At 49.6% G+C, this 71,015-nt stretch overlaps 1 protein-coding gene, 1 long non-coding RNA gene and 1 pseudogene across 3 annotated transcripts; 1 reads left to right on the forward strand and 2 right to left on the reverse strand.

The window, feature by feature from the left end:
• Positions 1–5,330: 5,330 nt before the first annotated feature.
• On the reverse strand, positions 5,331–24,868 carry IFNLR1 (interferon lambda receptor 1). Its single transcript, XM_026516545.4, has 7 exons — positions 24,744–24,868; positions 21,202–21,325; positions 15,430–15,614; positions 12,567–12,709; positions 10,963–11,122; positions 10,300–10,433; positions 5,331–9,211 (listed from the first exon to the last, which is right to left on the reverse strand). The coding sequence occupies exons 3-7, from the start codon at positions 15,542–15,544 to the stop codon at positions 8,429–8,431; spliced, it is 1,335 nt and encodes a 444-aa protein (XP_026372330.3). The 5' UTR covers positions 15,545–15,614; positions 21,202–21,325; positions 24,744–24,868; the 3' UTR covers positions 5,331–8,428.
• An 82-nt stretch (positions 24,869–24,950) lies between these two features.
• LOC113268610 (uncharacterized) lies at positions 24,951–28,012 on the forward strand. Of its 2 annotated transcripts, XR_007190606.2 has the most exons (4): positions 24,951–25,037; positions 25,352–25,452; positions 27,039–27,157; positions 27,458–28,012. It is a non-coding gene; the product is annotated as an uncharacterized LOC113268610 (long non-coding RNA). The 2 variants fall into 2 exon arrangements; XR_006411441.3 differs by having other exon boundaries at positions 27,039–28,012.
• Positions 28,013–63,668: 35,656 nt separating this feature from the next.
• On the reverse strand, positions 63,669–64,445 carry LOC125283084 (cytochrome c-like; annotated as a pseudogene).
• Positions 64,446–71,015: the final 6,570 nt, after the last annotated feature.

A 71,015-nucleotide genomic window follows, 5' to 3' on the forward strand; every position in this document is an offset into this window, starting at 1 on the left:
AGGGGCGCCTGGGTGGCTCAGTCGTTAAGCGTCTGCCTTCGGCTCAGGTCCTGGGATCAAGCCCCGCATCGGGCTCCCTTCTCAGTGGGAAGCCTGCTTCTCCCTCTCCCACTCCCCCTGCTTGTGTTCCCTCTCTCGCTCTCTCTCTGTCAAATAAATAAAGAAAATCTTTAAAAAAATAAAAAATTAAAAAATTAAACACACATACATATTGGGGCACCTGGGTGGCTCAGTGGTTTAAGCATCTGCCTTCTGCTCAGGTCATGATTCCGGGGTCCTGGAATCAAGCCTTGTGTTGGGCTCCCTGCTCAGCGGGAGTCTGCTTCTCCCTCTGCCTCTGCTCCTACCCCAACCCCACTTGTTCTTGCTCGTAAATAAATAAATAAATAAAATCTTTAAAAAATATCCACATACACACATAGAGAAAAAAGTCTTAAATGATGCGATTACAGTATGAAAATATCAGTGGAATTACCTCTGGGGGGGGTAGTAGAATTACAGGTGGTTTTTATTTTCTTTCTTTTGCTCAGTTCTTATAAGCAATGGATTATTTTATATTAAGGAAAGGCAAGGTTACTGAACAAAACAAAAAGGCATAAGGAAGTGCTGTTGTCCTGCGACTGCACTTCCTCTCCCTTTGACCGACTTCCTCCTCTTCAAACACGCTGGGGAAGGTAGCCTGTCCTGCAAGACGTTTGTGACAACTGCAGCTCACCACAGGTTCACCTTAAAGATCCTTCTAGGGCTCTGGTTCTGCACATTGGCATTATCCAGTATTATTCTTCAGGTGTGCTCCTGTTTGGGACTGAAAAGGACAGACTCAAGTCAGGGCGAGGTGAGCCATTGGCACCATCTTTGAAAACCCCTAACCCCTAAACCTAACCCCAAGCCTAACTCTAACCCTAACCTGTTGCATGGAGAAGAGTCTAGCCCCCTTTTATAGAACTACCTCCAAACAGGAAAACCAGGGCGGCACTGGGGGCACATATTAAGGAGGAAAATTCTTTTGGTTTAAGGAAAGAGCTCTCAGGATGATAGCGCGGTTGACTTCAGGATGGGCTGCTCTCGGTTGCTGGGGTGTTCGGTGAATGGCTGACACCACTACTAGATGTTCTATGATAACTCCATTCTCTGGTCTTTAAAATACAACGGTTCTTGTCTTCTCAGGGAGGGAGAAAACATTCTGAGAGCAAAGAGCACCCCTTGTATTTTTCCGTACCCTGCACGTGGCTGAATTGAGCACTATCCAGCCCTGAATTGACTTCTGTAGCTGCAGTGTCACCCTGCTGACTCTCTCTGGCTCTGATTTAGCCAGAAAACGGCATATGTTTGCTATCTGGTAAATTTCTCCAACGCACCGAGCGTCATCTTGCCTGTGAGCCTTTGCCCGAGCTGTATCGATGCCTGGAATACCCTCTCCACCCCCTTTTCCTATCTAATTCCTGTTCATTCTTCAGACCTCTTCTCAAACTCACTTCCTCCAGGAAGCCTTCCCAGTGTGAGCCTCTCACCGGGTTGGGTTAGGAGCCCCAGCTCTGTGCTCCCCTGGCCTCCTGAATCTCATCCATCCTCGTGTGTCGTACATCGGGTTTGTTTCCCCCTTTGCTGACTATGGGGGCAAAAGGTGTAACTTGCTCTCCTTGATATCTCAGCATCTACCATGAGCTGGCAGAAAGCAGGTGCCCGGTCATACTTGCTGAATGGGTGACTATGCTGGGGGGAGCTGGCCAGTCCTAAGCGGTAGAGAAAGCACATCCTAAAATGACAAATACTCAGGAATGTGACCTGCTTCTGTCCCTTCTTTCAACACCCAGGGGTGTCAGAACCTGTTTTGCAGAAGCAAGAACACCAGAGGGCGGTGGGGCGTGTGCTGGGGGAGGGGAGAGGGCCCTTGGTTGATAACTCAGCAGTGAGAGAGCCTGAAAGGGGTCCCAGATTGTTCATGGGTGGTGAGAGCAAGGAACTAAGCCCTGGCAGCCCATCCCCAAATCTCTTCTTACAGAAGAGCCTGAGAATCAGACTCACTCTGGAGTCTCTGGCTCCAAGCCCGGGCTGTGTCAATCAGGGGCATTGACTTAGTGTTCCAGGTGGAGAGCCTGGGTCTGCTCCCAAACCCGCACCTGACTGCAGGTGACCTTGGTGGGTCTTGCCTCCTCTCTGGGCCTCAGTTTCTTTGTTTGTAAAGGAGGCTCGATCTAGAAGTCCTCTAAGGGCCCTTGGAGTTTGAGCGGTCACTTTGGGGTTGGAATCCTCCCCCGACATCCCAGAATTCCCTTCATGGTGACTGACAGTGACACAAACACAAATTCAGCTCCACGTTCATTGACGCTGCTTATAATTTCAGCTCTCCCTCAGGGTGAGGAATTCCCGAAGCTTATTACATGCTTAGAAGACCATGCTTCTTCAATCAAAACATTAGGAGATCTATATCTCATGCTAGAATTGGGGGTCCACTTTCATATGTGCCCCAGGAGCCAGGAAATGAATAGAATGTGGGCTTTGGGGAGATAGACCCAGGTTCGAATTCCCGCTCTGCCACTGAAACTGAGGGGTGCAGGTGGCTTAATCTCTGACCCCCAGCTTCCTCATCTGCAAAAGGGAAGCGAGAATCTCTACTCCTCAGTGTTATTGGGAGGATTAAACATGCCTATGTCTCTAGACGGTTTCTGAGGAGGAGCTCTCATGGGAGTCTCCTGTTACAAAATGAGGAATCAAAGACCAAGGGAAGTCCTTTAAAAACCTTTGCAGACACCTGGACACCTGCATGTCTGGGTGTGGGGATAGCAGGAGTGATACAAGTTCTCTTAGAAGTTTGAGATGCCCATAGTTTCTGAGGCCAAATTCCAAGGGATAGGAGAAGTGCGGGCATTGCAACCTACAGATTCCGCATTGCGGCTGGATTCACGTTATTTGGATGCGGTTGGGGGAAGCATTCCGTGACGGCCTGGAGATCCGAGATAGAAATTGGGGTGCGGGGAGTCTGAGCCCCTACTGGAATCTGGCCACTGATATGTCTACATAGTGCCCCGAGAAGCCGAGGCTTGCCGTGGGGTGAAATATGCTTTGCCAGAACGGAGGGGACTCACCCTGGAGGCATTGACACCTGGACAGGGGCCTTCCCCCACCTGCTGATGGTTTGTCCCACCAAGGCAGGGCCCCGAGATATTCTTACCTTGAGATCCCTGCCTCCTCCTCCTCGCCCACTTAGAGAGGCAGTGAAGGGGGGAAAAGAACCCCAAACTTTTGATAATGTATAAAAAGCTGTTAGGGTGCCTGGGTGGCTCAGTTGTTAAGCGTCTGCCTTCGGCTCAGGGTGTGATCCCAGCGTTCTGGGATCGAGCCCCACATCAGGCTCCTCCGCTGGGAGCCTGCTTCTTCCTCTCCCACTCCCCCTGCTTGTGTTCCTTCTCTCGCTGGCTGTCTCTCTCTGTCAAATAAATAAATAAAATCTTTAAAAAAAAAAAAGCTGTCAACCCTCTGCATTTTGTATCATCGTGTGCCAAGGGGTGGGGCTGTCTGGGCTGGAGTAGGTCCTGGGGCCAACCAGTGTCTCTTGAGTAATGGACTCATGGAACTGACTCACTCATTTAGATATAATTTCTGGTCTTTTTTTTTTAAACCCCAAAACTCTCATCACATTAACCCCACTTGGTGCACACAGTGAAGGAGTTCAAGGAAGCTGCGAGCAAATAGCCATGGATCAAGTCCTAAAGGATGGGAAATAAGAAGTTACAGTTAGGGGGTAAAGGTACTGTTTTGTCTCCCACTTCTGCTCCCTTCCTCACCATTTTACTCACTGAGTGGCACTGATCCCCCTGTGCCCCCGGCCCCAGCAGATGCTGGGCTGAGGGAGGACAGTTATTCACAGGCGACAGGAATTTGGGATCTGGGATGGTGTCATCTAATATGCAAAATTTCTGGCCGCCTTATATGTAACTCAGCCATAGCCAGCCCCTTACTGACTCCAGTTCATAGATCAATTCACTTGTTCATTCCTTCATTAATTTATCCAATACCAAGCTCCCACCCTATGCCAGGTGCTGGTGTGAGAAGGAAAACAGTCCCTTCCCTCAAGGAGTTCTCAGGATGTAACACCCCGTACCCTAACCCTCCTCTCTCCCAGCTCCAGGAATCTGTGCAATCCAGCAGCCCTGCTAAGCCACCACTGGCCAGAAGTGGGCAGCAAACAGTCCAAGAGACCCTCCAAAGGTGACCCAGCATCAGGGGGCAGGGTAGGTGATTGGGATCACTTGGAGAGGAACTTCTGCCCAGTTTTCTGGGCAGGACCTACTGCACATCCATTCAAGGGTCAGATGCTCCAACCTGACCACGAGCTGTAATAGTCACGGTCTCTGTGAACTGGTGAGGATCTTCGGTTACAAGAAACAGGCAGCCCGGGAGCTGATTTAAAACTACGTTGCTGGGAAGCCGGGGACAGGGCTGCAGCTGGGCCTCAGGAATGGAAGGGAGCCAGGGTTTATCACTTCTCATCTCAGCAGCTCGCGTGGCTGCCTCATTCTTGTTTCTTCTGTGCACTGTGCTTTCCTGCTCCTCGGAGAGGGAAATGGGGCCACAGCAGGTTGGAACTTACCTGTTCTAGATCGAGGCAGCCGAGACTTCTGAATTCCCCAGAGAGGGACTTCTGCATTGGCTAAGCTTGGGTCTAGCTCCTGGCCCTGGTAAATGACGATCTGCAGGCCGTGCTGGTCAGTTACCAGGTGGTCCTGGGAGAGTCACTGGAATCTGGGAGCTTCTTCTCAGCAGAGATCTACTGGAATGAGTTCGGGTTTGCAAGGCCAGCCGCGGAGGATGCTCTGTTATCCTTCCCGGGACCATTGTTGCAATAGGGTGAGATGTCAGGGTAGTGGGCACAGCTTGGGCCTCAGTGTAGCTGGTGGCCCGGCTGTTCTTCCCCCGCCCCCACGGCACTCATCTTTCTCACACACTCAACCTGATGGATTCCAACAGCACAGATCGCGGACTTGCACGGCGTGGCGGCCCTCTGCACAGGACTGACAGGCTGGGTGGATACATTCCCCAACTCCTGCTCCTGGCCAAATAAACCTGGAGAGTCCCACACTGAACCCCTTTTGCCCAGAGTTGCTCAGCAACATGTTTGATCATGTACCTGGACAGGCTGCCTTCCCTCCCTGGCTGGCTTCCCACTCCCCTATTGGTGCTTTCTGGAATCACAGCACTGCTTTATATCCCTGAATTCTGGTCTCTGGGTCTGCTGCTGGGGACCCAACGCAAGACCCTTGTGGTCTAAGAGCTAGATGAATGGGAAGGAGATTTTGAGAAACAAGAGCACACACATCTCCATGCAATCCTGCCGTTTTCTCTAAAAATAGAGCTTTTTATTTAGAACAACTTAGGGTAAATACCCGAGACCATTAGGAAATTATGTTAAATATGATATCAACATAGGACAAAATTAGACATGGATACAAATACCTAAGAACAATGCATGATCTCAGGGCGCTAAAGAATCATAATATTGCTTTAGCATTGGGCATCCCCCGCACATCCTTCCCGCTGGCCCCACGGCTCATGCTGGGCGCCTCCCGGCCGCTACTATGTGCAGGGGGAGGCTCTGCAAGCAGCTAAGTGCTGAGCATACCTGACAAGTTATGATCCTGAGTATCATGCTCTTTCTTAATGCTTCCCATGGCTTTTTGTTAGTGACTTAATGAGGATGAAGGAGCTGGCATTGAGAATTATTAAAAAGCTCAGCCACTCTCAGAAATGAAGCTCTGAAAACAATGCTTAAAAAATAACAAGTTAAAAAAAATAGCATGGTTTAGGAAAAGAGAGAAAGTGGTTCCTTCATAGAGGCCTAAGACAATAGTGATGGCAGCTTTTAGTTTTTCACAACTACTTCCATGAAGCCGCTCAGCTGGGTCCCAGAGGGAACGGTGGCATGCTGAGTTTCTTCTTTGTGCTTAGGGATGTGGGCAAGCCTCAGCCCCTGTGGACATGCGCACGTGTGAGCGTGTGTGCGTGCGTGCATGCGTGCGCATGGGTGCTGAGTCCCAGCAGTGGTGAAGGCCTCTTGCCAGCTTTGTGCTTCTGGAAATCCTTGCTGAGACCGGCACTTTGTTGACATGGCCAAGGGCACAGGGGTTGGCCCAGCTGGCCAGAGACCAAAGATCTCACCCTTAGGGACATACATAGCGAGCTGACATTTCTTCGTTTGAAATGAAAGACAGGTACTCAATTAACCAAGTGGCTTGCTGATTTCTTGAGCAGAGGAGTCCCCGAGCACAGCCTCACACGGAAGGGAGGCCATGGGGGTACACCAGGGCTCAGGGAGGCCGCTCTGGTTGAAGTGGGGGATACTTTGGCCCACTGTGGCCCCTGAAATTGAGACTACTCCCATGAAACCCAAGACCTTTTGGGAATGTGGCTTGAGAACCCCTGGAGCAGATGCCCTTTTCCAGATCTTTCATTTCATGGTAAACCTTCATGTTGCCTTCAAAACACCACAGCTCTGTGGGTAAAATGGCTATGAAGATGCTTTCTTCACAAATGGAGAAATGTTAAGTGCTGGCAGTTAAATGGCAGGGCCGAGGTCACAGAACCATGATGGTTCAGATCCCAGCCACAAAATGACAAAAATCTTGGTCCCTGTGGTTGAAAACTCAGCTCTGCTCGCCCATGCACTGGTGGGTATAGGTTAACAAGGCAGTTTTTTGAGAACACCCTTCACCACCCCCAGGTAAGGACAGTAGGAGCTCTGACCATACCGACTCCATCTTTGGCCCTCCATCTTGTTCATGTTCGCTGCATGACCTCTCTTGAGGCTATGTGTTCTGAGCCCTTGGAGATTAATATACATACCTTAGTAATGCCCACCAGGGCCAGGATGGGGGGGAGGTATGTTTTGGCCTCCCATGAACCTGTTAGAGATAACAGTCTTTCCCCTTCCTGACACACCTGTGGGGCCACAGGGTCTAAGGAAAGGTTAGCTGTCAATGAGGTGCGCTCCAGCCCTCTGAGGTGTGTGCGAACCCTCTGACCTCACTACAACGCCCTTCTGAGCGTCCCCTGGCTCTAGGACACTTGTGGACTTTTGCCGAATAACTATGCCTCTGCACGGATTACCCTCCGTCCAATCCCCCCGTCAGTGCGTCACCCTGAATAAAACTCTGTGTAAACTGTATGCAGTGGCCGGGTTCATTTCCAGTCTCAAAGTGCCTTCTCAATTTGGGGGATACTTTACTGCTTCTCCCCCACCTTTTCACATACCCGCTGCCAGAAGACACTGGATTCTCACAGCTGGAAGGGAAAATGGGACTTCTTCATAATTGAAGAGTCTAAAGTGCTGTCTAAAACAGGGATCACAGGCCCAGGAGGCCAATTCTCTGCTGGGCTGCAACCCCGACCCCAACAAATCGGACCCCTGGAAGGTGGATTATTTGGTTCCTTCTTTTCTGGGAAAGGGGAGAGGGGTCAGGGTCCCTCTTGGCTGGGCTCTGGCTTCTGAGAGTGCAGTTTCCCGAGCAGGAGGAGAGAGGAAGTGAAGGTAGGAGGCAGGAGGTAGATTAGAGGTGAGGCCAGATGAAAGGTGAACGCTAGTTGCTCACAGTTTAGGGGTCACAGTTTAAGATGCCCAGCAGTCCTCTCAGAGCCTGGGAGGCTGGAGAATCCTACCAGCCACCATGCAGAGAGCATGAGGGATGTGACAGGCACCATTCTACACATCTCACTCTTGGGACCCTCAGCTGCAGGTGAGAAAACCCAGGGACAGTGAAGGAAGGTGGCTTACCCAAAGTCACATGACTGGTAAATGGCTGAGCTGGGATTTGAACCCAGGTCGTCTGACCATAAAAGCTGTGTAATTCCATGAGTCAGAGGCTGGGATTTGAATAATGACTACCATTTCCTTCCTCTCCAACATCCCCTGCTTCCTAGATTTTTCTTTACTGGGGCCCACCCTAGAGGACTCATAAACCAGGAGGCTGAGACCTGGGGGAGGGGGAGCTCAGCAGGTGCCGGAGAAAGGCGTGACATTGATAAAGATGGGCTCCAAATTTCCTTCCTCCAGATCCAGATGGCCCCCTGCGGATGCGAGCCCTTGGTGTCCACTGTGACCTGACTTCACCTGTTTCATGTTGTCCAGGGATGATTTTTCTAACTGGCCTGTCACCCCAAAGGCAGGGGAGTGATGCGACACCCAGACAACCTCTGATCTCAGCCCATTCTTGTCTCCACCCCTCCTGGAGCTCAGCCCAAAGCCAGTGAGTCAAAAAGGATGGGGTAGCTTCTTACTGCTCAAGCCAATTGACAATGACTCTGGGGTTCCCAAAATGCTGCAAGAACCCTCTGCAGCCTCAGCGGTGATGCTCCCAGGCTCTCAAGTCTTGGTGGCATCTCGGGTCCTAGGAAAGCTCAGTGGACCAGTCTTGGAGGGAGGCTGGGGAACAACTCACCTGGCCATGTAATGTCCCAGTGTCCCACCTCCAACCTCAGTCTTCCGCAGGCTCCCAGCCCCCCAATTGCCAGGACTGTCATCCTCAGTTTCTGCTTCCCTCCCTCTTCCCCATCCTTCTCCTCCTTCCTCCTCCTCTTCCTCTTCAGGGCTGCTGTCCCAGCAAAAGGTCAGTGTGTGAAGAGAAACTGGGGGCTCTCCAGGGACCAGTTTCAGCCCTGGTGATGTAGAGCCCCAGCTGGCCCAGGAGGAGAGGTCATCTTTCAGGGCATCTTCCGGGAAACTTACATCCTTGGAGAATTCAAGCAGTGGGAGAGGCTCCTGACACCCATCCCCACCCGGCCGTTGGCCTAGCGTCTTCTTGGCCAGATAGCAAGAGGACCCAGGCTCATCCCAGGGGGAGGAGCCCCCCGTGCTGGCCCAGCTTCTGTCTGAAGCATCCGTAGCAGAGGAGCCTTCGACCTGGACAGGAGGACTACAGGTGCCGCCTGCCTCAGAGTGCCCCGGGATCTTGTGCTCCTGCCCTAGGAAGGGGGGTGGTTCAAGGTAGGGCTGAAAGCTGATGTTGTCATCTGTGTCCTCGTCCTCGTCCTCGTCCTCCTCCTCCTTCTCAGCATTGTTCTTCTCTGATCCTGCCTGGACAGTGGCTGGGGTCCTGACTCCAGGGCTTGGCCTGACCCTTCTGGTCAGTTCCTTTTGTGGACAGAGGATCAACGTATCTGGGCACTCGGGGTCACTGGGCTGAAAGGTTGCCACGGGGTATCTGCATCCAGAAAAGTCCTGATTTGGGAAGGGGAGAAAAGAACAGAAAATTCAGGCTTTCCTGAAGCATGGCTTTCCCTAGCAACAGACCCTGAGACAAGGATTCAAATGTAAGTCGTTCTTTTGGGAAGTGATCCCAGGAAACACCAGTAAGGGAGAACTCAGTGGGGCTGGGGAGAGCCACCAAGAGAGGCTATCATCAGGCAAGTTATCCCCAGGGCAGCTGGGAGCCAGTGCAGCCCACGCACCTCAGGGTGCCACTGGGTGAGGGGTGGAAAGGGTGGCAGCAATGCTGGTTTCCGGGCCAGCCACATGCATGGGTGCAGTGGACACCAGAGGCCAGAAGAAGCCCCCTGGGGCAGGTGCTGGCTGCTGGAAGTTCAGCGGTGACTTTCCACGTACTGAGCAGGTGGCGGGGTGCGGCCGAGCACAGAAATGTCTAACATAGAGGTTGTAGTTCAGTTGAAATTTCCCTGCTGGTCCCAGAGCTAGGGACTTCGAAAACACTCCGGTGTGGCAGATACTCAGAACTGGTCCTCAAAGCCATCCTGACCCGAGGGCCCACTGAGCCGCATCTTATGGCCTAGCCGCCCTTGGCAGGCCTTCATTTGAACAAATCGGACCCATCTGATCTTTCCAGGCTTCCCTGTGCTCCAGCTTCTAAGGGAGTGAGCCAGCAGACAAGTGAGGAGATTCTGGGGTCAGCCTGGGCAAGACTCACTCTTGGTTAAACTGTGAACTAAGTGTTGGGATCCTTCTAAGATTTCCCCTTTTGGCACCACCCTCTCCCCTTCCCCCATCTGAGCATATCTTCCGAGTCCCAAAGCTGGGGGCTCTGCTCTTGGCACCTGACAAATCCATAGCAGAGATGAAGTTATTTCATTATGGGGACTTAAGGCACTTCTCCCTCCCAGGTATATTTGCCATTTGAATTAGGTGCCAAAGGAATGAATTACTAATGGTGGAAAATTAGACATGAAGATAGGAGATGTTTGCAGTCTGGACTATCTTGATAGTCTATCTGACTCATGTCTTTAAGTCCAGCCCCACTTCCTTATTCTTCAATAACCCTCCCTCTCTGTTGCACACGCCCACACTTGCCATACCAGGGCCCTCGGCGTCTTCGCCCGCTGAAACCAGGGGTTCTCTCTGAAGCTCTTCCAGATCACATAGCCTATGGCAATGACCAACAGCAGGGGAAGCAGAAGTGGTAGCAGCACCAGGAATACCCAGGGGGCTCCTAAGTAAGGAAAAATAAGAACGACAGAACCACGGGGCACCTGGTGGCTCAGTCTGTTGAGTGTCTGACTCTTGGTTTTGGCTCAGGTAGTGATCCTTTCAGGGTCCTGGGATCGTGCTCAGTGGGGAGTCTGCTTGAAAGATTCCTCCCTCTGTCCTCCCTCCCCCCACCCCAGCTTGTGCCTGCTCTCTCACTCTCAAATAAATAAATATTTGGCAAAAAAAAAAAAAAAAAAAAAGAACTACAGAAACAATGACCAGGGCTCCCATCTATAACGGTATATGTGCTGTGGGCTTCGCACGCACTATCCCGTGTAATCCTCATAAGAGTAAACCCATCCTACAGACTATGGAAACCAAGATTCAGAGAGGTGATATAAGCTCCCCAAAGACACACAGTAAGTGCGGTGGAGCTGGGATTTTAATTGAGGTGAGTCTGTCTGTAGACTCATGCCCTGAACCACCATAGGATGGAGAGAACATGTCCCGGTGGGGGGGACGTCCCCACCTCTGTATCACTTGGCACTCACCTGGGGCCTCCAGGAAGAAGCAGGTAGGCTTGGAGAACTCGCTGTATTTAGGATCCCCGAAGGTGTAGATGGTTCTGGCACTGAGGCAATAGTGTCCACTGGCGGCTGGCTGCAGGGGGATGTGGACTGGCTGGCCGCGGGGAGTGACGGGAAATCGCGTCTGTTTGGAGAGACAGCAGAGGTGGGCAGAGCAGCTGTGGGGGCAGGATAGGGTGGGGGCGGGAGGATACGCCAGTGACTCCCGCATCTTCTCCCCCCGCCCCCGCATTCCAGTTTAAGCATTAGGGAGCAACATTGTTGCTTTCTTCTCCACTGAGTCTTGAAGCAGAGATGGTGTGCGCTCAAAAGCAGTCCTGCCGCTCCGGGTCCCCCTTGTGTGCACCCCCCCCAGGGCCTGCGGGTCCCCATTTTGAAGGGCAGATTCCTCAGGCTTCCTGCCCTCAGGGGGGTAGGGGGCGTCATCCAGTCATTACCGACCCAGAAAACTCCAGGGCTGCCCTGCCCAGTCCAGTAGCCCTTGGTCTGAACTGAGATGGGCTCTGAGCATTAAATACACACTGGCTTTCAAAGACTGTGTGAAAAAAGAACGCAAAACATGCCCGGGACTTTTATATTATTTACATGTTGAAATGATGACATTTTACTGGATGAAATAAAATATATTATTAAAATCAAATGAACTTGTTTCTTTTACATAGTTTAGTGAGGAACGTTTAGAATGACACACGTGGCTCCCCCTGTATTTCTACCGGGCAGCGCTGGTCTAGCCTGTTCGTGGTGCTCTTGGAGGCAGGGACCATGTCGGAAGAAGATGTAGGGTCCAGAGTACATATGCAGGCGGTCAGGAGTGTGAATGTTGGCCGGTTCAGTGAAAGAAAGAAGGAATAAGAGCAGGGGTCAGTAAACCACAGCCCATGGGTCAGATCTGGCCTGCCGTCTTTTTCTGCACACAGCATTTCCCTGGAACATGGCTATGCCCGTTTATTGACCCATTGTCTGTGATTTCTTTCGTGAGTTAGAGGCAGAGTCCACAAGCTGCGACAGACCACGTGACCCTCAAAATAAGAAAACATTTGCTATCTGGCGCTTTACAGAAAACGTTTGCCAACCCCTGCCATCAGTCGATATGCACAGACACACACACGTGCCTACATGAGAAACAAGTCCGAAACGGGGTATTTGTGGTAGTCTCTGGGCGCTTTTACTTTCCTTCCTAGAATGTACCAGCGCTTTCTGATTTTTTTTGGTAATGAGTCCAGCGGTTCGGCAAGCGGGCCTCCTAGAGCCTATCATACTTCAATCAGATTTCACTGAACAAAAGGGTTTCATAATTTAAGAATATATATTTTGGGTAGAAAACAGGTGTGCTGTTACTACCTATAATGTGTAGGGGCAGGATGTCCTATGCTTGGCCTCTTAGGTGGAGAAGGGCAGGCGTGGGCTGTAGGCCAATCATACTGCACAGAGTCAAGGGATGACTGCCAGGAGTGAGAGGGCTTCCTGGAGGAGGTGTGCAGAAAGTAGGGAGGGTGAGACATACTGGGGTTTGGTGGGGCAGTGGGGGAGGGAGGTCCAGCCTGGGGGTTAGGAAAGGGGCTTCTTACCTTGTTCCGGATTCCCTCCTTCCAAAAATCCACCTCATACTTCAGATCCGGTGGGGGCATGCAGTGGGGCAGCTGGTAGGTGGCATTGATGCTCAGAATCTCCTCTGTCCGAGTGACCACCAGGACAGGTGGGGCTGGCTCCACTGGCAGAAAGAGATTGGGACCGGTCAGCATCCATCCCCCTGCCTCCACCCCCCCCAGCAGGCCTGCCCCCCACCCTGCTCCCGTGCCCCCACCCCCCAGCCCAGAGAACACTCCTGGAAAGGGAAAGTGGCTCTAGTGTTTGTCAAGGACCTACTATGCGTCAAGAGCCTTAAAGCCATTTTATTTCAGCTCCGCAGTGACCCCGAAAGGGAGACACCACTATTCTCATCGTCCAGAAGGGCAAACTGAGATTAGAGAGGTGGAATGAACAGGCCAGGCTCACAGCTCACCTGTCTTTCCTCCTCCTGCCCCTTGCACCTGGGTGCCCTCACGTACCACTGGTCTGTCTGAATCCCGCCCCCTTGTATCAGCTTCTGACAGCCGCTGACACATCACCACACACGGGTGGCTTAAAACAACACGCACACGTTCTTTCCCAGTTCTGTAGGTCAGAGTCCAGTGGACACTGATAACATATTAAGCCCTGAGCAGGCAGCTGGAGGGAATGAGGATCTTGACCTCCAGGAGTTGAGGGAAATGAGGGGGCAATGAGATATGCAAACTACCAAGACTCAAGAGAGCAAATGAGCAGGGTCACAGCCGAGGGCGGAAAAAGGCAGGAAGGCTCCTTCCGGCTTGGGGTGTGCTGTGGGAGAGTCAGGAGAGCTTCAGGGAGGAGGAGGCAGACACAAAATTAATAATAATAAAAAAGTAACCTCCTCACTGCATCTTTCCTTCTATCCTGATCTCTTCTCCCTGTTCCCCCAAGTATTGGTTCATCCTTCACTCTTCTAGCCTGCCTGGCTGCCTGCCTGCCCATCCTTCCTTTCTTTCTTTCTTTTTTTTTTTTTTTAAAGATTTTATTTATTTATTCGACAGAGATAGAGACAGCCAGCGAGAGAGGGAACACAAGCAGGGGGAATGGGAGAGGAAGAAGCAGGCTCCCAGCGGAGGAGCCCGATGTGGGACTCGATCCCGGTACGCCGGGATCACACCCTGAGCCGAAGGCAGACGCTTTAACGACTGCGCTACCCAGGCGCCCCCCTTCCTTTCTTTCTAACCAACACTCCTTCCTTTCTTCCTGTTCCTTTAGACTGTTTTCCTATCTTTAGGCTAGCTAACCCCCTACTTCCTTACCCTCCGTCCTCCCCACCCATCCATTCTTCTTTACTTTCCATACATTGTTGCTTCTTGTCCTCCCTCCCTTCCTTCCTCCTGTCCTTCCATCTTGTCCCTCTTCCCAGCCTTCTATCTACCCAAGAATCCCTCCAGCTCCCTTTCCTTCCTCTCCTTCAGCTTCCCATCCACACATGCTTCCTTTCTAGTTAGCATGTGTCTTTCCAGGTAGCCTTCTTCCCCTCTGCCATGTCCTCCTGCACCCCCTCCATGCTGCCTTTCTTCTTACCCATCCATTCTTCTCCCCTTCTTATCTATCCACCCAGCCAGCTTCTCCTACCCCGGTCAGCTCTTCTTCCTCTCGGCTACCCTCCCTGGACGATTTCATTCAAGCCCTTCCTCCTCTCTCTCCAAGCCTTATTCTGCTCTCAAATATTTTGAGAAGACTGGGCAGCAAGTTCCAGATCTCAGCTCCGTGAGGCTATTGTCTGAGTATTTCTCTTCTCCTTCTTTTTTTTTTTTTTTAAAGATTTTATTTATTTATTTGACAGAGATAGAGACAGCCAGTGAGAGAGGGAACACAGCAGGGGGAGTGGGAGAGGAAGAAGCAGGCCCATAGCAGAGGAGCCTGATGTGGGGCTCGATCCCAGAATGCCGGGATCACGCCCTGAGCCGAAGGCAGACGCTTAACCGCTGTGCCACCCAGGCGCCCCTTCTCTTCTCCTTCTTACCACCCCACCTCACTCTTGGTCTGGTCCAGCACCATGACCAAGATTAAAAAGATCCAGATTCTCCTTCCACCTCCACCCCTTATTAGCTGTATGTCCTGGCAAGTTCCTTCACTTTTGTGAATTGTACTTTGTTTATTTTTTAGAAAATGGGTTGATGAAAAGAAACCCCACAGTTTTGTCATTAGGATTAGAAATAAAATATACTGGGAAAAGAAAAGTGCTCTCCTGGTTCAGTGTTAACACTGGTGATTTCTGAATGTGGTACGTGTGGGGAATGCTTTCCTCTCCATTTTTCTCTCCTTCTCTCCCCCGCCCCAATTTCTACAGTGTAGAGAAGTTACTTTTGAAACTGGAATTTAAAAAAAAAATTGTTTCTTTTTTTAAAAAAGATTTTATTTATGTATTTGAGAGACAGAGAGCACAAGTGGGGGGGTGAGGAGGGGCAGAGGGAGAGGGAGAAGCAGACTCCCCACTGAGCAGGGAGCCCGATGTGGGGCTCAATCTCAGGACCCCAAGATCATGACCTGAGCCGGAGGCAGATGCTTAACTGACTGAGCCACCCAGGCGCCCCCCCCCCACCAAAATTGTTTCTTAAAGAGAATTTGAACATAAAAAGTAGGAATAAGTATATAAACTGCCTTGTATAGTTCACGACTAAGGTGTTCACTGGAAGATGAAGAACGTCACGGGAGGAGGTGCAAATGGGCTTGCTGGTGCCGGTGGAAGTCCCCTAACCCCCTGCCACGAAGCCAGGCTACACGCGGCTGTCCTCTGCTTTGGGGAGGTGGGAGACGGTGGCCAGGACAGCAGTGCCACTCAGACAAGTTCCTGGACAGGGAGTCTCCCACCAGGTCCCTTCGTCACAGACTTACCTTCAAAAAGGTAATCCAGGTACTTGGACTCCACCGAGGGGGACCTGGCGCTGGGAGAAACCGCCCATACACGGCCCTTGAACTTGTTGTACAGGTCTTGTTTCTCCAGGCACATCAAAGAACATGCCAGGTCTTTGGTTCCTGCACACTTCTTCACTTTTCGCCACCGTCTGGGGGTCGGAGCGCTGAGGGAGGAGACAGGAGAGCTTGGGCTGTGGACTCTGCCTTGGGGGCGAGGGAGCTTAGCAGACATGTGCTCCCTTGTCCCTCTATCTGCCCGATTGTCCATCCGTCTGTCTGTCCTACCAGCCAGCCATGGACTAGGACAGAATGAGAACAGTCTAGTTAGGAGCTTGGGCTCTGGAGAGAAGTAGGTGGTGGGATCCTGGCTCTGCTCCCCCCTAGCTCTGGGGCCTCAGCGGGTCAGCCTCCTCATCCTCCTGCCTCCCCAGGGCCACGTGGTGGCTGCTACTGCAGCCAGTTCCCATGTTCTTCATTCAGGCCTCTTGGGCTACCTGCTGCGTGCCAGGCATCGTACCGGATGCTGTGCGGTTCTTAGAGGGGACATGCAGGTCTGTGACAACAACCTTCTGACAACACCGGGGACCAGAGAAGGGACTTGCACACTGGGCGTTATTCTTGGGTAACTGGGAACACCTGACAGGTCCTGCCCTCGGGACCTTACATTCTGGTGGGAGGGGGAGAAAGGCAATCATCCCATCAGCGAGGTGAACCCAGGAGCGGGTAAGGACAGTGGTAATGGGGAATGTGGGAGGATACTTTCCAAAGGTGGCCCAGGAAAGGCGAGGAAGGTAGTATTGAGGCCTCAATGGCAAGGGAGCCAGGTGTAGCCCTGGGGGAAGGAATGGCAAAAGCAGAAGCCTGCAGTGGGAAGGAGCTTGAACTGTCCAGGAGAAAGCAAGGAGGCCAGCGTGGCGGCAGGCCAATGGACAAGGGAGGGAGAGGTGCCCATAGGCTAGAGAGGTGGGCGGAGGAGTGCGTGGGCACAGTAGGCGGGGCCTCCACATCTTGGTAAGGAGCTTGGATTTTATTCCAATTGTGCTAGGAAGCCACTGGAAGGTTCTGAATAGAGGGACGGAGATGACCTAATTTCTGTTTTTAAAAGATCACTCTCCAGGTGCCTGGGTGGCTCAGTTGGTTGAGCATCTGACTTTTGGTTTTGGCTCAGGTCACAATTTCAGGGTCACGAGATCGATTCCCACGTTGGGCTCTGCACTTAGTGGGGAGTCTGCTTGAGACTCTCTTCCTCTCCCACCTCGTCTGCCCATCTCCACTGGCTCTCATGCGTGTGCACTCTCTCTTTCTCTCAAATAAATAAATAAATCTTAATGAAAAAAAAGATCACTCTGATAAACGAGCTCGGAGGCTGCAGCAGTGGTCTAAGGGAGAATAGAGATGAGGACGGTGAGAAGGGACTGGACCGGGGATATATTTCGGAGGTAAAGCAGGTAGGACCTGCTCATGGATTGGATGTGGGACAAGAAGAGAGGAGAATTCACGGCTACTCCTGGATTTGGGGACCAAGAGATAGGTGAATGGAGGAGGCTGAGATGGGCATAGACAAAGAGAACAGATTTTTGGAAAGAACTCCTCTGTTTTGTTTCTTGGTAGAGTGTAGTATGTTAACACTAACAATAAAAAAAAAACCCAACCCTGGTGTAGTTATATTAATATGAGACAAAATATAGACTTTAAAGTCCAAAGAAATACTAAAGATGAGAAGAATCACCACAAAATGAGAAATGATTCCATTTGTCAGAAGATATAAAAATTCCCCCTTATACGTGCCTGCTAAGTAGTTACACCCTATACAGCAAAAATAGACAAAACTATAGGAAGAAATAGAAAATCCACAATCAAAATGAGAAATTTTTAATACACCTCACTCAGTAATTGATGATTGAACAAAGAAAAATAATCAGTAATTATGTAAAACACACAAAAATGAAAAACATAATTATCAAAGTTGGTCTAATGAACATAAATAGAACCCAACTGGTTGAGCCACACATGAACCATGAACAAAATATTAGCAAAAATATTAGCACATAGTCCTATTGGTTCAGGGCCCCACCCTTACAACCGCATTTACTCTTCATTACCTCTTGAAAGGCCCCATCTCCAAATACAGTCATGTGGGGGAGGGTTAGGGCTTCAACATATGAGTTTGCAGGTGTACGATTCAGTCCATGTCAGGGCTGTTATGAATTAAACTGGTATGAATGTTCACGTACACGTCTTTGTATGGACATATGTTTTCATTTCTCTTAAATAAAGCTTTAGGAGTAGAATTTGGGTTTTGGTAACTGAAGGTGGAAACTTAACAAGACACTGTCACGCTGATTTCCAGAGTGACTGTACATTCCCACCAACAATGCACGAGAGTTCTAGTTACTCCACGTGCTTGTCAACACTTAGTATTGTCTGTCCCTTTAATTTTAACCATTCTATTGGTGTGTGGTAGTGTTTCATTGTAGCTTTGATTTGCATTTGCCTGATGACTAAGGCTATTGAATATCTTTTTACGTGCTTTTCGGCCATTCGAATATCTTCCTTTGTGAAGTGACTATTCAAGTCTTTTTGGGTGATCTGTCTTCTTATTCTTGAGATGCAGGAGTTCTTTATCTATTTTGGATACTAGTCCTTTTCCATTGTATATATTGTGAATATTTTTTTTCTCAGTAGCTGGCCTTTTCATTTTCTTCAGGCTTTTTTTTTTTAAGAGTAAAAGTTTAAAATGTGGTGAAATCCAGTTTATTAGATATTATGGACTAAATTGTATTCCCCCCAAAATCACATGCTGAAGCCCTAACCCCCATGGGACTGTATAGGTCCTTGGAGATAGGGCCTTTCAAGAGGTAATGAGGATTAAATCCGGTCATAAGGGTGGGGTCCTAAACCAATAGGACTTATATTCTGTAAGGAATCGAAAGGGATACCAGGCATGTTCTCACACGGAGTAAAGGCCATGTGAGGACAGAGAGAGAAGGAAGTCATTTGCAAGCCAAGGAGAGAGGCCTCAGGAGAAAGCAAACCTGCTGATGCCTTGATTTTGGACTACCACCTTCTGGAACTGTGAGAAGTACATGTCTGTTGTTTAAGCCCCCCAGGCTATGGTACTTTGTCATGGTAGCCCTGGCAGACTAAGACAGATTTTGGTACCAAAAATGGGGTGCTAATGTAAGAAACAGTTAAAAATGTGGAAGTGGTTTTGCAACTGGGAAAATGGCTAGAGGTGGAAAGAGTTTTCAGGTGCATGCTAGAAATGCCCAGAGTACCCTGAAGAGACTGTTGGTAGGAAAATGGAGTCAAAGGTGGTTCTAGGAAGAGCTCAGATGCAAAGCGAAGAATGTCTTACTGGAAACTGGGGGAAAGGAGATCCTTATAAAGTCTCAAAGGACTTGGCTGAACTGTGTTTTGGTGTTTTGTGGGAAATAGAAGTTAAAAGCGATGAACTTGGATATTTAGGTGAGGAGATTTCTAGGCAAAGTGTTGAAGATGGGACCTGTTTTCTCCTTCCTGCTTATGGTAAAAGGAGAGGGGAGAGAGGCACGTAGAAAGGACTGTTAGGCAAAAAGGAACAAGAACTGGAAAATTCTCAGCCTATGCATATGGCAAAAAATGAGAAAGTAAGTTCTAGAAGGAACACCAAGGGTGAGGGTGTGGCTGGGAAGTTATTTGATAAGGAGATCATGCACAGGGACTCATGGACTTCATCAGCCATCTCAGTAGAAGCCAGGAACAGAGGTGGGATTAGAATTGTCTATCCATCCATCTACCTACCTACCTACTTACCTCCCTCCCTCACCTTGTCTACTGAAAAGATTGAAAGCAAGCGCTAAGTAGTGATCAACACAGCTAGCACACAGCTCGTGTTCTTTAAAACCATTTTCTACTAAATGGAGAAATGGCTGATTCAGGTTTTAGGTCAGGAATTGTGCAAATGAGCCTGGAACATCCTGGTAAAACAGCAATAAAATAATCAAAACTACTAGCGTCAAATAAAAGGACTCAGAAGCTAACTTGAAAGGATTTTCGCTGGCCAAAGGCGGGACAATTCAAGCTTTAATGAGTAGACAAGTTGCAATGGATTGAAGCCATCAGATATGTTTAAGTTCTTGAGTTCATAATGATAATAAAAAAACCAAAGCAATTGCCTTTGAGAGACAATAGGGAACCAATTCATGATCTTGAAAACTTGTGTGTGCGCACGCACGCACGCACACACACACACACACACACAATCAAGCATTTGTCCTGTCTTGCCTATCTGAATAGTACACTATCAAATGCTACAAGAGAGGAAGCATCTCTTTGTAAAATAATTCCACCTAACTAGTGAAAAGAATAATGCAATTAGAATATCATCATTTTAGAATCCTCACAGGTGTTTAAAAGGTGTAACAGAGAAGGACAACATCATAAAGGTCTGGAGGATGGACTTTCAAGTCTAATCAATCTGTCCCGGCTCCGCTGTTCCCAGCTCTGTGACTTGGAGCAAACTAGAATCTGGGGGCCTCCCTCTTCTGCCCTGCAGACGGCAGGTGCCACACCTCTCCTTGTGGGGTTGTGTGAGAATAAACATGTTTCATGTGTGGACACACAGCAAACACACAGTTCACATCAGGTGTGTCCTGACTCTTGATACATCTCTGTACATTCTTTCTTTTGAAAGCTCGCTGGGCATCTGCCCCTTTCCGAGATAGGCACCCCGACTCACATCTGGATGTTACAGAAGGAGGGACCAGGACAGAACAGGAAGCACATCAGCTTCGGGGTCAGACAGACTGGGGTTTTTCCTTCCAGCTCCATCCCTGGTTTCCTTGGGCAAATCATAGCACCTCTCCGAGCTCAGGTTCCTCGTCTCTAATGGGGGATGTGCAGGGCTCTGTTGACTTAGCGTCCGACTCCTGATTTCGGCTTAGGTCATGATCTCAGGGTGGTGGGGTTGAACACCATGTCGGGCTCCGTGCTCCCTTTGCTCTTCCCCCTGCTCTCACTCTCTTTCCCTCAAATAAATAAATAAACAAACAAAATCTTTTAAAAAATAAAATAAAATGGGGGCAATGCAGTGCCTGCCTGGGTCTACAGGGAGGAAAGAAGTGAAACGTTGACTCAAGATGTTGGCACCCAGCCTGGCCCAGGTGGGCCCTGCCCACTCGGCACTTCCCTCCCCTTCCGACTTCCTCCTCCTCACCCACCTAGATGAGTCCTCTTGACTATCTGCTTTCATCATCTTACTCTCCTAGCAAAGAACCTCAAGTGATTACCATCTATGTGCAAGGATGTCTGCTTCTGCTTTCAGATTTCTCTGGATTAGTCATGGCTCCCTGGGCTGCCGTGTTGAGAGGGACCTCAAGGCTTCATAGGGAAAAGGGTGATCCTATGGCAATGCCTACCACGGGTTTGCCCTCCTTTGTCAGCTGGAACAACTCCAAGCATGTCATTCAGGCCCTGGAGAATGCCCCCATTGTGCCCTTGTAGCTCTACCCCAACCTTGTTCCGATGCTTCTCGAAGATCTTCCCGAGCCCCGGCAGACCCAACACCTGCGTGCTGTGCCCTAATCAACATCATTCCCACCTCCAGACCTTTATCAACGCTCTCTCCAAACACCTGCCACCTGCGTCTCCCATGGGACATAGAGAACCAGGAAGCTGACCACACCCGGCGCAGCTGTCCCAGACACGCCCCTCCAGCCTCTGCCCACCTCTTCAGGCTCCCTAAACGCCAGACTGGAGGCTCCCGCCTACCTTTGATAGGCCACAAAATAGGTCACATTCTGGGAGTAGCCAGGCCCTGGGAGCCATGTCAGGTACACACTGAAGTTCCGGGAGAGCAGGGTCACGTTCCGGGGAGGGGCCAGACAGGGCTTCCCTGTGGGAGAGAAAGAGGTCATGAAGCCTGGAGCTCCTGGCTGGTCTTGACATAGGCCGCTTGGAGCTGAAGAGCAGTGTGGTGGGCAGTCAGGTGCTCGCTGAGCTGAGAACCAGGAGTCATCTGAGATAGCTAAAGCATAGGTGACATGAGGTAGGCTGGGAACCCAGGGTCAGGATTCCAACCACAGGCGTGCCACTGACTGCCTGTACCGCAGCCCCTTCCCCTCCCTAGGCCTCAGTGGCCCATCTGGCACCTGAGGGCTTCAGTGGAACACCTCCGAACAGGAACCATCTAACCGTCTACTGGATTTGCTGGACTCCAGGAGGGAACAGCCCTGAGGGTCTCAGGAGCAGGCACTCAGTTCCATTCTTAGCCATGTCCCTGGAGCTTGCCTGCCGTGGTCCCTGACCATGAGTAGATGCACAATAAATATTTGCTGAAGGAATGAATATTGTGATAATTTGGATTATTCCAAAGGCCTCCCAACTGGTCTCCCTGCTTCCAACCTTGTCCTTTCAGTCCATTCTCCACATAGCAGCAAGGGGGGAAATCAAAGTCAGATCATGTCGCTCTTCTGCTCGAAGAATTCTAATGGCTTTCCTTTCATTCAAGGTTAAATCCAAAGTCTTTATAATCCTGCTCCCCCCTCAAGACCTACCTAATCCCACCCACTGCTCTCCGTGTGCTCCCTGCTCTCCAGCCACACTGGCCTTTCTGCTGTTCCTAGAGCATGCCAGGCACGCCCCACCGCCAGGCCTTACCACCAGCTGTTCCCTCTGCCTGGACGGCTCCCCCTCCCTGGATCTCCATCAGGCTCATGCCTTTGCTTCTTTCACATCTCTGCTCAGATGTCACAGTCTCAGCGACACTTTTCCTGACGCCCCTCAAGGGAAACCACACTTTCCCTGACATCCCCTCCTCGACACCCTCCTCACTGCTCACCCTCATCTTTTGAAATATACATCTGATTACACCTCTCCCCAGTTCCATGCCCTTCCCTGGCCTTTGGAATAAAGTCCATGCTCCTTAGTGAGGTACATGACAGGCCATCTTGTCGACCCCTCCCTGATAGCTCCCCAGCGGGCTCACTGGGCTGCAGCCAATCTTGCTTCTTGTCCTTCTCAAACTACTACATTCTCTTGGGTGACTTTGAACCCAGGAGTCGTTGACTGCCTCGTGTTCACCATTCAGACTCTTTTTTTTTTTAACCATCTAATATTTAAAAGATTTGTTTTAAATGTCAATTCCCTAACATCTCGAAGTAGTGGTAGCGAGGGTGAGGGGGATGACAGTGATGATGATAGCAGCCAACCTGTATTGTGTCCTAACGATGTGTCAGGAGCCATGCTAAGGATGTCGTTGCATTTTCTTTGAATCCTTCCCATATCCCTAGGAGGTAGGTACTAACCGTGACCATTACATTAGAGATGAGGGAACAGAGGACTTCTCAGGTAATAAGTTGTAGAGTCGGAAGCCAAATCCAGGCCTAATAGCCAGCTCCAAATTCTGAGCTCTTGACCACACTTCCTCCTTGAGGTTCTCATGGGCCTGTTCAGCTTTATTCTTCCAACATCGATGAACCACTATTGGTCAATGACATCTGTGGACCACTGTGTGCCAGAAGTTTCAAAGAGGAATATAATCCATTCCTGCCCTTTAGGAGCCCAGGGTCCTGTGAGAATTCAGCTCTCTGAAGGGTCACACAGGTGGTGACAGAAATCCACACCAGTTACAGAATGGCGTGGGGGAGGGGCGGGGGCCAGTCTACTGATGGTTCACGGCACAGCTCCCACCCCTGGCCTTTTAACCCAAATATGGGTGCCGGCTTCCACCTCATCCTGTGACCCCTACTTGGACCTGGATCACTGGGGTGTAGATACTGTCACGGTCCCCAGCTTTCTAGCAGCCGAGCAGCAGAGGCCAAAGTCTGTCTGCAAACAGATTATAAGGTATTTTGTAGGCAGGACACACCCACAGGAGAAATAGCCGCTAGACCGATTACCATCTACTGCGCCTTCAAAGGGGGCGAGGCCCTGGTTTGGCACTTTATGCACAAAACCTCCTTCAGTCCTTAGGACACACCCACCGATGCAGTAGGTGTCATTCCGCTTCCACGGAGGGGCACTAGACTCAGAGACAGATGGTAAAAATGTGCCGGAGGCTGCACAGCCGGTTTGTGTGGGAGCCAAGATTCGAGCCTGGATCTGGCTGCGCTTCACCCTAAACTGTCACACGCCACAGTTTGTGTCGGGTGCGTTACATGTTCCTCAGGTAAAAGTGTAGCTAGGTCCAGACAGGAACACTATTGAGTCTGACGGTGAAACAGGGGGACAGAGGGTCCCCTCCCCACCCCCACATACACACAAGTGCACTGTCCTTTACCAGCTGCTGTAACAGTCACTGCTGTGGAGACGCCAGGGGCTCGGGCATCCCTGAGCTGACCCAGGAGGATGGGTGGGCTTGCTCCAGCTGCCCACCCCATCGGCCAAAGCTGGCCACACCTGCTTCAGCCTCAGTCTTCTCTTCCATGTGTCCCACCTGCGCTTTCCTTCTTGGGCAATTCCCCTGATTGCTCTGAGCCTCAGTTTCTCCATCTGAAAAGGGAGAAAATTCCCTACCTCATAGGACGGTTGGGTTGTACCACTTAAATAGGGGAATGTGGTGTCCAGCACAAAGAAGGTGCTCAAGAAATGTTGGCTTTTAATATCAGTATTACATTATGCCCAAGGACTCTTCTTGCTCTTAAATTGTTAGCCTAAGACTAGGAAGTCTAAGATTGGGGGCAATATTGGGACCTTCTCCTGACTGGTTGGGGTTTGGTGGTTGGGTCCTAGCCTGGGGTGTTTTGTACCCTGCTACCACCTTACTTACCAGTGGGGCCCAGAGAAAAAAGGTGGCTTGTTAGAGTAACAGCAGCGCACAGACTAAGCCCAGCTCCTTCCCCTCAGTCTGGGTGGTGCTTCTGAAACCGTCTGCGGGAGGAAGGGATGGGGGCTGCGCGGGATGGCAGGACTTCCCCTAATAGCGAGGATCCAGTGTCTTATGAAGGCAGGGGACAGTGCCTTTAGGAAACCTTAAGTAGCACTTTATAAAACAGCGCAGCTGCCTTTTAAACTGCCACTGTCTTTTCCTGTTCACCTGGAGTTGAAGTGGCATTAGGAAACTGGGTCAGTTTCGTCCCAGAAAGGAATTTCAAAGACTCTCCTCTGTGTCGTCCCAAGTCCCAGTTTAGAAGACAGAGCGTGGTGGGTGGGCGGGGACGATCGCACCTGCTCCGGGGCTGCGTGCAGGCTGCGGGCAGGCTGCGGTCACTTCCCTCCTTCCCGGAGCTCCGCCACCCGGGGTAGGCGCCCCGCGGCCCCCGCCCGCCCCGCGGCCCCCGCCCGCCCCGCGGCCCCGCGGCCCCCGCGCTTACCTAGAGTAGACTGCAGCAGGCACAGCAGTAGGGGGACCCACCGCCCGACCCCCGCCAGGCCGGCTCCAGCGCTGCCGGCCCGGTACGGCCGGGTCCCACCTCCCACCTCCGGGCTCACCGGCCCACAGGTTGCCGCTGCCGGCAGCCAATGGGAGGCCGAGCTACGGGCCGGGGGCGGGGCCCGCCTGGGGCTTTCCCTGGGGCAGCCCCGCAGCCGCGAGCGAGGTAGGCGGCCGGCTCCCAGGGCCACCCCCGCTCGAAGACAGCTGGTGGCTCCTCAGTGCCTGCCCTGCGGTTTGTTCAGCCCGATCCCGGGCGCTGGGGCGCGGGGGACGGGGGGGTTCGGTAAATCCGTATATGGGGGGAGGGAAGGGAAGGAAAACTGCTTATTACCAAAAACCACAGTTAGGGATTCCAATATGGGACTTCCAAACAGGCCTAAGAGAACGTTCAGAGCCAGTTTAACAGCACAGCCTCGCACACCATGGGCGGTGTCTGAGCGTGTTCTGTGTACCAGATAGTAAGCCAAGCGCTTCCCACACATTATCTACTTTAATCCCTCTGAAAAGCTGGTGGGTCGGTCCTGTTATTCTGCACATTCTTCACAGGCGGAGTGGCAGCTCCAGAGCTAACGGACTCGTTCTGGGGAGAGCTGGTGCCTCCGACAGGCTTGGTGTGTTACCAGGCACCCGAACAGCAGTCGTTCCAAGTAAGGGAACCAGCCACACCACAGAATAGTCTACATTAAAAAGGATATTGCCCGGGGATATGTAATGACTCGGGGATGTTTGCAACATACTCCGTAGCAGGAAAGCAAGTAGCAAAATATGGCCCCATTAAAAAAAATATCTGTATGTCCATAGGCATGGATAACAGGTCGAGGATATTCACCAATATGTTCATTGTTAATTTTTGGGTGGTGAGGAGATCTGTATCATATATATGATATATGATATATATATATTATGTATATGTATTATGTATATCATATATGATATATATGATATATATGATATATATGTGATATATGATATATAATGTATATGTATATGTATATGTATTATGTATATGTATTATATATGATATATGATATATATATGTATATGTATTATGATATATATGATATACATGATATATATGACGTATATATATGTATATGTATTATGTATATATATTATATATGATATATATATGATATATATATTATGTATATGTATATGTATATATATATTATGTATATGTATTATATATGTATATATATGATATATATGATGTATATATATGATATATATGTATATATATGATATATATGTATATATATGATATATGATATATATATTATGTATATGTATTATATATGTATATATGATACATATGATATATATGATATATATGATATATATGATATATAATGTATATGTATATGTATATATATTATGTATATGTATTATATATGATATATGATATATATATGTATATGTATTATGATATATATGATATACATGATATATATGACGTATATATATGTATATGTATTATGTATATATATTATATATGATATATATATGATATATATATTATGTATATGTATATGTATATATATTATGTATATGTATTATATATGTATATATATGATATATATGATGTATATATGATATATATGTATATATATGATATATATGTATATATGATATATATGTATATATATGATATATATGTATATATATGATATATATGTATATATATGATATATATATTATGTATATGTATTATATATGTATATATGATACATATGATACATATGATATATATGATATATATGATATATATGATGTATATATGTATATGTATTATGTATATATATCATATGTGATATATATGATATATATGATATATATTATATATGTATATGTATATATATTATGTATATGTATTGTATGATATATATGATATATATGATATATACATTATGTATATGTATTATGTATATATTATATATGATATATATGATATGATATATATTATATATATGTATATGTATATATTACGTATATGTATTATATATGATATATATGATATATATATTATGTATATGTATTATGTATATATATTATATATATGTATCATGATATATGATATATATCATATATATATATTTAAATTTCTTCTTTCTGCTCAAGTTTAGTTTCTGTTTTTCAATAATTTATATGTATTGCTATTCCAACAAGATTTTAAAAGCAATCATTTGCTCTCCTTTATTAAATGTTATTTTTTCTCTTTCCACCACTCCCCAAGGAAGTATGGCCTCCTCTTTACAGACAAGAATACTGCCGTGCTGTGGCCCAGAGAGCTGATGCAAGTGCTGGATTCCGGGTTCAGGCCCAGGCCCGACTCCACCGCCACCGCGCCTCTGGGTAACTGCTTGGTCCACTCTCAGGGTATCAGTGACAGAGGGGGTGACCGTTGGTCAGCTGTGACCATGTCCATGAACTAGGAGTAGACACAGAGCAGAGAGAATCCTGGGCTCATCTCTGTGGCAGATACTGGCCCTCAACTTGTAGCCCAGCAGTTCTTGGTGGAGAGAATGCGTTTTCATAGAACTTGGTGGATCTAAAAGTTGCCTTGAATTTGGTCCTGGGTGAAAACATTCAGAAATTTCTGGATGGTTCTGAGATTTGCATCATGACTTTGGCTCGGTCGGTACTTCTTAACAGGGGCTCACGGGGACCATATTTGGACCTCAAAGGCAAGGAAGACGGAAGGACCCCTACGCATCTTTGAATGTCCTTTTGAGTCAGCAACTGTGTCTTCATCCAACCAACTGCCGCTCTTTCAGGCCCAGAATCGCACTGAACTGGGAGCAGCTTGGCAGTGGGGACAGGGCAGTGGGGAAATGTCTTCATCTGCCACCTGTTCCACCCACTTGGCTTGTCTGAATCTGGCACCTGTTCTTTTTGACAAAATCTGCCACATGCTTGTTCTCCCCTGTTCCCTCGTCCCCCACCCCCACCCTCTAATCTCAGGTTAGGAAATCACGTGTCTGGATGCCTTGCTGTATCAACATGAAAGGACATTTTGAGACCACAAAGGTCAGGCTAGTTGCATCTCTCCAAACCTTCAAAGAAGTCATGTTGGTTGCGGGCCAGAAAATCTCAGCCAGCGAGCACAACCTAGCCTCTCCACAGGTCCTCAATGTGCTGCTTCGACTTCCTGCCACTCTCTCGAATATTGATAATGAGGCCGTTCTGGAATAAAACGAGTGCATTTCTATTGAGCTCTCTTTATTGAAAACAGCATTCAATTAATATTTATTTGAATCCTTATTATGCAGCAGTTACTACAGTTTACATATATTTTAGTATTTGATCCTCACCACGACCCCATGAGGCCGGTGTTAGTATCCTTTTTAACAGACGAAACTCTGGGAGATTCCATTGCTTACCCAAGGTCACACAGTTAATTAGTGACAGGGCTGGAATTTGGACCTTGGTCTGGCTGTCCTCAAAGCCTGTGGGTTTGAACTTCTGCTGTACCTCCTCCAGACGGTTAAGGGCAGACAAAAATAAAATCTCCCAAGCTTCATCAGTTCCTGATTTGCAAAGATCACAGCATTAAACTCTAATGAGCGCTGGGATGTCGGCTTCCTCCTTGGATTACAGTATCAGGTAGAAGCAGTGGTGGGAAGGTGGAAGTTGGAAAATGTTAAACAACTGGGTCTTGGTGGGCGGGAGGAAGCCCTGCTTGGTAGCATTTTGTGGAAGTGTTGTGAATACCTCCATCACAGTCCATTTCAGTGTGAGGTCACTGAACACAGAGTTGTGAAGCAATGCACCCAATTAGTTCTTCTGGGCCTAGGCAAGCCTTCTTTTCCACAGGGTGGAAGAACTATTACTGAGCTTCTCCATGTTTAGAACAAAGCACATCCCAAACCCTCGTGGCGTATAGGGCTTACGGTCCACAGCATGAGGCTCAAGAGCTCTTACACAAAGTCAAGGTTTAGGACATGGCCTCTCCCTCCCCTTTGAACCTCCCCTCCAGTTCCCCAGGCTCCGGCCTCACACAGTCCTGCTGGTTTTTCTCTCTCTCTCCTTTCCTCCTTCTCTCCCTCTCCCTCTCTCTCTTCCTCTCTCCCTCTTTCTCTCCCCCTTCCTCCCTCTCCCTCCTCCTCCCTTCCTCACCCTCTCTCTCCTCCTCCCTCCCTCTCCTTCCTCCCTCTCTCTCCCCCTTTCTCTTTCTCTCTCTCTCTCTTCCCTCTCTCCCTCCCGCCCTCTCTCTCGGCTTTTCCCTTCCCAAGTTTTTCTGCCCCCTAGTGTTCTAGCCAACTCCTTTTCCTGCTTCCAGTCTCTGCTCCTATGTCACTTTCTCAGGGTGGTTTCCTCACCTCCTGACTTTGATTTGCTCCCAATCCCCATATATGTCTCCTTTGTAGTACTTAATCACCATTCCATAGAAATCATCCTTGTGCCTTTAATCTCTCTCTTCCCGAAGCCTAATCCTCAGAGCCTGGCACATGACAGGTAAGAGCAACAGACCTTCAACATCTGAGGGTCGAACAATTCTGTAAGCCCCAGACAACTCAGCCTCACTCCTGGCTCTTAGCCGGCACTTGGTAGCCACTGTTTACTAAGCTGAACTTGACATTGACTCATACTTAAAAGACCTCAGTATCTCTTCTGAAAGTATGACTTCACAGTCATGCCTCCCTCCATAGGTGAGATTTTATAATCACGCCTCTTCCACTGACTCTGAGAACAACCTGTATAAAACCACATTGTACGAGGATTCACAGCCTCTCCCTCTCCTGTCTGGGTCAGCAAGGGGTCCAGCAAGACTGGATCGATAAAGGCTGGAAAAGGCAGGAGAGGAGGAAAAAGTTAAGAACCAACTGGGGCTTAGACATTTGGAGAAGAAAGGAGCAAGTTTAGGGGCCAGCTGCTGCGAATATGAGATGTACAAAAGGAGAGGTTGAGAAAATGGATTTTGGAACTTCTTGCTCTGTGTTAGGACTGGAATCCCTTGTGGTATTGCCCCCCCCCCCCCCAGGAGAATAAAGATATTAAATGTCTTTAAACTATTGGGGTTTTTTTGTTAGCTTGTTTTAAAGTAATCTCCACCCCCCCAACGTGGGGCTCGAACTGGGGACCTGAGATCAAGAGTTCCATGCTCTTCCATACCGAGCCAGACAGGCGCCCCCTATTGTTTTGAGTGTTGTTTTTCTTGTTGTTGTTTTAATGCAATGCTGAATGGAGGCCGGCTCCAACACCAGAAGGCCCATTTTTATATGGCGTAGTTAAGACTTCTATCAGTGCAAGGACAGAAACCCCATACCCGGGGGCGCCTGGGTGGCAAAGCGGTTAAGCGTCTGCCTTCGGCTCAGGGCATGATCCCGGCGTTGCGGGATCGAGTCCCACATTGGGCTCTTCCGCTATGAGCCTGCTTCTTCCTCTCCCACTCCCCCTGCTTGTGTTCCCTCTCTTGCTGGCTGTCTCTCTCTGTCGAATAAATAAATAAATAAAATCTTAAAAAAAAAAAAAAAAAAGAAACCCCATACCCGCAAAACAGCAATTCTACAAGCTCACCAGTCCGGGAAATTCAAGGTTGAGCGTGGCTATGGGACGGCTCTAGCAAAAAAGATTCTGATTGGCCTGGCTTGGATCACATGCCACTCCCTGAACCAATCAGTGCGGCCAGGGAGGATGGGATACTCTAGTTGGCCAGCCTGGGTAATATGCCCGCCCCTGAGCACCCTGATTGACAGCTCCTCCTACCAATTCCGCAGAGGAAGGGTGGTTCTCCGAAAGCGGATGCTGCAGAGGCAAACAGCATGGTCTACTACGGCGGGTTACATGTGAGGAGACCTTAGGGATCACCCATGCCAACTTCCTACCCTGAGAGTCTCTCCTCTCCAACATCCTGGAACGATGGGCATTCGGGTGCTGCTTGGGATCTTCCACTGATGAGCTCTCACCATCCTTTGGAGCTGCGAATGTTATTTCTGAACCGTATCAGTTAGGAACATCTCCCTTCAATTGACCTACTTCTTGTAACGTCCCCCAAATATCCAGCTCTTCATTCTGGGGCCTCACAGAATAATACAAAACACTCCTCTCCATGTCCACCTTCCAGAGGTTAAGTTTTCTGGATTCTTCTTACCAGGTGGTGTAGGGACGACCACCACTTTCCTGTGGATAAAAGACCAGCCTGGCAACCAGGAGGCCTGAACTCCAGGCCTCACTCTGTGTTTAATGCAGAGTAGCGGCCACCCTGGGAGTAACTGTACACTGTTCCCATTTTACAGATGAGGATACTGTAGCTCCCCAAATTCATATGTTGAAACCCTAACCCCTCAAACGATAGGATTCTGAGGTGGAGCCTTTGGGAGGCGATTAGGTCATGAGGGTGGGGTCCACATGAATGGGATTAGTGCCTTTGTAAGAGGAGACATCGATTATTTTTTCTCTGACATGGGATCGAAGACATCGGCCATCTCTAAACCAGAAGAGTGCTCTCAGTAGGAACAGAATTGGCTGACACCTTGATCTTGGCCTTCCCAGCTTCTAGAACTGTGAGAAATAAATGTTTAAGCCAGCCAGTCTACACTATTCTATTACAGCAGCCCCAACGAAGACGGATACTGAAGTAAAGGGAGGTTAAGAGACATGCCCAAGGTCACACAACCGAAAGTGGGGAAGGTGGAATTTGCATCCAGGACCACATGTTCCAAAGCTTCTGTTCCGTTCCGTCCACTTTATGGCCTCGAGCAAGTTATCTCATTTCTCTGTGCCCCAGTTGCCTCCTTCACAATTTGGGAACCTTAGTGGGTATTAGAATCACCACAGATCGCTGGGCTCATCCCCGGTGTCCCTGGATCCAGTGTTTCTAGGATGGGATCTGAGGGTCTGCATTTTAACAACTTCCCAGGTGCTGCCGGTCTGGGTCCCACACTTTGAGAACCACTGTAGTAATGGATTCCAGGTCAAACATACCATGATGGGGGCTGGGGGGAGGGAGATTTTACCTTTCCATTTAGCTTGAGCTTAGGTCCCCATTACATAGTGTGTGTGTGTGAGAGAGAGAGAGAGAAAGAGAGACAGAGAGAGAGCTTATGAGCCTGTGTGCAAGTGAGTAGGGAGCAAAAATTATGCTTCACAGTAAAGTTAATTCAAGGAATTTTCTAGAAATAGGTAAAATAAGTGGGGATAATGAAGAGTAGATGCCCAGTCAGAGTTGAAGGGAAGCAGGAGGAACAGGCTCAGAGTCCTACAGGTTTTGTAATTATAATAATTCCCCTTATTGAACACCTACTATGTGCTAACTGCTTTCTATGCTTTAGCTCATCCAATTCTTACAGCCAGTCTTAAGGTAAGTATCACTACGGGAGCTTTGCCAATGAGAAACTGAGGTTCAGACAGGGTAAGAAAGGGGGCCGTTGGGAATGTTATCGGAGGAAAGGTTGACAGCGTCTCAAGAAGTTCAGCCTTGACTTAGCACACGACTCAGCAATTCTACTGCTAGGCGTAGCCCCGAGAGAAGGGAAGACATGTCTGCTTAAAACCTGTACACGAATGTTCATAACAGCATTATTCGTTAGAGCCCCAAAGAGGAAGTAACCCCACTGTCCATCAACTAGTGAGAGGATAAACAAAGTGCGGTAGTTGTATGCGATGGGCCACCGTGGAGCCGTAAGAGGCAGGAAGGACTGACGTGTGCTAACTCGTGAGTAAACCTCGAAAGCATGAGAAGCCAGACACAAAAGGCCACATTTTGTATCATTCCACTTCTATGAAATGTCCAGAATGAGCAGATCTACAGGGACAGGAGAGTCAAGTCACGGTTGCCAGGGGCTGGGGGAAGAGGGGAAGCTTGGGGGAGCGACTGTTCCTATGGGGTTTCCTTTCCTGGTGATGAAAATGTTCTGGGATTAGATGGTGGTGATGGTGGCATGACTTTATGACTGTATTAAACATTGTGCACTTCAAAAGGGTGAATTCTCTGGTAGGTGAATTATAGCTGGATTAAAGAGAGGGGGTTGCTAAGGGCACAGACGGAGGGGTGGAGCTGGGATTTGAACCTAGGGGCATATGGCAGCCTGGAAAGAGCCTATGATTAGGGGCCTTGGCACAACCGTTCACCTTGGGCAAGCCCCCTCCTTCTTCTCCTCGGGCCCCAGCCGCCCGGCCCTGTTGCTCCCTCGGGCCCTGATGGGAGGAGGACGCGGGGGAGGTGCTGCCACCGGAGAGGGGGAGGGTGGGGGGTGGGCAGGAGCAGGGCGGCGCTCGCCCAGAACCCTTTCTCCCTTTCCCGTAAGAACAGCCGGGCTCTTTCCAAACCTGCCTCCGTCTGCTCCTTCCAGGCCTGGGAAGGCCCCCGGGCGCTCGACAGCGGTTCCCAGGTGTGCTGACCGCCGGGCGTGCAGGGACGGATGGGCACCTGCCGGGACCCGGCCCAGCGCCCCAGGCCCGCCTGCTGCTTCTGGGAAAGCGGGGGCGGCCAGGAGCCGCGCACCTTTGCGCCCCAGCCTCTGCTCCCGCCTGACTCTAACGTCTCAGTGGGGTCTCCGTTCCTGTCGCCTGTCCCTGTGGGCCTGCCACGTGCCGCATCCTGGGGGGGGGGGGGGGGCTCCTGCCTTTCTCCCTTTCCTCCTTTGGGTCTTTCTCTTATCTGTTTCTTTTTAATAATGAATTTTTGATGACACAAGCAATAGATGAATACACTTTCCTCTTCACACGTTAAAAGAGCACCGATCCACCATTCTCCCATCTACTGCCAATCACACCCAAACCGTAGGTCCCTGCTGTTATCAGTTGGGGATTTTCCAGTGTTTTTCTATGGACGCATTGGAAACAGATGATACTCTGCGTCTGTTTGTGTGGTTTTTGATAAATTGTTTCGTACTCTATCATCCTGCAACTTGCTTCTGGCATTTTTCACTCCACGAAACTCTATGGAGAACTTTCCACATTGTACACATCGTACATGGAGACCTTTTTTTTTTTTTTTTTCACTGTTCAGACTATTCTACAGGTCAGATGTGTCATATTTGATTTAACCCTTTTCCAGTTGACAGATATTTAGAATGTTTTTTAATTTTTCAAGATGACAAAACGCCTCAGTGATCACCTCTGCATATCACCCAGTCTACACTCAGGTGGGTTTCTCTGGGGTCCATAATACTGAGGTGTGGGTCTGCTGGGTCCTAGAATGCATTTAAAAATTTAACGGGTATCACAAATTGCTCCTCACAGTGGCTAAGCCAGTCTAACTCCTACCAGTAACATATATGAGCATATCCTTTTCCCAACATCCTTACCAACCTTCCGTCCCATCAAACTTGAAATTTGTTGCCAAATGGTGTTTTCTCACTGTTGTGCTAATTTGCATTTCTGTGGGAGTTTCCTGAAAGTTCCAGGTTGCTGGTGTGTGGAAAGAACTTGGGAATTGGGGGAAAGTGGTCTGAACACCAGACACACCCTGTCACCACCTGCTGTGTGACCTTGGGCATATCTAGTCACTTCTCTGGTCCTGGGCACACTCATATATGTGATCTCTCTGCAGCCCACAGTCCTCTCTGCCTGAGAATCTTGGTCGTCAACTTCCTCTTGGCTTCTCTGCGTCCTGAGATTTAAGTTTTCTTAGCCCCCAGGGAATCTCTTCTGTCCCTTCCACCACCACCCCTCCCCCGCTGGGACTCTGACATGCTTGGGTAAGGCACTGTGTCCAGAAGCTCCCCCCTGGAATGCACACATGTTCCCATCAGTGAACAAATCGTCAGCTTGCCCTTTGCCCACTGAATAGCGTTTGGGAGGGGACATTCTGACCAGCTCTCAGCAGGCGACAGGGGCAGGAGGACACCAGGTGGAAAGGGCTTTACTGATGTATTTTTTTCCTTTGTAAAACTTGGCTTTAGAAAAGTGAAACCTGCTGTGCAGAAAATTTAAAAAATTATAAAGAAAATAAAAATAAAACCTAATCCTACTCCCTGGAGAGACTCATTGGCCCCATCCGTGTGTCTGTCTTTGATAGATGTGCACATGGGTAGTATTTTATATGCATTTTTGTACTAATTTTTCATTTAGCAGGATATAATGAGCATGTCATTTAAAACATTTTTTTTTAACCTTGATTTTTTTTTTTTTTAATGACTGCTTTTGAAAAGCTGTACCAGTTTGGGTTCCCATGAGGTGTGGATGGGTCAGCTTTGGCAGGAGCAGAGTGACCCTCACCCATCTGGACACACGCCCTGGTCTTTAAGAGACAAAGACCTCTGCTGGGAGGGAGCATGGTCAGAGCGTCCCTGGCATCTCCATCACTTTCAAAGCCTGTCCCCCACGGGAAAGCGGTCCTAGATAATCAACTGCATTTCCTAAGAGTGAACCCCAGGGGGCACCACACACCAAGGAAAAGTGATCGAAACCCAGCAGTTGCATTGAATGCATATTTTCCCAGCTACTCCAAGGCAGAAAGAAGACCATCCTTCTTGGGCTCCTTGACCTCCTCCTTACCTGACTTCTTGCATCCTCTTGGTGGGGCGAGGTGTGTGTGTGTGTGTGTAATTCTCAGATGTGCCCATAGGAAACTCTGGGAGTTAGAGTCATCAAGGACTATACAACATCATGGTAAGAGCCCTGGATTGCAGTTTCCCTCCTGTGTGTCTTTGGGCCAATTACATCACTCTTCTGGGCCTCAGTGTTTCTGTCTGTCAAACGGGGGTGACAATTCCCTGCCCCGCTCCTTTTTTTTTTACCTTGTGTGTGTGCGTTTGTGTAACTTATGCAAAAGTACTTTGAAAACCAAGAAAGCCTAAGGACTCTGCCTACAGTGTGGAGACCTAGCGTAGAGGGTAAGGATGCATGTAGCAAGGCTGGGTGGGTGGCTGCCATGTCAGTCCAGAGGAGGTAGTGGTGGTGGCCGCTGGGGAGGTGAGGAGCAGTAGTTGGACAGAGGTCAGAGGATTGGGCCTTGATCCCTTTCTCGGGGAACCTGAAGTTCACACTGGCCAGTAGGTTGGACTAGTTCGGACACAAAGACATACCTGACATACACACAGACATACCACACCCCTGACAGACATCAGTAATTCATCTGGGTGCTCAGAATCCTCAGCAGAGGTCGAGGCAGCCACTACCCACCGGTGGAGGTGATGGAAAGATGAAAGACCTCCATCATCCTTGGACTTGACAGGAGGCCCAAGAAGGCAGTTAAAACTACGGGCTTTTGAGTCAGAGAGACCTGGGCTGGAAAGCTAGTCTTCCTACAAACTAATTTGAGACCTCAGAAAAAATAATGTGTCCTTCCTGCTTCAGTCTCCTCTGACAGATGGGGGTTAATCATAGTTCGTATCTTATAGGGTCACTGGGGAGATTAAATGAGATAATCCAGGACAATGACTTAGCACAGTACCTGGGACACGGTAAGCTCTTTAAAAAAAAAAAAAAAAAGCAGCAGCAGCAACAGTAATAGCTGCTGAGCTGTGTTATTCCTGCTCGAACATTCCAGAATGTATTTATCTCCCTTGCTGTTTCCCAGGTCTAGGACAAAGATCCTGTAATGCAGGGGCTGTCCAGCAGGAGGCACTGTTGACATTTACATCTCTATTGCCCACAGAGCTTCAGGAAGTGGGGAGCAAATTTGCCCGGAGTAATGACCTCAGATGATTGTCCTGGCAGCTGCCTAGACCCTTTTTTCCTGGTACAATAAACCGAGCTCCTGGCTTCCCCCAGACTTTCACTGGGCCTGATTCCATCTTCTCAGACACTGTTGCTGGCCTCCTCCTACAAACTCAAGCGAAGCCACTGAACCCGGCATTCCAGGCCCCCGGCCTCCCACTGTCCAGCCTCCCAGCTGCTACAGATTTCCCCAAAGTGACCGGGCGTGTGTCTTTTGGACACTTGGCATGCTGTGTCCATTTGGGATTTGGGTGCCACAGCCACTCACCCCCCCCAGCTCTGTAAAGCCCTTGTCCCAATTCCCCGGCTTCAGAACAGGAAAGAGACCGGGGGTGTGTTCTGCTAGGCCCACTGTGCAGATGGGACAAAAGGAAAACACACGCTCCGTAACACACGGCAGCTCGGGTCACGGGCGAGCTGAAGGGGAAACCAGAGCCTGGGTGTCCCCAGCCTCAGGCGCGGGTGAGTCACTCGCCACCCAGACCACACTCATCGTCAGACTCAGGCATTCGTTTGGCATGCGATGAGCACCTGTGGTTTGCCAGCCCCCCCGCCGGGCCTCTGGAGGGCGAGGCTGCGCTGAGATGCGTGCTAACAGTGCCGAGCCAAGGTGCCGTAATGGAAGGAGGGGTGCTGGTCAGGGGGCTCAGTTCTGGATGCCTGTGGTAACCCTCGAAACCACAGCCTCACTGAAGCGGGTGCCTTTTTTAAAGGGTCCATCTTGGGTCCATCTTTCCCCTTGTCCAGCGTCCAACCGGACTCCTCCTCAGCCTCCACCTCCCTTTCTTGGCTAAATATCACCTCTTCCCTGCCTCCCTTGCACCCCGTAGACACACACACACACACACACACACACACACACACACTGCTGTTCAGAATGAGATGGTGTCATGGGAAGGCCCTGGGTGAGGGCCGGTCAGCTGGGAAGCAGCCTCTGAACAACCTCCTTTCCTTCCCCACCCCGGCTGCACCCCCTTCCTAAGGACTCCCCCCCCTCCACTTTGCGCCCCTTCTTGGTCTGGCATCAGAGGCCTAGAGAACATCTGTCCCCAGCCTTTGTCACTTTCCACTCCCAAGCCCAGTTTTGTACACAGGCGATGCCAGGACTTATCGCTTGATAAACCATGGCCTGCCTTGGCCACCCTCCCTCCGTCCTGGGTGAGAAATCTGCGATCTTTGGTGTGTATTTGTTCCACAGAGAGCTACCAGTAGGTCATCAGCTGTCACTGTGAACAAACAAGAAAGGAAAACAAAAATCAGGCTGCTTCTTGGGTGCCCCAAGCCACAATGACACATGCGGTAGTTTACAGGGAAGGCAGCGTGGGGGGAGCCCGCATACCGGCCTGGGAACGGCACATGGCCAGAAGAGGTGGGTGGATGGTGGTTATTACACAGGTTGATAAAAATAACCTCTTCTTTTTTTTTCTGCACAAAAAACCAATACACAGTAGCTGTACAAAATTAGGAACTGGACATTTTAGATAGAACAAAAAACAGCAAATGTGTCCCTGTCACCCCACCACCTAGAAACAGCCCACAGACACACACCTTTCTCTTATCTTTTATAGAATGCGTCCATCTTGTGTGTATCTAACATATATAAATGTATCTAAATACGTGTATGTATACGTATATGTATTTAGAACCTGTTTTTTATTGAATAATATATTCTGAGTAAAAACAGCTAGCGTTTATAGAGACTGAATGTCAGGCCCAGCGCTCAGCCCTTCGCGTGCAGGAGCTCATTCAGTCAACCCCCTGAGGTAGATGCTTGCTGTCCCCATTTTACAGACGGGAAAGCCAAAGAGTCAAGGACGATCTCTCACCTAAGGGGCAGCGAGACACAGAGGGGAGCCCCGGCCCGGGAGGCGGCAGCCCAGACTCCAGCCCGGCCTCTCCCTGGTACAGGGAATCAGTTTTCTTATCTGAGGCATCAGGGGGCTGGACCAGAACGACCTTCTGCACTGGGGCGGGGGCGGCAGACCCCCTCCCCACCTACAGAGCCTCCTCCTCCGGGACCTTGCTCCGTCCACCTTCTGGACGGACAGGAATCACTTCACAGGCAGTGGGGAGTTAGGAGCCCTCTTGTTATAGATAAAGCAGCTAAGGCTCAGAGAGGTCCAGTGACTTGGCCAAGGCCACCCAGCCTGTAAGAAGGCAGGTCTGGTTTGGGTCTGCATCGTGTCCCCAGAGCCCTGAGCTCAGGGCCTGAGACATAACAGGTGCTCGGTAAGTAGGTCTGTCCGGCTGACCCCAAAGCCCTCTCCCTCTGCCATTGCTCTGTGATGTCCTCGTTAGCCCCCTCCCTGGGCAGCATGGTCCTGGGGCTGGGCAGGCTCCAGGGTAGTTTGGGGCTTGCTCGGGTTCTGCCCGGGCAAGGGTCCCTGGGGTGGGTACTCTTTGCTGAGTTTCGGTTCCAGGTCCCTGCACGCTAGCCGGGCCCTGCCCTGTCAGCTGAGAGGGAGGGAGGGAGGGATCTAGACCGCTCCCCTGGGCTGGGGTGGAGGAGCCTGGCCGGCGCCTGTGCTCAAAAGGCCTCTCCCACCCCTTGCCACTCCTGGCTCAGGCTTCTGGTGGGGCCCCGAGATCTCTGGTCCTACCTCCATCCTGAGGCGGGTTCTCATTCCTGGGGCTCCCTCCCTCGGCAACAGGCACCTGATTCCTGCACCTCTGCTGGGGAAGTGGTTGAGGGTGAGAGAACTGAGCCTCAGGGCTGAGGTCAGGCTTCCCTGGGTGGGAAAGAACACAGAGCCTTACACTTTCTGTTCTTTTTGGAAGGTGTGTTGTCCTTGCCCCAGAGAAAGGAGGTGGAGACCCTGGAGTCTTAATGCTAACCCTCCCTTTCTTGAGCAGAAAAGGATCTGACCCCAGCAGGAAGCCCAAAGCTGACTCAGGAGATGGTTCTGGACCTGGGAGGGGAGGAGGGGAAGGATGAAGGGCTAGAAGCCAGGGCAGAGAGCCAACAGCTGGCTTTGACAAGGCACCGCATGGTTTGGAGGGTGCCAAGTGTTCCCGGGGTGTGGCATTTTCACCTCCACCCTCCTCCCTGCCCATCTGGGCTCCACCTCTCCTAAAGAGCTGGCTCACCACCCCCTTCCTCCAGGAAGCCTTCCCGGATTGATTCTATCCTGCATCGCCTGGCATCACTTTGCATGCTCTGGGAGGGAAGGAGGGGAGACTGAGACCCAGCTTGGTGTAAACTCACAGTCCAGTCATGAGCCTCCACATCACAGAAGTGAGCATGCACATTGCAGGAGGCCCCGCCTGTCTTCCATCTCATGCTCAGATGGTCCGTCCCTCTTTGGAAATGGCTGTCAGCGGGAATTTGCAGATGAAACGCACACCCACCCACACGCGTATCACTCGATCATCCTATCTTGTTTTTTGCCGGGAACAGATGTTTTCAAAATGAAGTCTAGTGGATGCCTATTGATGTTAACCCACCTGACTCTCCCACTGGAACAAGGGAGTCCTGTGGTCAAATAGATTCGGGACTGTGGGATTATGGGGTGCCAATTTCTGTTCGGCAAACCTTCTCAGATCTTTAATATTCCGTGCACATTGTGAATCTCTGAGCACCCACGGTTTCCCAAATTTTCTTGACCTCACAACTTTTTTTTACGGTGGAGCATCTCATGGGCCTAGACTGCTACTGAGTACCCTTTGAGAAATGCTGGGACACAGAATATTCTAGAAAGGGCTGACCCAGCTTAACAATAACTTATAACAATAGCTTAACAATAACTTATAACAACAGTACAACGTACTCCCATGGACTGAGGGCTAACTTTATGTGCTAAGCCTTTCCATGCTAGATGTCAGCAAATTCTCAAAACAATAGGTGAGATGATTCTGGAAAGAAGGATATCTAAGTCATTTGGTGGGTTAGTTGATGAGAACGTCCCAAGCCATGGATCTTACATTACCTGGAGTGATGTTCAAAATATTTATCAGCCCACACGGCACAGGCATTGACCAATATGCAGGCATACCTCACTTTATAGCACTTTGCTTTGTTGTACTTCGTAGATTCCTCATTTTTAAAATTTTATTTATGTATTTGGTTTTTTTTACAAATTGAAGGGTTGTGGCAACCCTGCATCAAGCAGGTCTATTTATCCTTGCTAGTTTCCTGACAGCTTTTGCTCACTTCGTGCCCCTGTGTCACATTTTGGTAATTCTCACAATATTTCAAGCTTTTTCATTATTATTATATTTGTTATGGGGAACTGGGATCAGTCATTACAACTCGCTGAAGATAGATGATGGGTAACATTGTTTAGCAATAGGATATTTTTTAAAGACATGCACATCGTTGTTAGAGATACAATGCTATTGCACCCTTAACAGACGACGGCATAGTCTATATGCTCTTAGGAAACCCCCACATTCACCGGACTTGCTTTATTGCAGTGGTTGGAACAGGACCTGCAGTGTCCCCGAGGTGTGCCTGTGTTAGAGGTCAAGATGGAGTGAAAAACCCCGGTGAGCTGAGCTTGAGTCCTTTACCCGCTGAACTGTGGGGAGACCTGGAAGACTGGAGGGTAGGAGACAGGATCTCTCGGGTGTTGAGGGGGGTGGCGAGAGGCTTTGGGGGGGCTTAGGACAGCAGCTGCTTGCCAACCAGATTGGAAGTGTCCCGCTATTTTGACGGCGTTGTGGATTCACTCGCGCTGAGTGTAGGCCGACTGGACCGCAGTGAACACCCTTCCCGTCTGCGGGGAGGAAGCAGAACGCTGGCCACTGTCCGGGATCACATTTTGGTTTTATTGGCAAATTGAGAAACAGCTTAAGGTAAAGATCGGAATTTTGAAATCGGGCAGTTCTGAGTGTGAATCCCAACTCAGCCTCTAACTTGCCGCATATCTTCGGCCAAGCCTTTTGCTCTCTCAAAATCTCGGTGTCCTCATCTGTGAAATGGGGATAACCATACAGTTCACCTCATAGGGTTGTTATGAGGATCACGTGAGAAAATGCGTGTCAGGCACAGCCCCTGGCCTATGGTAAGCGCCCCACAAATGGGAGACTTCATCAATAAGAGCAGTGGTGTTTATCACCAACAAAACTATGGGCTCTTTCAGCCTTCTTTGGAAGAAGACAAAACAGGTTTGGGACTTTCTGTGCACAAAATCCAGCTTTTTTCTGGACAATGTCAGGCATTAATTAGGACAGTAAAAGTGGGAACATATCATGAGAAATAGAAACGTGAGCAGCTTCAAGTTGCCAAAATCAGGTTTCTGCAACGTGCCACCCTGTGCAGGTGTCTCAGGACTCGCCCCGGGATATCCCGGCGGAAGTACATTCAGCCAATCAGAATTTAGCAACGCCCTCTTCCTGGACAGGACATCCAATTAAAGTCAGTGAAGCCCCGATCTCTACTTACCAACCAATCAGAACTCGATAATTACCTAATCCCTAGCTGCTCTTCAGTCAGAATTTGGCGGTATCCTGATCCTCAGCTGTTACCCAGTGAGGACTCAGCGACGTCCTGATCCCATGCGGATTGCTCAGCGAGAACCTGGCTCTGTCTCAGGCAGGCCGGTCACGCTACGGAGCTGCGGGTTTGAGCTCCACCGGAGCTGAGTTATTATGGTGACCTAAGAGAGCGCTTTAAAAGACTTATAGATCGCATAAAACGGTAAATCGTAATCAAATTGAAAATAAAATTAAGATTAACATTATTTATGTTGTTTATAACAAATATGATTTGTTTTATTATGTTGTTAACAAAAACTATTCTGAAAGGGCTATGCTTGCTGTGAAGTGTCTGGAAAGGCCAGGCATAGAAGAGTAAATTGGAAACAGATGATTTCAAATGACAAAAGCAGGCAGTGCTCGTCACGGGTGACTTTCACCGAGGCTCTCGCCAGCCAGGAACTGCCTCTGTCGCATGGGTGGCTTTGACCAGTACCTCCTTGGCCACTGGTGAATGAGCTGGCTGCCCACTGCCCACCAGCCAGTCCAGGGGAGGCCTGCGGCTCCTGTCCAGAACACTGCCTCAGAGCCGGTCACCTGGAAGTGGGGGCTGGGCTGCCAGAGTTGCCCCCCACTGGCCAGAGCAAAGGGTTGGGGTGACTCCCAGGGGAGTGGTACGCACAGCATGCTCCTGGCTAATGGACCCAGCGTGCTTATTGCTGCCCAGATGAGGCCAGAGGATGAGGGCGACTGAATCCTTGGCTTAAACGCCAGCCTCTCAACGGTCTGGGGGTCCTTACAGCCTGGAGGCCAGTTTCTTGGCCCACCCCACAAAGAGGTGGATTCACTACTATGGCAAGAAGGAGTTGGTTCAATTCTCTGGAGGGTTCAGACCTTGGGATGGAAGCCCTGGGGAGCCCCCGGGTTTTTTCTGTGGGGCTAAGACAAGAAGCAGTGCCTGCCCATCTCAGTCGGCTTGAGTGTGGTCCAGCCGCAGAGGCAGAGGGGCGAGTGCTTGGGCAGTGAACAAGGGGCAACATGGGTGGCCGAGCCCCGGCTGTGCTTGCAAGGCTCCCTGGACAAGTCATCTTCTGTCTTTGACCTGAGTCAGTGGAAGGTGCTGGAGGATGTGATTGCCAGTGTCCCTCAGCCTGCTGCTCAGCCCTGCCCTCACTGTCCAGGTCCTTCCTCTGTCCCTCCACCCAGTCTTTCCCTCAACCAGACACATGTCTGCCCTGACTCCGGAACCCAGTATGTGTGAGTTCCGACTCCCATCTCAGCTCCATCTGCTTTTGCTAGGATGGGTGCAGTAGTCTCTCAGCTGTCTTCCCACATTCACCCTGCTGCTCCCCAATTTTTCTTCTTACAATAGCCAGAGGTGCCTTTAAAAATGACATCTCCTCATGTCATTACCCCAACCTCTCCCCAAAAAACCCCTTTGAGGTCACACTGCCCTTAGGATAGAGACAGAATCCTTCCCGTGCCCCGCAGGACCGCACAGGATCTGGCCTCTGCCTACCTTGCCGGCTCCTTCTGTGCATGTTCTCCCCCCATCTCTGCAGCCACATCAATTCTCTTTGGGTCCCCTGCATTCTGTGTGTTCTTTCTCACCTCAGGACCTTTGCAGGAGCTGTGTCCTCTACCTGAAATGCCCTTTCCAGCCCTCATTCCGCCCCTTCACCTATTTAACTCCTGCTTATTCTTCATCTCTCAACCCAGATGGCACTTCCTCAAGGAAGCCCTCCCTGACCCACCCCCGGACTAGGCTCTCAGAGGGTGCCTCCCACCCCCCAGTGCACTCCTCACTGTTGGTGGGTGCACATTTACGTGATTATCCTTCTCCTTGGGGGCAAGGGCAGCTCCCCATGCCCGCCCCCCTCAAACCCCAGCACAACGTCTGGCTCTCAGACACTCTGTAAAGGTTTGCTGGAATTTATTTCATTTAGCACATACTTGTTCATGAAATGTTGGTCCGTATCACATGTTCTTGTTTGACCCTCCCTGTGACCTTGCGAAGTAAGTGGGGCTTGAAGTACCCTTGTCTTTCTACAGAGGAGGAAACTGAAGCTTTGAGGGGCAAGTTGCTTTGTCTAAGATCACTGAGCAAGGGAACGGCCAGGGTGTTGGACTCGAACCCAGCTCTCCCACCGACACGTCTCACCCCGACCTCTTCCTTCCGGGACCCCAACCCTTCCTTTACCATCTGCAGAAAGTTATGTTTGTATCATTTGCTCTTTCGCACCCACTGCTAAATCTTCCATCTGGCCTTCTGTGGTTCTGGAAATAAGGGTCACAGGCAAGGCTAGAGGTAGACAGGGCCTTGCAGGTGAGGGCCAGGTGCCTTGGTTACACAGGAGAGAACCGGGGGACAGAGTGCGCCCCCGCAAAGCATACTCATCACCTAGTGAGCAGAAGTACCCTGAGCACCAGCCGTGTGTTGCCCACGGTTCTCAGTGCTGAGGGAACAGCGGGGAACGAGACAGACTCAGTCCCTGATCTCCAGTTGCCAGCATTCTACCAGGGAAGATAATAAATACATCTGACAATTTCAGAATATGATATGTCTTATAAAGAAAAAGAAATTGAGGGAAAAGGGATAGAGAGTGATTGTCCATGGTTGGTCATAGAGGGCCTCTCTGAGGAGGTGACATTTGAACTGCAGCCTGGATGATGGGAAGGAGGGAGTCACAGGAAGTTCTTGGGGGGAGAACATTCCAGGAAGAGGAGACAGTGAATGCAGAAGGTCCAGACGACAGGCCCAAGTGCCTAGCGCACAGCGTGCAAGGGTGACGGTGGGAGCTGGAGCCGAAGGAGAGGGGAGCAGGGACCAATTACAGGGGATCTTGAGGTCGTGGTGAAAAAAGTGACTTTTAATCCTGATGTGATGGGAAGCCCCCTGGAAGTTCCGAGCGGGAGAGTCCTACAATACCGCTCTGTCCAGCACGTGCAGACGGACTGTGGCAGGGTGGACAGGACGACCAGTGAGAAGTGGCCGGTCATGTGGACCACGCTGCACGGCGCTGAGAGGCGATCAGATGGGGTAAATCTCAACAGCAGACCCACAGGAAGTGCTAACGAATAGGGTGTGGGGCGTGAGGGATACAGAGGAAGCCAGGATGACTCCTGGGTTTTGGATCTGAGCGATATGTATTTATTTATTTATTTGGGGGGGGAAGCGCCAGTGCTCACGAGGTGGGGGGAAGAGCAGAGGGAGAGGGAGACAGAGCCTTAAGCAGGCTCCATGCCCACAGCGGAGCCCCACATGCGACTCCACCGTGGGGCTCGATCTCACAACCCTGAGATCATGACCTGAGCCAAAATCAAGACTCAGATGCTTCACCAACCAAGCCACTGAAGTGTCCCGGATTTGAGCAACTTTTAATGGCCTGGGGAGCCTGGGGGTGAGCAGGGATGGGGGGATGATGGTCAGAGTTAAGTATGGGGACATACTAAATTTGAGAAATCAATGAGACATCCCAGTGGTCCAATGGAGTGGGCAGGCGGATTTAGGAAGCCTGGGGTGGGGGTCATCAGTGTAGAAAGGTGACCAGGGAGGTCCCCTGCCTCCTGCCTCCCGTGCTCTTCCTGCCATCTGTGTCTCTGTCCCGCCCTTTCTCGCTGCCTCGGTGGCTCTCCTCTGGGAGCAGGCCGCACAGGCGGGCCTCCGGGGTGATGCAGAGCCCTGCCCTCCGCTTTCCCCGCCTGCCCTGGCCCTGTTCCCTCGGCAAACAGCCCCAGGCCTCCTAGGCCGCTGTATTTCAGAAAAGCGTTCCAGTTTGGCAAAGCAAATATAGCCGAGGAGAAAGGCAACACCTTGCAAAATAGCACCAGGCCCCCAAAGGAGATTTTCTTGGCCTTGCCTTTAACTTTCTCAGCTGGCCGCAAGCCAAGAATGTGTCCTGTATTTTCTTCCTTGGTCCCTCCCCACCGCCCACCCCATCCCTGCTGTCTGCAGTTCCCAGAGTGTTAATCTCCCATCGCAGGAGTGGGAGACCTCAGAAATGGCCCGGGGGTGCACAGCTGGCCTGGGCCATCCTCCTCCCTCCCACCAAGCCCTGGGCTTCTGGCGGAATGGTGGGAAAGAGTGTGGGCTCTGGAGCGGAACCACCAGGATGGGAGTCCTAGCTCGGCAGCTGTGTGACCGCAGGCAAGTTACTTCCCTCTCTGTGCCTCAGCCTGCTAGGATGATAGTAGTACCACTGCCAGGTCTGAGGCAAGGCGTGAAAGAGTTATTGACACGCGTCAGGCTTCAGAGGGTGCTTGGACACAGTAAGTGCTCAGTAAGTGTTGCTGATCATTACGACTTTGCCGGCCTCGGTCCGATAAAGAACGCACGCCAGAGGGGCACCGCCGGCCTGCACGTACCAACGCCACGACTTGTCACTTAGCCCCTGGGTGCCTCGGGCTTCTCTGTAGCAGAACCGTCCTCGCAAGCTTGTCGGGCTCGTGGAGGGGCTACGAGTGCAGCCCTGACCGGTGCCTGGCACGGGGGCCTGCGTGCTCTGTGCATGCTGACTGGTGGGCAAGCAGGGCACTTCCGTCCCCGGGCTTCCTACCTTCAGCGCAGGCCCCTCACCTCCACGGGCCAGGCTGCGGTTCACTCCCTGGCAGTCTTCCTGCTGATGCCGGGAATGCCCCCAGGCCAGCCTCACTTCCGTGGCTGGGCACATTGCCCTCACTGAAACACAGCTAGCCCAGGAAGGGGTCACGGTGTGGCCTTCTGTCCTGTGAGGACCTCGGTGTGAAGATGTTTATGAGCTGTTTTCCGGCAAGGGATATGGGAAGGGAAGCGTGCCCTCCCACCATGTCTCTCCGTAGGACTCAGACCCGCAGGCCCTCCTGGCGCCTGCTGCTGGAGGGGGTTCCGGCTCCTCTACCCGGCCTGCCAGCCCGGCCCAACCCACCTCTCACCACACACGTCCTGCACGACCCTGAGGCCCACCTGGACTTCTTGGGCTTTCTGGCCCCAGGGCCTTTGCTCATTCTAGTCCCGTCTCCAGGATCACATCCCGCTCCCCAACCCAGCTTGCACTGCCCCTCACCTCTCTCAGAGATGGTCTCTGTCAGGGTTTCTGAGCCTCCTCGGCACACGTGACGCTGGGGGGAGGGGCAGCAGGATGTTTCTTTGTGGTGGAGATTGTTCCGCACATTGCAGCATGTTTTTTTTTTTTTTAAGATTTTATTTATTTATTTGACAGAGAGAGACAGCGAGAGAGAGAACACAAGCAGGGGGAGTGGGAGAGGGAGAAGCAGGCTCCCCGCTGAGCAGGGAGCCCGACATGGGGCTCGAACCCGGGACCCTGGTATCATGACCTGAGCTGAAGGCAGACGCTTAATGACTGAGCCACCCAGGCGCCCCTGTAGCATGTTTATCAATATCCCTGGCTTCTGTTCCCTAGAAGCCGGTTGCGTCTCCCCATCTGTGACAGCCAAAAATGTCCCCAGACATCACCAGATGTCCCCCGGGGTGCGGTGGGGTTGAGAACCACTGGTGTATAATATAAGCAAGGAGTCTGGGGTTGGCTGGGCCTTGGCTTTCCACCCTGGCTAACTGCTAACTGGGGGCTGGGCCACAGCCACATGGGCCTCGGCGTGCTTGGCTAAGAGTGGGCCCAAGAAAGCCTGTCCTGCAGATGACATTTTAAGACCATCCCAGTAATAGGTGTCGAAAAATTGAGGCTAAAATTTCAGTGACAACCCTGCCACTTGACTTGGGCTACATTCCTCCTCCCAGGCTCCTCGTGTTGGGGAACGGCGCCCCGTCCCTCCACCCACTTCAGGGGGGCCCCAAACTCTGCAGTCATCTTTGATTTTGACACCCCACATCGCTCATTGGCAAATGCTTTTGGCACCTCCCAAACCACCCCAAAGTAGCCCTTCTCCCCACTTCAACTCTTGCACCCCAAATCCTCCCGTGGACACTGCAGCAGCCTCTTCCCTCCCTGGCCTCCCCACCCCACCCCTCCTGGTCTAATCCGCGGTCCACACAGCAGCCCGAGGGGTCTCCTTACAGCAAGCTCAGTCAAACTTCAGTCCGTCACAAACTCCGAGGCAGGGCATTTGGGTCAGCGGACGCCATCCACACCGGCCTCTTCCTCAGACGGAATTGTGACCCCTTGCCACTGGCCTCCAGCCTTGGCGTTCGCCTGGCTGGTGCCTCCACCCCAGTCACATTCCCGCTCCCCTGTGGTCCCGGGAGGCCTGCCCGACCTCCCCTACAGCATCCGACCCCGCCCCAGTTACTCTCTGTCCCTTTATCCCACTTCATTCTCTTCGTGGCCTTTATCCCGATCGAAACTCTGCTCTTTATTTGTTTACGGTCTTGCCTATTCACAGCCTTCCCCAACCAGAATGGTCAGCTTCTTGGGAGAGGGGCCCTGTCCTGCCCGCTGCTGCTGTGTCCTCGTGGCCACAGACAGGCACCCGGAAAATGCTTGGTAAATGTGGGAATCCAGCTGCAGGTGTCATCTGTCTTTAAATCACAGTTCAGATGTCATCCAGACCCTCTTTCCCTCCTCTGGGCCTCCGACGCGTCTGTATCTCTCTGGCTGAGTCCCTTGGGCCTGGTTTTCCCAGCTCTGCAGTGAGCTCCCAGAAATCAGGGACCCGGGTCTGCTTGTGTCTGGGCTCTGCACAGAGCCTGGGAGGGAGAAGGTTCTGCATATATCCAGATGGCGACAGTGGGTGCCTAAGGAGGGTTGAGAAGGGCCCTGCAGTTTGCTGATGGTTTCAGAAGCTTCACAGACAAATGTCACATCCCCTGCTATAGCAGATTAGAGATGGCTGCAAATTCTGCGACATTCCTCTTACAGGGAGGCAGGGTTTAAGTCCCCTTGAGCCTGGGTGGACCCATGACAACAGCTCTGACCACCAGAATATAGCAGAAGGGATGCTCTTCCAGGTCCTGGGTCGGGCCCTGAGAGACTGTAGCTTCTATGCGCTGTCACGGAGAGCCTCGAGCTGCCACAGCCGCAGCGCTTACGACCTTGGCTGGTGAAGACCCGGCACAGAGGCCCCAAGACCACGTGGAGAGGGGGCCCAGCCCCACCGCCGCCCCCACAGAACTGCCAGGAATGTGGGTGAAGCTTCAAAGAAGCCCAACTGCCGCTGGACCAAGCCACCATGCCACGTAGAGCTAAATCGTGGCCCCGCTGCCCCCTGCCTGGATGTCCAGCCCACAGGAGCGTGAGATGCAATGGAATGTTTGCTTTAAATCACCAGCCTTGTAATAGGTTATCGGGACACATGTCAACTCCGTCGGAGGCAGCTGCTCGCACGAGTCTGAAGCTGTGCCTGCTGGGGAAGGTTCTGTGATCTATGAGCGAGGTCTGCTGTCAGTATCGGAGGGAAGATGGGGCATGACCAGGGGCTGCCCTTTCCATTATTCCCGGCGAATTGTGCCGAGTACAGGAGGATGTGATTTTATTTAGTCCTCACAGGTAGGGCTTATCATCCCCATCCTATAAACGGAGAGACTGAGGCACAGAGCGATTATAAAGCTTGCCCGAGGTTACCCAGCTCACAGCAGGCAGAATAGGTTCTGGGGCTCCAAAGTCCACACTTTCCCCACTAAGCAAGGCAAGAACACAAAACTCTCCCCCCGCAGAGGTTTTCAAACCTCCCCTCTGTCCTGATCAATTGCTGACCCCTCGCCCTGCCTTCTGTTTCTTTGCCAGCCCTCAGACCTCACAGCCAGGCCTTGACTCTGGGGCTGGAGGCAGCTGGCACGGGGCCAGCATCCCCAGGGCCCCAGAACTGCTGGGTTTCCCCTCTGTCATGGGAGGCTGGTGCTTAGGTATCTCTCAAGGGTGGAACCAGGCGGGTTTGTAAAGGGCTTAACAAAATACCCGTTTCATAGCTCCGGGAGCCCACGAAGCCAAGCGCTCCATGCAAGGTTCTTAGAGAGCAGTCGGGCCACACTTTCTTGGGGGAGTTGGAAGCCTTGGGTGGGCAGGGGACGGGGCGGGGGCTGCAAGCTCAGGTCCCACTCCATCCCTTCCTGGAGGTGTGATCTTGAACCAGTGACTTAGTCTTCATCCGTTCAGTGAGGAGTATTAGACCTCCCTTGCACGGTGATTTTGAAGGTAAAAGGATTTAATATTGGTGAATTTCTAGAACAATGCTTGCCACACATGGGTGCTTATTAAATATTTCTTGATGAATTAATGAAATGTTGGATAGCTCTTTGCGACGTTGGGGTGCGTGCTCAGTCTGGATCCCATGCTGCCTGGCTCTCTGTACTCACTGTGCCTGGCATAGAGTAGGCGCCTAATAATGTATTTGCTGAACAAATTCTTCCAAGTCCAACCTAAGGTAGTCATTTCCAGGCACAATAAAAAATGATATAATACATTCCAAAGCAGACAGAATTTATTCAGGTGACGATAATACTTCTGCTCTTCAGACCCCATATCGGGCAGCCTAATCTGTGAACCAGGAAGCAGGCCAAAAAAAAAAAAAAAAAGTCTCTGGACACACGGAACAGGCAATAGAAAGTTCACGCATCAATACCTATGACTTTTCTCCTGGAAGTACCCTCTGATCCTCATTTTAAACCTCCTTACTCTTGGTTGACAAACAAATCCAACAAGCATCCCATGGTGGTCTCAAAGCCCACCCCAGACTGGAAGAAGTGAGCTGGGGATGAAGAAACCCCCAGAGACAGGGAAGTGCTCAGGCGGGAGTGATTCCAATGGGCAATTGAGCTGCACATCCATAAAATAGGAATGATAACAAAATTCAGCACGAGTGCATGATAGTGCGAATTCTAGTAAACCAGGATGGGCAATGGGCTCTTGGTCTGCTGGAAGTTATGACCAGCTAGCTATGCAGGCTGCCCTGACTTGACGACACACAATCTTGCATTTTGCATGACTTTGGGCTCCACTTCGGCTGTTATGGAGAGTTTTAGTGAGGCAACGTTACTCACTGAGGACTTCATGTATGCCAGGAGCTTCTGGGCCCTTCTTCACTTGATCCCCACAACCAGCCCATGGGATGGGTGTTCTTATCCTCTTATTAGACAGCGGGGCTTCTTCTCAGCCTTGGCACTGTTGACATGGGGGACAGATAATTCTTTCTTGTGCATTACAGGATGTGGACAGTATCGCTGGCCCCTAACCACTAGATGCCGGGAACACCCCCACCCCCAGTTGTGATGAACAAATGTCTCCAGACAATGCCCAAGGCTCCTGGGCTGAATCACCCCCAGTTGAGAACCTCCAGTAGAGGCATAGAAACTGAGGCTCAGAGACAGTGAGGGTTGTCCAAGGTCATACAACTCGGAGTGCTGTGCTGGGATTTGTGCCCAAGTTCACAGGGCATGACACCATAAGCTCTGAGCTCCTAAAAGGTTGCTCCATAGAGACTATTGTGAGGCTCAGATGGGATCATATTCTGGATAAAGGTCACAACTTGCTGCTCTGAAGCCATTAGTGACCAAGCTGGGCCCCTTGGGGATGACCTTTGTTCTTGGGAACATATTCCCCGAACTTCACCCTTCCTGGTTTCCTCTCCACAAGGTGGAGGGAGCAAGGAAGGGCCATATCTGGGACCCTGTACTCCATTTTTGATAGGCTCCTGGCTTCTGTCCCTCCTTGCCCCCAGTCTGGGTCGACAGGGTTATTACCCAAGCTGGTTGCCTTGTACAGGGCACAAGGATGGCTGTTGGGTAGGATGGAACCCAGCAACGCCAGAATTTGGTGGGGCATTGTGTTAAGAGGGCTTCTGAGGTCACATCTGGACTTAGTAGGGAAGAGGATTGTGCTGGTTAGTGGGCACAAGGAGTAGGGGTGTACTGAACCATTTCTGTCCCTGCCTTAAGGCTAGAGGGAGCTGATTCTCCGAGGCATATCCTGGGTCAGACTCTAGAAGGCAGACCTTCGACAGAGGGATGGAGCATCTGTATCCCTTGGGGCCTCGTTTTCTGTGATCGGGATGGGCAGGAGTCTGAGCGTTCTAGGCGGAGGGTTCTCTTGAGGGTGTGTAGAGAGGGCACCTCTTGCACATAGAGGTAGACAGGGAGCTGGGCATTCGATTTTGCTGAGTTTTGCATTCCCCCTGCCTCCTATATTTTAAGGCAATTCTTAAGCACATCACAAAATTGGATTGAATTTGTATTTTGGAAGATTCTTTCCTAGAAGTAAAAAGCACCTGAAATCTCTTATGGAATGAAGTGAGTTAAAAAAAAAATTGTATTGAAAACACAAAGTAGAATACATTTATAAAGTGGGAAGTAATGTTTTCTTCCACTCCAATGATTGCAGACGTTGCCAGTGTAAGGAACACTGTGCAGTGTGCAGGGAGCTGGCGACAGCGGGGGCAGCGCGAAGGGCACTGCTGGCAGCTGACTGCCCCCTGCCCACTTTGTTCCTGTGCTAGGTCTCGTAACCACCTGGGCTCAGTGTTCTCCTCTATAAAAAGGGAATTGTAATTATGCCCATGTTAGCACAGGAAATGAGCTGTTCAAGGCATGTTAAACAGGAGAGATTTAACATGGGGAATTAGAAGCTTACAGAATCACTGGAAGGGAACCATCTCCAGGCTGGGCCTCTGGGAACCATGAGAAGTGATGCACCAGGGAGCTGCGACATCTTTGAGGTCAGGCTCAAAACACACCCCTAACTGCCAATCATGTCTCAGGAAGGCAGATGCGGAAGCCTTCTTGGCACCTGTGTTTAAAGGGCACCAGAATCTGAAGCAGAAAAATGTCTTATGTCCCTGCCTTTGCTGGTCAGCAGAACAACTAAAAAGGAAAAGGGGGTTCTGCCTCTCCTCCTACAAACATCGCACTAGGGCATCTAATTGGCAGAATAACTCCTAGCCAGAACCCTGGGTGCAAGGGAGTCTGCGAAATGTAGTTTTTCCACTTTCTCACCTTCTCACCAAGATAGTCTGTGTCCTTTGGGAGAAGATGCAAGGACAGGATTAAACATGCAAGGATCTTACTAGGGGAGCTGCCTGAGTGAGAGAAAATGGGGAGGGAACTGGGCAAGACTGGGAGATTGCAAAGTAGGTCTGACCCTGAGGGAGGGGGAGATGGAGAAAAGGTTGGGTGGGAGCATCTAAGGAAGTTTTGGCAAAGCCAAAGTCGATAAAGGACTCGCTGTCTCCAAGGACCGAGTCTGTGTTGGCATCCCAGTCTTTCAGGAAGCCGTCCCATGGGGATGGATCTCAAAGCTTGGCGATAACCTGGGGCTCTAACACCCTCCCCCATTGTAGCAAGTTTTTGAGGCATGTTCTCGCACCTGCTTCAGGAAGGTGGGATGGAGGTGGCGTGAATCGATCCACAGAACCCACCGTGATAACAGTATCTGCTTCCTAGGATCATTTGAGGGTTAGATGAGATGGTGTAAGCCAAGTACTTAAAATAGAGTAAGCGTGCAGTGTGTCCTGGAAACGAGTAATTGTAGGAGGATGTGCTGTGGGCCTACAGGGTGTCCACTGGCTGTGTCCTCATCCACAGGGAAGCCTATCGTGACGCAGGCTCCAGGCCCCTTGGACATACACAAGATTTAACGGGAGGCCTGCGTTTCTAAGACCACGGCTGTAGGTGTCCGGGGAAGGAGCGCTGAGGCTGAGTAGAGGGAGGGGAAGAAAGACTTTGAAGAGGAGATGGAGCCTGAGCAAGGTCTTGAAGAACGAATAGGAGTTCAAGGTGAAGGAGCGGAGGACATTCCAGGTGGAGGGAACAATGCATACAAAGGCTGAGTGGCTCCCACAAGCATCTTGGTGTGGTCAGGTCAAGGATATTTTTTTCTTTTCTTTTATTGAACATGTGCTCATGGCCATGTTCAGGGCTAAGGGTTTAGCATGCTTTACATCACTGAGTCCTCACAACAACCTATGAGGTCAGGATTATTACCACTCTCATTTTGTAGGGGGGGCAACGGAGGCTCAGAGAGGCTGATTGACTTTCTCCAAGTCACACAGCTATTTTAAGAGGAAGTCAAGGTTGGAATCCGTCTGTGTCCAAAGCCCTTGCTGTTGATGGTCCCGGGAGAAGAGACTGAAGGAGCAGGTACGGATCTATAAGGGACACGTGTGCACGTAGAGTAGGGCATCTAGGAACACAGACTTTGGCTTCACCAGGAGTGGGTTCAGATCTACTGGTGCTGGCTGTGTGGCTTTGGGCAAGTTAGTTAGCTGCTCCGGGGCTTGTTTTCTTCATCTGTAAAATGAGGCAATAATGCCCACCTTATGGTAGGTGGTGAGATGAAGTGAGTTAGGATTGGTAAAGCACCTAGCTCAGTGCCTGGTACGTAGTAAGCGCAGTAAGTCCTTGGGAGCTGTCGTTAACTCAACGCACACTTGTAGACAACGGGGAGCTGAGGGCTCTAGGCTGGAAGGTTGCAAACACCTCCAGGACATCTGCTAGGGAGCAGAGCCCCGAATTGCTACTCAAAGGGCGTGCTTTCGGGCACTGGCCAGCAGTGGCCAGGACCGCTTTGGGGCAGGTGAGAATCCTGGAGGCAGCTGGCTTTGTGGTCCTTCTAGAAGTCTCGCCACGTGGCCAGTCACCCACTGCCTGGTCCACAGACAGCAACTTAGGTTACTTTGGAAAATCTCGGGAGGGGCCCGCTGAGCTGAGGGGAGGGAGAAAGCCATCTCACAGGGCTCGCTGTACGAGGCTGGGCCACAACTTTGTAGATGTGACGAGTATTTATTCCTTGGGTGGTGGAATAATTGGGGGTTCTTTCTCACCCCTTGTGTTTTTGCATGTTTTCTACCCTATGTGCTGATTTCCATTTTTTAAAAAACAAAATAAATATTATTTATTTATTTATTATTTTAATGTTTTTTATTATATTATGTTAGTCACCATACAGTACATCCCTGGTTTCTGATGTAAAGTTTGATGATTCATTAGTTGCGTATAACACCCAGTGCACCATGCAATACGTGCCCTCCTTACTACCCATCACTGGTCTATCCCATTCCCCCAACCCCCTCCCCTCTGAGGCCCTCAGTTTGTTTCTCATAGTCCATAGTGTCTCATGCTTCATTCCCCCTTCTGATTACCCCCCTTTCTTTATCCCTTTCTTCTCCTACCGATCATCCTAGTTCTTATGTTCCATAGATGAGAGAAACCATATGATAATTGTCTTTCTCTGCTTGACTTATTTCACTTAGCATTATCTCCTCCAGTGCCATCCATTAAATATTATTTAAAAGGGAAAACATAGCCCCCTCCCCCTGGGGAGGCTGACTCACGTCTCCCGCAGCACCCCGCTAGAGGGCCGAGCATCCCTGCCCTCTCTCTATGGGAACAGGCCTTCAAACCCATCTGGGGCAGGCCACTCTCTGTCCTTATCAGTAAGCGCATGATGGCTTGTGCGTCGCTAGGACTTCTTGGTCTCGGGATCACTTGACGTTTGTAAGCATTACTGAGAGTTTTTGTAGGTTACATCTGTTGCTAATTTTCACATTAGAAATGAAATCTGAGAAATTGGAGTAATCATTCATTCAATAATTCATTCAAAGCAGTAGTTCTCAGTCGGGGGCAGTTTTGCCTTCCAGGGGACACTTGGCAACGTCTGGAGACATTTTTGTTCATCACGATGGGGGGTTAGGGAGTGTTACTGGCAACTAGTGAGCGGACGTCAGCGAGGTGCTGCCGATACCCTTCCTGCACAGGACGGCCCCACAACAGAATTAGCTGGTCCGAAAGGGCAATCGTGCCGAGGTTGACAAACCCCGATTTAAAGTAAGGGTAATAAACTCATTAGACGCTGACATGAAAACATATTTTTATAAGAAATGATATTTTGCAGGGGCGCCTGGGTGGCTCGGTCAGTGGAGCATCCAACTCTTGGTTTCGGCTCAGGGCGTGATGTCCAGGTCCTGGGATCGAGCCCCGCATCCGGCTCCCTGCTCAGCGGGGAGCCTGCTTCTCCCTCTGTCTGCCACTCTCCCTGCTTGTGCTCTCTCTCTCTCAAATGCATAAATTAAATCTTTAAAAAAAAATAAAAAATTTTAAAAAATTTAAAAATTTTAAAAAAAGAAATAGTATTTTCCAAATAAAAAACGTAGCCAGAAGAGTGGCGTTGTTTTCCGATTTTTTTCAGACCTCTTCAATGTCTGTTTTCTTGTGGCCACTACTGCATTCAATATGTTGCACTGTTGCAATCCACATGCCATGCACCTTCTGGAAGACTCCAGAAAATGAGTTTTGTCAGAGAACGAGAATGAAAAAGACAAAGAATGTCTCAATACTATTAGGAAAATTGTTTTGACCTGTGGAACCCCCAAAGTGTCTCTGGGACCCCAAGGAATCCACCTTTGGAGAATGGCTGCTATAGGAAGACCTTCCCAGACTATTTCCAGAAACAACTGTCGTGTTTTGGGTGTGATCTGGCCCCGCTGTCCCCTGTGGGAGGGCAGTTGGGGGTTGGAGGGTGAGGAATTGGTGAAAAGCCAAATGTGTGTGGTGCCCCGAACCCAGTCCCCCTTCTCCTCACTCCCTGGTGTTACTTCTGTCAGCCCCTAGACAAACGTGACAATTTCTAAGGACAGATCTCACATCTCACCTCCGTGAGACAACAACAGGCCAGACAAGTGAGAAGAAAAGGAAAGAGGAGAAAGGGGTGGGGGAGGTGGGCTTCCCTGGCCGTTCTAAGAGGGAGGAAGGGGTGCCCCCAGCTGTTTTGGGGTCCCACGGCCCTGGGTGTGTGTGGATGGCCCACGCCTTGGCCTTGCCCATGAGCCCGGCCCTGAGAGCAGCAAGCAAGGTGGCCTGCCTGGTCTCTGAGTCACCCACCTGAGTTTCACAGGGCGAGATAGGCTAATTTTTGGCAAGGAGAGAGGGAGCCCCAGGCTTTGAGGCCCAGCAGGGGTGAGCCAGGGTGTCGCCTCTTCTCTCAGAAGGAGCCATGAATCCAGGTCAGGAAGCGAGCCACTCAGGAGGCCTGGCTCCCTGGGTCCCCCCCTGGGTGAGCCCTTCATTGTCCCCAAGCCCCTGGGCGGGTGGAGAGTTCCAGCTGCCAGCTATGGCGCTATGGCGGCTGAGGAAACGGGAGCACCAGGGCATTTATGGAGCACCTGCTGTGTGCAGCAGGCACTGATCTAATTCCTTGCAGTACATTTTGCATTTAACCCTAGCCACACCTGCACCGTGGGGATTGTCATCAGCCCCCTTTTGCCCATGAGAAAAACAAAGCCCAAGGAGGAAATTACTTATCTATGGTCCAGGGAGACTAGAACTGGGATCGGGTCTTGCTTTGTCAGGATCCGCAGCCCAGACTCATGACCTTTCACCTATAAATTGTTGTGCTAAGAGTCAGGCATTTACTAACGTACCAGATTACGAAGGCCCTCTCTGAGCCCTGTGCTAGATGCCGGAGATACAAACCATAAAACCCACTCCCCGCCTTCCTCCCTGCTCTCTGCGAGGTGGGAAGGTGCAAGGGGGAGGGGAGGGTTGGGCAAGGAAACAGGCGATTATACTGGATGGTGCCAAGTGCTGTGATGAGGTAAGCAGGGTGCAAGGGAGCCCCGGAGGCCCCTGACTCAGCCTGGGGGGAGGGTGGGCAAGGACGGCTTCCTGGAGGAGATGATGCATAAGCTTGAGACAAGCTGGGGGTCACCAAACAAGGAGGAGGAAGAGCATCCCAGCTGGAGGAATGGCTCTTTAGGGACACACACCCAGTGACCCTACTCCCCCTTTTGACTCATTACTGGGACACTATTTTTTTTTTTTTTTTTAAGATTTTATTTATTTATTTATGTGACAGAGAGACAGCCAGCGAGAGAGGGAACACAAGCAGGGGGAGTGCGAGAGGAAGAAGCAGGCTCGTAGCGGAGGAGCCCGATGTGGGACTCGATCCCGGAACGCCAGGATCACGCCCTGAGCCGAAGGCAGACGCTTTAACGACTGCGCTACCCAGGCGCCCCTGGGACACTATTTCTAGCTAGAAGTTGTGGAGTTCTGGGATTTCTTCCACAAGCCCCCTACCCTGTTGACATCCTATTTCTGGGAGAGAATCAGCTGGGGCACTTATCTGGGGAATAACAGCAGTCCCTTCCCCTGCATGGAAGCTGGGCACAGTGGTGGTGGATGGGGACTCAGGGTGGCTCCAGGCCTGGCCGTGTGGGGTTTGGGGGGGGGGTTGGGAGTGGGGGTGCAGGAGGTCAAGCTGCTCTTAGAAATAAGTATTTGCATGCTGAGTGTGATTTTCATGCTGGGCATGAACCTAGGCACTGGACATAAAGTACCTCGCTGGGATTTTACAGTTGTGAACCTCGGGATGAATCCTTTCACTGAAGACCATACACACTTGCACACCCACGCGGTACAAGACCAATCCTGACAAAGGGGTCCCGTGTTTTCCTTTACCAGCCAAAGCCTACAACCGTGTGGCCGCGGCGTACAGAGGTTACAATGTGCTTGCTTGGCTTACCGTGAAATGATACACATTCGGATGACTTTTTCGGGGGGGGGGTAGTGTATACTCTTTCTTCTTACTATGTCTGTCTATCACACAACCTCCTTGTTGGTACCATCATGAGGCCACTTCGCAGAGGAAGCAAAGTGAGCCCTGAGGAGCGAAGGCACCGGCTTGGGGGGAACAGTGGGGCTGGAATCGGAGCTCAGACAGCCTGGCGCCCAAACCCCTAGATCCTCACCCAGCTTCTCCAATGTCGAATAAATCCATGATTCTGGGAAGCCCCCTCCTCCCGTTAGCCTGTCTGAGCCTGGCCTAGCCTAACTCTGGCCGGCTGGCTCTTTCAACCCTTTCTCTCCCCCAGGGGAGCGCAGGGTGGGAGAGGGAGGAAAGTGTCCAGAGTGTGTGTTTAAGGTTTTCCCAAGTGACTCAGGGGCTGGGCCCCAAAAGAAAGTCAGCCCGGCATGCCTGGGCAAGCCCCCTGTCCTGGTTCCCCTCTTTCCCCAAACAAGGGGATGAGTATAGGGCCACTTGGGGCCGAGAGGGGCGGTAAGGGGGCCAGGGTGTGGGGGTTGCCAATTGGGGGGTAGAATAAAAAGATCTTAAAACAGATCACCAGTAGGGAAGTGATTTCTTGCTTCGAAATAACTTCAAAATAGGAACTCCTGACAAAGAAGAAAGCGTAAAACCCACAATCTCGTCACTCAGGCATAAACACTGTTCATATTTTGGGCGTGGTTCCCCCCAGGGCTTGGTGTATGCACCTATCTGTATACATATTTATATTTCTAATAATAAATGTATTCATAATAACATGTTATTATTGCCAAAATAACGTGTCTTCACGGTAGAACTTTTAGAGAGTAGAAATGAAGACAAGAAGGTAAAAAATGATGGTCTCAGCTAGGATGACTTTCTAGGTTTTCCTGTTTTCTTGTCAATTATCTTATAATGAATACATTAATACAGAGCTCGAGCCACTCCTGTTGCTAGAGTTTTCAGCAGGGAGGTGAGCTCACTGAAATCATTTCTCCAAACAAACAGAACTTAGTCACGGATTTTAGCCTCTTTTACATGGCAGGCCCTCTTGAGATTCCGGTAAGAGCTACAGACACACAAAAACGCACACGTAAACGTTTTCCTAAAATCTGGGGGTCCACAGACTCCCTGAAGCCCCTACATCGGAGCCATGGCCTCAGGCTCAAACTCCGCCAGGTCCTGAATTATCAAGTGAAGAAGTGCTCCAGATCCCAGAGCCCAGAGGAAAGTCACACCCAGCACCCCCACCCCTGAACTTGAGCCCACGCGCCCTTTCTCACCTGAATATTTTTATGGGGGGCGGTTCAGTGTCGTTGGCAGTTTAGGAGGGGTTCCTGCTGGTTTAGGATTTCGGTCCTTGAAAAAACCTTCATTGTCCTCATTTTGCTTTGCTTCTAAATACTTAAGTTTTTTTAAACATTTCAATGTGATTTCCAACATACAGAAAAGTAGTGTGGATAATACAGGAACTACTACACTCTGTTTTGTTTTGTTACAAAAATAACACATGCCAGTGGTAACACGTCAAATGACGCAGAAGTGGGGGAGGGGGGAGTTAACAGGCTTTCATTTCCCTTTCCAACACACAGAAGGGAAACCTTCTCTAAGCCCCTGGGAACATACATAAGTACATACGTATGTGTGTTATTTACAGGAATAGGTTCCTTTTGCTTAAAAAAAAAAAAGCACCTTATTTTATACATACAGAATAGTTCCTATGTCTGAGATTTATGTTTTCTGTTAATTGAAACTAAATATAGGGGCTCCTGGCTGGCTGTCGGTGGAGCGTGTGTCTCTTGATCTTGGGGTTGTGGGTTCGAGCCCCACGTTGCATATAGAGATTACTTTAAAATATATAAATAAATAAAGCCACTAAATACAGCTATCCAGGGCCGGATTGCTGACTTCCAACCATCCACAGGGAAAATGCTCAGAAAAACATGAGGGAAAATGAAAATGTAAGCAGAAAATCAAGGGGATGGTTGAGCCTCGTCCAAGGAGCATGCGTGGGGATCTCTCAGTGATCCGGAGAACAGCCTGGCACAGTTTGCTTCTTTCATTCAGTATTTTTTCTGACATCCTCTAGGCTGACTTCATTCCTGTTGGTGCTCCATGCTTTTTCATTATATTGTTGGGCGGTACTTTCTTCCACCCGTGTTCCATACGCACACATGCGGGTGGTTTCCGGTTTTCGGCAGTGGACACACATCCTGATACAATACTCATCCTGTTCCGTCTTTAACTGGGCTGTACCCAGACCACAGAAAACTTCCGTGCGAATCAGCGAAAGGTGCCTCTGCAGGCAGACGTGGGCCTGTAAAAAGGCTCCACTTGGCTCGAAAAGTAGAGTGTACGCTGGATTCCGCCCCCACGTGCCCCTCAGCCTGGTGTCCTTGTGCAGTGAGAAACCTGACCATCTGTATATGGTAATCTCACCTTCCACACTAATTTTTCCTCGAGTAGGAGGGATCTCTGAAAGTAAGACTGCTCAAAGTGTACGTGTGCATTCTTAGCTGTAAAAGATTCTGCTAGATTCATGTGTGTGTGCACGTGCAAGTGTGCTGACAAAATTGGTGTCATGTTATAGTTGCTATAACATATTTGTATGAACTGTAACATATTTCAGGCCTAACATATTTTGACTGCCTTTTCTGTCACTACAAATTCTATGTTTGCATCTTGATTTTTTAAACACCTTTGGAGGTATAACTGACATACAGTAAACTATACCTATTTTTTTTTCCGGCAATAGATAAAGCTTTATTAGAAAATTCTCACCCTTGGGCTCCTGCGTGGCTCAGTTGGTTGGGTTTCTGGCTCTTGGTTTCCGCTCAGGTCATGATCATGGTCCTGGGATCCCAACTGCGTTGGGCTCCACACTCAGTGGGGAGTCTGGGTGGAGATTTGGGGATTCTCTCTCCTCTCACTCTGCCCCTTCCCCGACTCGTGCACACATCGTCTTTCTCTCTCTCTCTCCCTCTAAAAGAAAAAGAAAAAAGAAGAAAATTCTCACCCCGGACTGGTGAAGCATAAGTTATACCTACTTAAAACGTACAATTTCTTACAAATTTCGCATCATTACATTGTATAACTGGAACTAATACATTACAGGTCAATTATATCTCAATAAAAAATAGATACACCCATAAATAGGCCAATAAAAAATGTAAAGCTTCATAAGTTTTGACATATGGATACACTGTTGAAGCTATAACCAAAATCAAGACAATGAACATATCCATCACCCCCAAAAGCCCCTTTGAAATCCCTCCCTCCCCTTCCCGCACACTCCCCAATCCCCAGGCAAACACTGCTTTGCGTTCCTCACTATAGGTTAGTTTATCCTTCCTACGATTGCAAAAACATGGAATTACACAGTATGTACTCTCTTTTGTCTAACTTCTTCCACTCAGCACAATCATTTTGCGAGTCATCCATGTTGTCGTGTGTAGCCGTAGCGCGTTCATTCGTACGGCTAAGCTCATTCATTTGTTCCATGGCGTGGATGTACCACACTGAATAGTCTGTCCACTCACCTGTTAATGGACATTTGGATGGTTTCACGTATGGGCCTCTGACAAATAATACGGGTGTGACAGTTCAGGCACAAATCTTAGTATGGATATAGGTTTTCATTTTTCTTGGGGAAAAGCCTCGGAGTAGAATGGCTAGATCACGCAGCTGCCGTGTGTTCAGCTTTCTAGGGAAATGCCAGACTTTTCCAGAGCGGTTGTACTGTTTTACATTCCTACTAACAGGAATTCCAGTTACTCTCCATGCTCACCAACACGACATAGCTGGTCTTTTTAATTTTTACAGTTTCATATGGGACATTTTTTCATGCCCACTTTCCATCTGTGCACCTTATTTGGTGAAGTGTCTGTTCCAATCTTTTGCCCGTTTGTAGATTGGGTTGGCTATTTTCTTATTATTGAGTTTTTTAAGAGTTTATAGATTCTGGACAAAAAGGTCCTTATCAGATGTCTGATTTGCAAACATTTTATTGCTTGTGTTTTATTTTTTATATTTTATGACTTTTTGTTTTTATTTACTTTGATTACATTTCATTTATTTTATTATTTTTAACAATTTAATTTTTTGTTGTTGTTTGCAAGCATTTTATTTAATTTTGTGGCTTGTCCTTTCATTCTCCTAATGGTGTTTTTTGAAGAGCAAAAGTCTTTAATATTAATGAAATTCAATTGATCAATTTTCCCTTTATGGTTTGGGGTATTTGTATCTAAGAAATGTTCCACTATCCAAGATGATAGAGGATTTTTCCTAATGTTTTCTTCAAGAAGCCTTATAGTTTTGGGGTGCCAGGGTGGGTCGGTTAAGCATCGGACTTTTGATTTTGGCTCAGGTCGTGATCTCAGGATCATGAGATCTAGCCCGGCATCAGGCTCCGTGTTCAGCGTGCTGTCTGCTTGGGATTTCCTCTCTCTCCCTCTGCCCCTCCCCCACTGCAAGTAAATCGATAAATCTTAAAAAAAAAAAAAAGAAGTCTTATAGTTTTAAGTTTCACTTAGGTCTTTGATCCAGTATGAGTTAATTTTTATTTTGATATGTGATTTTGTTTTTAATTATCTTAAGTCTTATCACATAATTTACACATCTGTGCTGACATATCTCCTCCAGTCCTTCTAACGGATTGGCAGAAGCACCATTACCAATCATACGTATGTGGGGATTCTACAGTTGTGTCTTTGAGTAACTGTTTAGAAGACAATCCTGAATTATGACTTAGTCTTAGTACAAAATTCACAAGCCAAGTTTGCTGCCACATCTTGTCACACTGAATTTTAAAAGCATCTGACCTTAGAGATCGTCTACAAAATGTGAGAAGTGCTAAATATTCCTTATTTAATACGATACATAAACCACACTAAAATGCCATTCGTGAGGCAAAAGGCAACATTTTCGATGCAGAGAATGTTAATTAAATTGGCATAGTGAAGACCACAAAGAAAAAGTGGACATAGGGGCGCCTGGGTGGCACAGCGGTTAAGCGCCTGCCTTCGGCTCAGGGCGTGATCCCAGCGTTATGGGATCGAGCCCCACATCAGGCTCCTCCGCTATGAGCCTGCTTCTTCCTCTCCCACTCCCCCTGCTTGTGTTCCCTCTCTCGCTGGCTGTCTCTATCTCTGTCAAATAAATAAATAAAATCTTTAAAAAAAAAAAAAGAAAAAGTGGACATTGCCAGGTAATCTTCAGCCCTTGCCATTAACAGGCCAACGAACACAACCTGAAACACAGAGGAGTCTTGCTGTTCTCTATGACAGTGATATATTAAATATGTTTTATATATATATAGTATATTAATATAACTAGTTATATAAATCTAATATAAAACCAATCTCCTACTGGTTTAGAGCTGGCATTTACCATCGCTGGAACAGCTGAACATTACTAATCAATTACAGTCATATCTTCAGAAGGGGAAAACAGTGACAGCACTTGCGGAACCAGAATTCCTAGCAAAGTTCAGAAAGCTGATCACGTGCACTTCACCACAGGCCAATCTTACTTCCACCAGGACTGTCCAAAAGAAATAGTCTATCAGCCAGTCATGATCTGAATTCTGGTGGACGAGATCAATTTAAATACGGTACACATTTAAAAAGTCATGAAACGTTTTTGTTTATTAATAGATAAGGCTATGGCCAACTATTACTCCTTAGTAGATTTTTGCTTTTTTTTTTTTTTTTAAAGATTTTATTTATTTATTTGACAGAGAGAGAGACCACAAGCAGGGAGAGCGGCAGGCAGAAGGAGAGGGAGAAGCAGGCTCCCCGAATGGGATGTGGGACTCGATCCCAGGACCCCGGGATCATGACCTGAGCTTAAGGCACAAGCCCAACCGACTGAGCCACCGAGATGCCCCTCCTTAGTAGCTATTTTGAGATGAGTTATCCAGTTTCTGCACTGTCCCCTGTCTTCTTAACGCCCGTGAAGATCATTCTTGCTCCAGGGATGTACTTCTTGGGATTCTCCAAATAATCCATTAGTGTCTCCTCTCCCCAGGCGATGCCGTTGTTCTTGTTGGCATCCACGTGAGAAAATCCAGCTGCCTGACCTGTCTTTCACCCAAATAGACCATGGTGATTTGGCCCAGTTTTGTGCTTACCTCCCTTTGCCAGAGTATGGCACTGGGTACACTTCTGAACAAAAACCTTCTTCTCCTTCTCAACATCGCTCATTTATTAAATCACTCTTTCATCGGGGACGAAACAAAGATGGCTGTTCACAAGCCGGATGTCCGCTCTCTCCAATAGGGGGATTTTTTTTTTTATTAAAGATTTTATTTATTTATTCGACAGAGAGAGAGACAGCCAGTGAGAGAGGGAACACAAGCAGGGGGAGTGGGAGAGGAAGAAGAAGGCTCATAACGGAGGAGCCTGATGTGGGACTCGATCCCTGAGCGCCGGGATCACGCCCTGAGCCGAAGGCAGACGCCTAACCGCTGTGCCACCCAGGCGCCCCCAATAGGGGGATTTTTTATACGTGTGGTACGAGGTATGGATGGAAGGAGTTTTGGTTTTCTTCGTTTTCTGCTTTTGGATATCCACTTGCACACAGATTTTAATGGCGAAAAATAACCATTTCCCAGCAAATTTCCTCCCCTCTTCCTGAAGACAATTCGTACCCTAGATGTTTTATTTCCTGCAGTGCTGTCTCCGCTGTGGGCACTTGGAGTGTTTGTTGAATGACTAAATGAGTCTGTCCCACCTCAAGGAATCCCAGAATGTCAGAGCTGGGACTACTTTCGATTATCTAGTCCAGATGAATCCCCTTATCCCCGTTTTATGGGGGAGGGACACTCTAGCTTAGGGAGAAGGAGTATCTGCCCACAGCAGGTAAGTGACAGAACTGAAGCTTAAACTCAGGGGCCCTAATTCTTTGTCTGGAGCACTTTCCATAACACCGTGCTGCTCCTGTCCCCAAAACTGTTTGCCAGCAAAAGGCCTAGATCTGCAACGCCATCTTGTGCAAGTGCTGACTAGGTGAACGCATCATCCTTAGGAAAGGCCACCATGTGTGAACGCCTGCTGTGTGCGGGCATTTTCCTGTGCCTGTCATTTAATGCTCACAACAGCCTATGAGAAGTTCATTATGGTCGCCGCTCTACAGATCAGGAAACTGAGGCCCGGAGAGCTTAAGCGATACAGGCTCATGGAGGAAGTGGGGCTCTGATTCCCGACTGCCAAACTCTAAAGCTTCCTTTTCCCTCACATGTTCCTCTTCTGGCCCTGCTCCTATCCAAGGGACCCCACAGAAGCAGGATGGCGGGTTGGTTCAGAACCCAAACTGGAGTTAGACAGCCTGGTGTGACCCTCACCTTGGATAAGTCAGCTATCCTGTATGAACTTCAGTTTCCTTCTCTCTAAAATGGGAATCATGCTATTAACAATGCCTGGCATACAGAGCTGTGAGATTAAAAGAGCTGACATGCAGACTAACCCTCAGAGCAGTGGCTGAGAATAGCCCTCAAGGAGTCTCAGCGGTCATCCCCCTGGGGACTGGGGAGGCTGGGACAGTCTGGTGGCAGCTCCCGAAGACCCACTAATAGAAGGGCAGAGGATTCCACGCACTGGGCCGAGGCGAGGCTGAGCAGAAGTGAGAAGGGGCCAAAGAGAAAGAGCAACCAAGACAAGAGGCCGGGAGGCTGCCCGCCTGTCCCAGGCTCCACAAAGAAAGATGAAGTTCTAGCCTGACCCGTTGGACTCTCTGCAGGACCTTCAAAAGGTGAGAATGCTCAGACACACTCTCACGCACAGATGGAGTGAGCTCACGTGTACCCATGAATTCATAGAACACTTACAATGTGAAGACCAGAGGGTGTGGTGTGGGGATCCCCTGTTGACTGTTTTCTGAGAATGATGGAGAAGGCATTCGAAGGGGTTGGTTCAGGCCATCATGAAACTACAGCTTCAGGTTTAGGAGGGATCTCAGAGATTTTTGTCCACTCTTTCTCTTCCTCCCTTCCCTCTTCCCCATTCCTGGGAGGCAAGAAAACACTATAGGTAACCACAGGCTTCAGGGCCCACAGTCGTGGGTTGGGATCTGGCTTCTTCTGGCAGGTTTGCAGATAAGCCATGTGCTCTCTCACTCACCTCTGGGCCTTTGCACATGCTGATCTGTCTGCTTAAGCCCTCTCTCTCAACCTTTCGTCAGACCAATGCCTCCTCCTTTCTTGGGACTTAGCTTAGACATCACTTCCTCTGGGGAGCCTTTTCTGAACACTGCCTACCCCATTTTGCCCTAAGCTAAAGACTTTCAGAACATTGGGTTTTGTCCAGCACATACACATCATGCTATGTTCAATGATCTGGTTTTTTTGGTCCGTCTCCCCCACTAGCCTGGGAGCTCCTCAATGCAGAGATCATGGCTTCTTTGTTATGTAGTTTTAGACAATTCATTTAACTTCTCCAAGCTTCAGTTTCTTTACTGGGTTGTTGTGTAGATTAAATCAGATAACCAAACAAAATTCATATAAAGTCCTTCATTTAGTACTTGGCATACGGTAGGTGCCCAAGAGATCCTTTAGTTCATGGTGACGATGATGACAACTGCATTTGTCGAGACTTGCTACAATCAATAAACTCTAGAAATTTCAGAGGTTTAAAACAATAAAAGTTATTCTACTTCCGGGAATATATCCAAAAGAATCAAAAGCAAGAACTCTAACAGATATTTGTACACCAGTGTTTATAACAGTGTTCTTTACAATAGCCAAAAAGTAGAAACAACCCAAATGTGATGAATGGATAAACAACATGTGGGGTATACATACAATGGGATATTATTCAGCCTTAAAAAGGAAGGAAATTCTGACACCTGCTACAACTTGAATGAACCTTGAAAACATTGTGTTATGTGAAATAACCCAGATACAAAAACAAATACTGTACAATTCCACTTATATGAAGTACCTAGAGTAGTCAAATTCATAGAGACAGAAAGTAGAATGGTGGTGGCCAGGGACTGGGGGAGTGGGAATGGCCAGTTATTATTTAAGGGGGACAGAGTTTTAGTTTTTCAAGATGAAAAGAGTTCTAGGGATGGATAGTGGTTGCCCAACAATGTGAATGTACTTAATGCCACTAAATTGTATACTTAAAAATAGTTAAGGGGCACCTGGGTGGCTGTTGGTTGATCATCCAACTCTTGGTTTTGGCTCAGGTCATGATCTCAGGGTCATCAGATCGAGCCCCACATGAGGCTCCACGCTCAGCAGGGAGTCGGCTTGAGATCCTCTCTCTTCCTCTCCCTCTGCCCCTCCCCGCACTCACAAGTTCGCTTTCTCTCTCTCAAAAAAATAAACATATCTTTAAAAAATAGTTAAAATGTAAGTTATATGTTATGCTTAATAATAATAAAAAGAATGTTAAAAAAAAATAAACGTTTTCTCTTCATTCCAGTTACAGTCAACGAGGGTGCTCCTATTTGGGGATTCTCCCCCATGCAGTGGTTGGGGATGTAGGCTCTTTCCACCTTATGCCTCTGTCATCGTCAGCATGTGGGTCCCAGTGTCACCCTAGAATAGAAGTTGCAAACTATACTGTGTGAACAAAATCCAACTAGTAGCCTGTTTTTATATAGCTTTAAACCTGAGAATGGATTTCCATTTCCAAAGCATTGTGAAGAAGAAGCGGGGGGGGGGGGGGGGGGGGGGAGGAAGAGGAAGGGGGGGAAGGAGAAAGAAGAGTATGCAACAGAGATTGTATATGTCCTGTAAAGCCTAAAATACTTGTTATCTGGCCATTTACCAAAGATGTTTGCCAACCTTAGCCTCAGAACGTTTCCTATTCCCATAGCTGAGTGGTAGACATCACTTTCGCCCATATTCTATTGGCTAGAACTGTCACGTGGCCATACCTGACTGCAAGGGAGTCTGGGAAATGTAGTCCAGCTGTGTGCTCAGAAAGAAAAGGAAATGACCTTGGTGGTCATCCCACAATCCCTGTTACAGTGATGATGATAGTGATGCTGGTGAAGAAGGGCACTGGAGACATCTCTCCAACTGTTCCATCCTTCCCCCGGAGCAGCAATAATACAGTCAGGGAAGTGTACCCAGCCCAGTTTAGTTCAGGACATTCCTGGTGATCCCATCTCTAGTGACTGGTTCAGAAACCCACACTTAAGCCAAGCAGGGAACGGCATTCCTCTGGTAACAGTTACTGGTTCAGGGATGCGGACGTGAGCCAAGTTGTCCCAGTGAGACTTAAAGGAAGAACTTCTGTTTGATGGTTGGTAAGAGGATCCCTCCCTTCCTCTAGCTGTGGCCAGAGGAAGCAGGACACCCAGAAGACAGCCACCCTTCAATAGCTACAAAAGAAGCCTCAGGTGGGGTCAGCGCTGTCCACTGCAGAGCAGAGACAAACAGGACCCTGCAGAACCAGCAGAACGGTCAGATATGAGGCCCATAAAAATCCCTCCTTGTTTAAGCCGCTCGGAGGCATGGTTTCTGTTGCTTCCAGCCCAAAGCACCCTAACCAATCTGCTGGCTCCTAGAACAACCCTGCCAAACAGCCAGCCGAGTTCTCCAGGGGGCCCCATCCTGGAGCCCGCCCTCTGTGGCTTGCTGCGGAGGTCTTCCATAGGTGAAGCCTGAGTTTCCCTTCTGGAAACTTCCACCTGTTGTCCTGGAGTATCAGGATCAAAGGAGGCAGGAGTCTCCGTTGAGGGGAGAAATGTTGATTTCGGGATTCATGGAGATGCACTTGAGAGACTTCCCTACAATCTGTAATTGAATGTACTGAACAATTTTCTTTATGTTAGGTGTTAATTCCCTTAAAAAATATATTGTTATTCTTAGCAATAGTAGCCATGAACTCTTGGGTGTGGATTGCTATTTATGATTTTTTTTTCTGAAACACCTTAAAATAAATGCATATGTTTGCAATTATTAACATAGAAATTTGAGTCTCCACGCTGACTAAAACCGTTTCCCGAATCCCACTTTGGGAAACTCATCTCCCATGGATCTGAGTGGGTATGTTTTATGTCTCCGATAGGTCTGGGACCCCTTGAGGGCACGGGGCATGAATTGGACATTTCAATTATGTGCAGAACAATTCTCCCCACCTACAAATGCAGAAACTGAGGCCTCAGAAAGATGAAGGGACTTATCTAAAGCCACATGGAGAGATCCAGGGCTGAGTCTGCATTTTGAAAGAGAGTGGTTCTTAGAGCGAGCCCTTAGGGACCTTGCTCAACGCCCCTTCCTCTCCTTCCTCAGGAAACTGAGGCCCAGACAGGAGAACTGACTTCCCCAAGGTGCCAGGGAGCCAAACCTGGACGTGCCAGGGCAGGGCTGTGCCCGTTAGGCCACACTGCTCATTGCAGACCCTCTGGGGTCCAGAAGACAATTGTGATCGCAGTACCTGATTTGTCATCTAAGGATCTCAAAGCAACAACTAACTAGTTTCGTAGCTCAGGTGACGGATGGTCACAAGGCCTCGTCTCTGTGTGGCTGGCAAATGCCCGCAGCTCAGCTCTCTGGTTTGCTAAAGACAACTGGAGTGATATGTACCCCATGGCCATTTGGAAACACCAAGATGACCTTTCTGGTGTGGGCGTGGGCTATAGACGGGGGGAGTGGTGTGATGCTGAATGTTTAACAACCAGCTGTCCGGGGGGACCAAAAAAAAAGCTCTGATTTGTAGCATTTGCTGATTTCTATGTTGTAAAGACTCCCTCCGTGCTTGGTTTCAAGCTCCCAATGTGACATCACACCATGCAGAGTTAGGAAGAGCTGCCCACACTGGCTCTTGAGAGCTGGTACGAGCTGGCCTGAACACACCCCGGATCGGACTCGTGGGTGTCTCATGGATGAGCATGACGGTCAAGCACCCTCACTGCAGGACTGGCCACGATGGGTCTGGGTGAGCACCGGGGCCAGGCTGCCTTTTCTTCAGCCCTTGCACGTCCCCTGACGCCCAGCCGAAGGGAGCTGAAGAGAGACTGGGAAGTCTATTGTATGTTGGTGACTCCCCCTTCAGGAACCCTTTTCCTGTCAGAGTTTCTCTATGTGAATTCAGCAAATCTTCACAACCGCCCTCGGAAGTAGGTGCCATATTCCGCCCCCATTTTACAGATGAGGAAAACCAAGGCTCAGAGAGATTAAATATCTGCTCGGGGCTATATCGTTAGTAAGTCGGAGAGCCAGAACTTGAACTCAGGCAGTGTGGTTCCAGAGTCCACGCCCAGAATGACCACCCCACACCATCCACGGGAACAAGCCCTCCTGGGGAACTCTACAGAAACAATAGAAAGGCATTAGAGAAACTATTTCCGCTGGGGTTGCTCCAGGATGCAAAAACGAGACAGTTGTGTTGTTCCTAACACGTGTTATTTAGCGCCTATTGTATGCACACATCGCGCCAGGTGCTGGAATAAAATGGAAGGGAAAACGGGTGTGGTCCCTGCTTTCCCAGAGCCCACAGGGCCGTGGTGGTGCCAGACATCCGTCGAGGAATCATCAGGAATCATATAAAGTCACAAAATTACCACAGCAGCAGGATGCAGTTCACGGCGCTCTAAGAGCATGTGAGGGAAGGTTCTGATCTAGTTCCAGAGCAGGGAGCTCAGGGAAGCCATCCTTGAAGAAAAGACCGCAGAGCAGAGATCTGAAGGATAAGCAGGAATGGTCTAGGCAAAGAGGCTTCTCTGAGAAAGCACTCCAGGAGGAGGGAATGGGAAGTGCAAAGGTCCTGTAGTGGGAAGAAGCCAGGCTGGTGAGGTCAGTCTTTAAAGACAACGAAAAT

This window comes from Ursus arctos, unplaced genomic scaffold (assembly GCF_023065955.2).
Source record: "Ursus arctos isolate Adak ecotype North America unplaced genomic scaffold, UrsArc2.0 scaffold_32, whole genome shotgun sequence".
NCBI lineage: Eukaryota > Metazoa > Chordata > Mammalia > Carnivora > Ursidae > Ursus > Ursus arctos.

Bases quoted from the DNA above. Each gene is read 5' to 3' on its own strand.
- IFNLR1 (XM_026516545.4), bottom strand. From the start codon at position 15,544: ATGTGCCTGGAGAAACAAGACCTGTACAACAAGTTCAAGGGCCGTGTA. The intron at 11,123-12,566 runs GTAAGAAGCCCC...CTCTCCAAACAG, and splicing joins AGGAGGGAATCCGGAACAAG to ACGCGATTTCCCGTCACTCC. The intron at 9,212-10,299 runs GTATGGCAAGTG...TTCCCAAATCAG, and splicing joins CGAAGACGCCGAGGGCCCTG to GACTTTTCTGGATGCAGATA.